We start from the raw sequence: 72,089 nt of genomic DNA on the forward strand, positions 1-72,089 counted from the left end.
TTATCATATGTACTAGGAGAATCTATGATGGTGCATCTGTTATATGTACTAGGATGGTGCATCTATTATATGTACTAGGAGAATCTATGATGGTGCATCTGTGATATGTACTAGGAGAATCTATGATGGTGCATCTGTTATATGTACTAGGATGGTGCATCTATTATATGTACTAGGAGAATCTATGATGGTGCATTTGTTATATGTACTAGGAGAATATGATGGTGCATCTATTATATGCACTAGTAGAGTCTTTGATGGTGCATCTATTATATGTATTAGGAGAATCTATGATGGTGCATATATTATATGTACTAGGAGAATCTATGATGGTGCATTTATCATATGTACTAGGAGAATCTATGATGGTGCATCTGTTATATGTACTAGGAGAATCTATGATGGTGCATCTGTGATATGTACTAGGAGAATCTATGATGGTGCATCTGTTATATGTACTAGGATGGTGCATCTATTATATGTACTAGGAGAATCTATGATGGTGCATCTGTGATATGTACTAGGAGAATCTATGATGGTGCATCTGTTATATGTACTAGGATGGTGCATCTATTATATGTACTAGGAGAATCTATGATGGTGCATTTGTTATATGTACTAGGAGAATATGATGGTGCATCTATTATATGCACTAGTAGAGTCTTTGATGGTGCATCTATGATATGTACTAGGAGAATCTATGATGGTGCATATATTATACACAGTAAAATAATCTACATGATGCACAGACCATATGACTTGCATTCCACTATCCCCAGGATACCCACACTGTGCATCATGCAGCAAATCCTTCTAGTGCAGTGTAACCCCTACCTGTGCATTCTGGGAGTTGTAGTTTTGAAACATCTCGAGACCCACAGGGGGAAACCTGCATTAGAAGAATAGGCACCATGCACAGAACATTTGACCACTGTTTATCTATGCTCATATTTTACAGATCATGTATATCAGCATTCAGATTCTGGGGAGTTTGTGTGTTCTCCACCTGTGAGGATTTCATTCCAAGCTCTAACTATAATCACACTCACGGCTACTTGCATGTGGGCTATGTAACTGACCCTATCCGGGCATATGACTGTTATCCTTATTTATGCTTATTGTTTGTTATCAATGTTTTACACAATTTGCCCCCTGATGAACCGTCAGTTGTAGGGGAAACATGTTGGGACGGACCAACTTAAGAGGAGTTGTTCATGTTTTTGGTGTATTATCGAAGATATTGTCTATACCAGGGTGTGTATCCAAATGCCATTGTTGGGATAACATGTCCATCTAGTAGGTGGTTATCCTTGGTATCTTTGTGCCATGGCATGATACACTGACAGCACTGTATGGATTTCCACATCACATGTATCTTGGTATAGGAACACTCTAATTTTGCATGACTCCCCCAGTCTGTCTATGACTCTGTTGCCAAGATAACTAGTACAGTATAATAAAAGTTACGTAGTAACGCAGCTTTATTCTGTGGTGTGCTGTATCGTTGCCATACCAGCTTTTGTTTTCCAGCACATGAATTGTGTGAGGTGACGCTTAAAACATACAAATACTGTACATTAATGTGGAAATTACATTGTGGTCCCCTTTGGGCTTTGGTAAAAAAATGCCACTTCTTGCCCTTAAAGGGAACCTGTCAGCCGAGATGCTGTGGCGGAGCCTGCCCAACCCCCTGGTGGAGCCCGGGATATTTAACCCTCCCTAGAAGTCACGCTCCTGGACTAGGTCCCTGGGCGGAGAAATCACGGCCCGAAGTTGAGCGCAAGCGTTATGCAAAGCAGTAGAGATGAGTCCGACGTCCATAGAAAATGACTGGAGCAGCACCCACTGCCCACCACAACGTGCAAGCAGGTGATTCCTTATGGAATGGTGATAAGTGAACGTGCCCAACCCGAACGCTCGGCAATTGACTCCTGGTGGCTGGAGAAGTTGGATGCAGCTCCTGGGAGTCCTGGCAACCCTTAGGCTATGTTCACACTACGTAAAAGTATGTCCGTTGTTCCCATCGGCAACAACAGCCGTACTTTGTGCGGAGTGGAACACTGCCTCTGCTTCAATGGGATCCCGGCTTCAGCGTATACACGTCGTATGCGCTCCGCCGGGATCCTGCACGGGGCCGCAAATAACTGACTTGTCAGTTTTCTGCAGCCGCAATTCAGTAAGTTGTGGCCGTAGGAAACCCTGTCAGTTCACACAATTAAGCGAGCGGCTCCGCCGCTTGCTTCATTGTGTGCAGGGAAAAGTTCTGATGCGGGCGCGCTGATGCGTCCGCATCAGAACCCTGCGGCCGAAAGATCATCCGGCCGGTACTTAAGTACCTGCAAAAAGACGCTGGTTGACCTCAGGGAGATCAACCAAAACACCGCAGAGACACCATCACGTGTCTCACCGTCAGTGTATTCTAGAACATTGCCCCCTAGGAAATCAAATATGCAAAAGAACACTGCAGAGACACCATCACGTGTCTCGATGTCAGTGAACTAGCCAGACCTTCCTCCGGGAAGGAACCTCCAAGCCAAGGAATGTCTCCAATTAGGGAAACCACCTAAGCAAGGTATCTATCCACAGACAGCTGTTTCGGGGTTTTCGCCCCTCATCAGTGTGGAGTAGGTTTCTGGCTAGTGGGAGCAATGACTAGTAAGTGCATTCAAAAGGACGCTGGTTGACCTCAGGGAGATCAACCAAAACACCGCAGAGACACCATCACGTGTCTCAACGTCAGTGTATTCTAGAACATTGCCCCCTGGAGCACTTACTAGTCATTGCTCCCACTAGCCAGAAACCTACTCCACACTGATAAGGGGCAAAAACCCTGAAACAGCTGTCTGTGACGTCGAGACACGTGATGGTGTCTCTGCAGGGTACTTAAGTACCGGCCGGGATGATCGGTGCAGAGACCGGCCATTCCGTGACCCAGCCAGGTCACAGAACGGCCGGTCTGTATACGTAGTGTGCACATAGCCTAAGGCTGCATCCAACTTTTCCACCCACCAGGACTCAAATGCTGAGCGTTTGGGTTGGGCAAGTTCGCTCATCACTAACTATGACCAAAGAAAAACTCACTTGGTCAATGTGCAATGTTAATAGCATCTGAAATAGTCTATGCGGAGCCCATGCATTTATCATGAATGGTGCTGCAGAATGGGATTTTAATGCAGGAGCCCTTTAATAATTTACATGTATGACCCTGGAGAGGTACACAATAGGTAAAGCTGAATTTCCTGGCAGTATAAAGAGAAGACCTGAGCAAATTGCACACAGTTTTCAAAAGTGCCGAGACGTAGTACCTTGCAGGAGCCTATAAGCGCAGTTACATATCTGCATTGAGGATTTCCTGTCTGTATGTTCATCAGCCGCAGGATGTTACCCATTCACCGCACACATAGAGAGAAGCAGATGGGGAACTAAGGAGAAAAAAAACAACTACAGAAGAAGGTGAAGATGTGTCCAGCAAACACTATGGCCTCTGAGGGATTTTTGGAGGCCTTTTCCCATCACAAAGTAAATTTTTGTTACCGAGAGAGTTTAGGCTGAGAGGTTTATATAGAGGTGGTGTTAGCTTGTACCCATAGGCCCTAGGATCTGCATCTCCGGCTGTATTAGTGATACTATGAGTGCCTGCACAAGGGACACTATAGACATACAGTATCTGGGGAGAAACAAACTATATCCAGCGCTCCAAGGGCCCCCGGCCACCAAAAAACATGAGGCTGAAAGATCAAGGAGAATAAATACTACGTGGAAGAAGGGGGATGAGTGTCTGAACATGTTATATAATGTATAGATTAGTATGTTTATTATAGAACTCCCCTGAGCTCATCATACAGGGCGTATACTGTATATTATGGACATACTGATTCACTTCTACAGGAAAAAGAAGAATTCCAAGAATGAGGCACATACTACAGTAGGGGATGTCATTAACCCCTTCAGGATAAAGCCAGTTTTGGTCTTTTTTTCTTTTTTATCTTCAGTCCATCGTTTTTCCCTACACAGCCGTATAAGAACATACAAGAGATAGTAACAGAGAGAAAATAAAAAAAAAAGTAATGGAAGAAGAAAGCAGGGGAGTAGGGTAAAAGAAAGAGGGAGAGTGAAGGAGGGAGGGAATGGCTTGGAGTTGCTCAGGGACCAGACTCAAAGGTGATGTAATGGACATGTCTTGTGGCCAAGATTGTACATATGTTTAAGTGGATAGCTTAAGACCTCCGAGAGATCTGCAAATGTCCACCTTGAGGAACCTGTAGGGTCTTACAAAGGAATGGATCTGCTGCTGTGAGAAGCAAGTGGACAAGAAACATAGAAACATAGAAGATTGTCGGCAGAAAAAGACCACTGGGTCCATCTAGTCTGCCCTTTTAGTATTTTCTTTCTTATTATCTTAGGATAGATATATGTTTATCCCAGGCAGGTTTAAATTCTGTTATTGTAGATTTACCAATCACCTCTGCTGGAAGTTTGTTCCAGGTATCTACTACTCTTTCAGTAAAATAATATTTTCTCACATTGCTTCTGATCTTTCCCCCAACTAATCTCTCACTGTGTCCTCTTGTTCTTGAGCTCAGTTTTTTTTTTTTTTAATAAAAACACTCCCCTCTTGAACATTATTTAGTCCTTTAACATACTTAAAGGTTTCAATCATGTCCCCCCTTTCCCGTCTTTCCTCCAGACTATACAGATTCAAATCCTTAAGTCTTTCCTGATATGGTTTATGCCTCACATCCACCACCATTTTTGTAGCCCGTCTTTTGACCCGTTCTATTTTATCAATGTCCTTTTTTAGGTGAGGTCTCCAGAACTGGACACAGTATTCCAGATGTGATGTCACCAGAGCTCTATACAGCGGGATCACAATCTCTCTCTTCCTACTGGTTATACCTCTAGCTATACACCCCAGCATACGATTTGCTTTCCCCACCGCCTGGTTGCACTGGTGACTCATTTTAAGGCTGTGCCCTAAACCCTTCTCTTCTGAAGTCTTTTCCAACACAGTACTGCCGATGTGATACTCGGATAGAGGATTACTCCTTCCCAAGTGCATTATTTTACATTTGGAAACGTTGAACTTCAATTTCCACTGTTTGGACCACTTATCTAGCAAAGCTAAATCATTTTCCATATTACTGACACCTCCAGGAATATCAACTCTATTGCACACTTTTGTGTCGTCAGCAAACAGACAAACTTTACCTACCAAACCTTCTCCTATGTAACTTACAAACATATCCATCTCTGAATAACCCGTCGGTTCTTCAGTGTTCCACTCCGTTTCCAGTCTGCCAGACAGCGGCACAGCATTCTGGACAATGCTAAATCCTTCATGGAAATAAAGAAAATTGATACCAAAGTAGGTGTGATGCATGACCTTGAAATAGGTCTTCCTCCACATCTCACAGATAACATGTTCCCTGACCTTGTCCCTGCCCTCAAGGATCTTTTCACGCAGGTCATCTTCTCCTAACCTTTCTGCCCATTTAGCAAATACTTCCTTCTTGTGAATAGTGAGAAAAACTGTCCTCTACATGTTGGACAACGTCATCCTTTGGGCCCCGGACCAATGAAATCCTCAAAGTTTTTGGAAGAAAGTTCTTTGGCAAGATTTTTAAATCTCTTTTTACAAAAAGAGGTCACTTGATGGACAGTTAAAAAATGACGGTCACCCAAACCGTGTTTTTCTTTGGCAGCAGTAAGCCATCTCTTGTCCTTTTCATGCATTAGATGGCCCTTTGTGACAATGGCCTTCTACCTCCATACTCTGAAGAGAGCATTTTCTTCTCCTTGAGAAAACTCTGGATGCCCCCATAGCATCAGTCTCCTTGACATTAAAAAAGGTAGACCAGAAGTCTTTTGGACAGCCTTCAATATCAATACTGCGTCCCTGATGATAAGGGAATCCTCAGTAGGGGAGGCAGACCAGGGATTTTGCATGCAAACATGACTGTAATAGCCATGGAGCTGCCAATTCCCATTCCAAAGTTAAGTTAGAATGGTTGCTTGTTCCATGCGGCCAGTCCATGCCACAGTAAACAGGCAATGTTATAGTCCCGTATATTAGGAAAATTCTTTCCCCCATCATACTAAGAAAGCGTGAATTTTTGAAGAGAGATGTGTGGCCTTTTGCCTCACAATATATAATGTAGGAAGGCCGAGTTAAGCCGTTTTATGTCATTGTGTATGATCAGGGTAGGTATAGTCTAGAGGGGATACAACAGCTTGGAAAAGCTCAACATTTTTATCAAATGGCATCTGCCAAGGAAAGATATGGATAGATGAAACCACCTCTTCAGATCGATGCAAATCTTATCTATGAGCGGTGGATTATTAGGTTGCTAAATTGGTGTGCAAATCCTATAGACTTCTATTGGCTAAATGTTCTGCAATTATGGTCCGCACTATGGACCCCCATATCCTATTTTTTTGCAGAATGCATTGCGGATCTGTAAAACTACGGATAGTGTGAACAGCCCAATGGAAACCAATGGGCCCTAAATTTGTCCGTAATTGCAAATCCACAATTACGGGTAAATTTATGGACCATGTGAATATGGCCTAACTCTCTATTGCATCTGACTGCGCTTTGTAAAAACATATACTGTGTGGTATAGCTGTGGTATTGGTGGAAGTCCTAGTGGTTGGATCCCTGACAGTCAGATTTTTCAGATAAGCGATGAGTGTCCTTGTAATATAGTTACCTTTGCCATGGTCCAGTGACAGCCCCAGCCTCCTCCATCCGGCCCTGACAGCATCACTCTGACAGTATGGGAATAGGGGTGCTGGGTCAATAAATGCTCTTTGACATTAAGTGAACCTTCAAGAAGTTGTGCCACTTTCCAGAAACAGCTCAACATCATATCACAGTCTTCACAGGCCATAATAATTATTTGTCCCAACTCAGTTCTGTTGAAAATTGTTGAGTAAATTACATGACTCAATCCATAGTGGGCATCCTGGCACAAAAAGAGTGGTGACCTGACACTATTGGTGGCCCAATTTTCTTGGGATATTGCTACTTATGTCAGTGCCTGCGAGGTAAGCTCTTGTCCTTTGTCAATTGCCCAAAGACAGTGGCAGTGTGGGACTGAGGTACCTGGGGCCCATCAGAGGAAATTATCATGGGGGCCCACCAATGAAAAACCAGGGAGAAACAACATGTCAGTCAGTGCTTGTGCAGGTTCTAAAGCTGGGGGCCCAACGGAAGATCCTCTGGTGGGCCAGTCCAACACTGGACAGTGGTCATATATCGCAATGGATTCTATCACTGATCTGCCCATAAAATGTAGTCTGAATTATCATGGACAAGTTCAGTAAAATAGGTCATTGTGTTCCTCTCAGTTACCAAGTGTCTTCATTATTCATTGATCATGTGGTCCATTCACATAGTGTCCCAGAAAAGGCCTTCCTGTAACTTGGCTCCTTGGTATATAGGTCATTACACAACTATTGATGTTAATAAAGAACTGTAGCCATCACTTTTGTAAAGTTTTGTACCTTTTCAGCTTTTCTTTGCTACATAAGTGAGAGAAGACAGGTTGAATACATACGCATTATATTCTATAAACTGACAGGAGTCAAAGCAGCAAAGGGTGCCACAGCCCTATCTTTCTAGCCCCTATTGATGAGAATATGTGATATATCAGCGAGTATATTGGTAGTTCCTTATATGTGGGGAGACATGTTCGTCCACATTTTTCTTTGTGTAGATCTTTGTCATCGTGGGCAGAGCTTAGTTATCACATGAAACGTGTACCTGCCGGAAAGAAAAGTGGTGAAAAAAAAAGAAAAAAGAAAAATGATATAACATATGATCACAACACTGGTTGTCACCATGTAAAAACTGCACTGTCAGGCTATGCTCACACATAGTATTTCCATCAGTCTTTTCTCAATTAAAACCAGGAGTGGGTTATAAACACAAAAATGGGCAAATCTTTCCATTATAATTTTGCCCTGTCAGTTCTGCTCCTGATTTTGGTTGAAAAAAGACTGATGGAAATGTGTGAACATAGCCTAAAGGTGAATTCACATGTGGCAAATTTGTTGCAAAATTTTTTAAAACTTTAAAAGTTTTTTTCATCTGAAATATCCCAATTTAGATGAATTAAACTCATTTTCCTTTGCACAGGATGGCTTAGGGTACATTCACACGCAGGGGCAGACTAATGTTACCATAGGCCCCGGCTGTTCACCAAGCCTAGGCCCCCCCAGCCCACTGTAACTATGGCAGCACTATCGTAGTGTTAATAGTACAGCAAAGATAATGTCATGATCCAGTTTTTTAGCAAATCATGGCAGAACTGTAGTCAGAAGACAAGAAACCACTAAAGTATATGTCTTTTTGGGTGGCCATTGGCTACAAACATCAAGGTACCTGATACGTGTAGGTCCCTAAATAAAAAATGGCACAGCCCCATGTGGCGGCCACCACTGCACCAAAAAAACTGCACCAGAAGGGGGACGACCTAGTTGCCCAGCAGCCCCCATGCTGCTGAACATAGCCCCCCAGCTACGAAGTGCTGAGAAGCACAGCCATCAGTGATAAGTATATGGATGTGCGACCATGTCTGTTTTTTCTCCGGAGAATTATTTACAACATTTGACAACCCATTCAAAGGGAGCATAAAACCACTGTAATATGCAGTGTAGGAATACATACAAACAACATTTGATGACTACAGTATAATAAATGTAAAATCACATTTCTTTTTCAAAGGAAACAAAGTTTTCTACGTTACCAGTTTTTCCTATTGACGCTGAGAGCCCATACAGTATAACCAAACATGAACTGCATGATTCCTGTATGGGGCCGGAAAAACCTAGCTACGTGCTGAGTGTAAAGAGGAAGTATAACTTGTAACATCTATATTCTATGTATAAGAGTGTTGTGCACACTATAACTGCAAGCAATATAGAGGGAATCATTTAGGGGGGAATTTATTCTGACTGGCATCTTCCACCTCGCCAAACCTATTAGGAGGCACACACCACTTAATCAGGCAGTAAAGTGGGCTGTGCACCATGCTTCTAAACCCTATGGGAACTCCAAGCTAGAACAGATTTTAGCGTCAATTTAGTGCACCTCCACTGCAGAGGTCAGGCCCCATAGACCCTTGTAACTAGATGGGGAGAGCTGCAAACCAGGGAGTGAAGGACTCAGCTTTAGTGATGAGCCAATATACAGGTACGTAAACACTAAGGAATCCCGACGGAAAACCCTTGTGGATTCCGCAGCTCGCACCCGCTCACGGACTCTGGCGGCCACGCACATTTCCGCCTGTGCCATAGACTCCATTCTATGGTTGGGCGGATTCCTTTGTCCGTCCAAAGAATGAACCTGTTCATTCTTTGGACGGAGGGCGGAATCCGCCCAGGAATAGAATGGAGTCTATGGCACTGGCAGAGGCGCGCGGGGCTGCGAGCAGGTGCGAACTTCGGAATCTGCAACGGGTTTTCCGTTAAGATTCCGTTGTGTGCATGTAGCCTACAGCAGTAACGAGGAGGTCAGCTTGTCAGCCGGCTGGATTTAAACTTTGTGCCATTTCATGCTGCTTCGGGTGCCTGGAAAAGCTAGACCTAGTCCTGGGAAACTGGAAGAAGTTTCCTAGGATGGATCCAGCCTTTTCAGGCACCCGGAGCAGCATGGAATGGCACAAAGTTCAAGGGCAGATGGGTGACAAGCAGACCACCGAGCCTAGCGAAGCAGGGAGGGGTAAGTTGTTACTTGAAATCAATTCCCCCTCCCTCTGCTGTTAGAAAATGCGGACTTCTACTTTACGGAATTCTCGCATATGACCCGCGGCAGATTCCGTCGCTTGTACCCGCACGTGGCTGCGTGCATCTCCGCCCGGGCGGATTCCGTCGAAAAAATTTACATGCATAGAATAGTGTCTATGGCACAAATGAGAAAGTTGAACTCTATTATACTGTTATAAGTTGAATTTGCACAAAATTAGACAAATCCTATTTAATAAAGACAGAAAGATATTAAAATAGCTGATTTAGCTCTAGTTTTCCTTTACAGTGTTATTTTGTATTTAGCAGACCTCCTGTATAAAGTTTAATGCATTCAAAACGTGCCTAACCAATCAGAATGCTGATTGAATTATCAGCGCGGGTTAGGAAACGAAAGGCGCACTCTGATTGGTTGCTACAGTGGTCTTATATTAAAAGGTCAATTATGAGTCAACATGGACGTCGGGTCAGAGAGAGGTTGTGTTTGTTTCATAACAACCCGCAGAAACACGAGCGCTGCGGTATTCTGTGCCACGTGCGCCGGTCACTTCCAGGGCCAAGTAGTGAGCGCGCGCCCGGGCGATGGAAGCTGGTTACGTCATCGCCGCGCGACCCGGAAGTAGCGCCCACGTGTATGACAGGGAGGCAGAAACGCGACAACTGCGCCGCTGATTGTCATCTGTGATCCACACACACACTGCTGTCGTGCAGGTAAATCATAGACTGTCACTATCTATAGAAGGCTGCGTTTCAGCTGCTTACAAGCAACACTGTGCCTCGTGCCTTGTGTGTGAGCTCATAGACGTGTACATTGCACCTTTGTTATATTTTTTTTCTTACATTTTCTGATCATTTCCCTTCAGGAAGAGCAGCTTCTGCTTTCCCTGCTTATTTTCAGCCTCTGTAGCATACCTTGTATATATAAAAGTGCTGGTAAAGTACAAGACATAAGTGCTGCACCCTGCAAAATTGTAGCAGGATGGAGACCTTCATGAGGGCTGTAGCAGACAGGAATAATTGCATGGTATAGAGGTCAATGTTGTTGTGTTTTTTTTTTTTTTTGCATGGTTGCCTTATAGCTGACAGTTTACGTTTTACCTTGTCGTACAACAGGGCATGTTATACATACATTGGGGAAGTTATACCAAGTTATGAAATATCTACAGACTAGCTGATTGGTGGTGGGATGACTATTGAGACCAGCACTGAGTACAAGACCGGCCGCACAAGAGATTTCTTGTTGGTCTTTTTACATAGGTTCCTTATTGCCGGTGAGGGTCCTTTTGGGTTACGTTAAAACTCTGCTGCAGATTTCAGCTATTTATTTATGTAGATGAAATCCGGAGCAGGTGTAGGCTGTATCTCTGTTTTCCAGGTGGGTCTTTGGCTGTTTCCACTTTTCCAACTGAACGGGAAAACAGAGGGATTCAAATGCTGATGGTCCTGTATCGTACAAACCCGAACCTTGGCCCGGTTTGCTCATCTCCATACCCTCCTGGGTGACATCCTGTATCAGATGTGTGCTCAGGAATAGAGATGAGCGAACCCGAACTTTAGTCATTTGATTAGAGGTGGCTGCTGAAGTTGGATAAAGCCCTAAGGCTATGTGGAAAACTTTAATATAGTCATTGGCTGTATCCATGTTTTCCAGACAACCTTAGAGCTTTATCCAAGTTCAGCAGCCCCAGCTAATCAAATGCCGAACGATCAGGTTCAGATGAACTGGAGCATGCTCGAGGTTCGCTTATCTCTACTCAGGAATAGTGTTGAGCTGATCTGTCAAAGTGTTCCGAGTTTGGCAACTGGAACGCTCAGCATTAGAATACCTGTGGCTGCAGAAACTGTATGCAGCCCTAGGGCTGCCAAGAAAACATGGACACTACCATAGGTTGTATCCATGTTTCCCTGGCAGCCCTTGGGCAGCGTGCAGTTTCTGCAGCCACAGGTAATCAAATGTCAAGCGTTCCACTTACCAAACTTGAACACTGTGACAGATCAGCTCAATACTACTTAGGAGCTGAGCTCTCATCATACATGGTGGCTGTCAGTTATTATCTGTGATCGACATCAGCAATCATACTGATGCCAGTTATTTAGTCCCCTAAATATATACAGCTTGGTTGCCAGTCAGGGTGCCAATTATCACCCCTCTAAAGCAATCATGGGTGCTGATTAGTTATAGCAGCCTGAAAATGCTAATTTCCCTCTAATAAATTTTTTTAAATCGCTCTCCTTTTGCGCAAAAAAAGGCCTACTGCATTCCACGCCAAATTACAATATTTGTTATCGATAAATGGGGGAATGTCAAAACCATCAAAGTATAATGTTACTGAGTGTGTACACATGGTGAACATTATAAATGGGGGGAAAAAAATGAATTTCCAGAGCTGCTGGAAAAGGTGTGGAACGCCTGGTGCCGCTCCCCTTTGACAACTATTTTTGAGTCTGAGTTACCTACTATTGGATAATCTTTGTGATGGAGAAACACATTACGATTTATACTGCTTCTCTAAAGTCTAGTTCTATTTGGACTAGTTGATTGTGTCAGTATGACCATACAGATCTATATTGCACAGAGATTGTGTGAAGAACGCACGCTACTGTATCAGGGCTCCAGATGGCGACCAAAATGGTCGCCAATGCGACTAATATTTTGCAAATGGCGCCCAGATTTATTAATCTGGGCGCCATTTGCGACTGGCCCCGGCGGCGGCGCGCTGTCTCTTTAAGTCCGGTCCCCGGCTGATGCGCGGCTGCCGGGGGTGTCCCATCCTATCCCCGGCAGCGCGACGCATCAGTGAGCTGCCTGGGGCCCTGACTTCCGGCACAGGAAGCGCACGTCAGAGACGCTTCCTGTGTCAGAAGTCACAGCCCCGGCGTACAGGGAGCTCACTGACGCGCCGCGCTGCCGGGGATAGGACGGGACACCCCCGGCAGCCGCGCATCAGCCGGGGACAGCGTCCGAAGAAGCAGAGGATCGCCGGGGGAGCGGGTTGTCAGGTGAGTTTGTGTGTTTATTTTTTTAAAATACTGCTTAGCATAGAGGAAAGGGGGGGGGGGGCATCTATAATGGGGGGAAGAGAAGGGGGGGGGGGCATCTATAATGGGGGGAGGAGAGGGGCCATCTTCAAGGGGGGGAGAGGGGGCTATCTATAAGGGGGGGAGAAGAGGGGGCATCTATAATGAGGGGAAGAGAAGGGGGGGGGGCATCTAAAATGGGGGGAAGAGAAGGGGGGGCATCTATAATGGGGGGAGAAGAGGGGCCATGTTCAAGGGGGGGAGAGGGGGCTATGTTCAAGGGGGGGAGAGGGGGCTATCTATAAGGGGAGGGGGTATCTATAAGGGGGGGAGAAGAGGGGGCATCTATAATGGGGGGGGAGAGGGGGCATCTATAATGGGGGGGGGAGAGGGGGCATCTATAATGGGGGGGAGAGGGGGCATCTATAATGGGGGGGGGAGAGGGGGCATCTATAATGGGGGGGGGGGAGAGGGGGCATCTATAATGGGGGGGGGAGAGGGGGCATCTATAATGGGGGGGAGAGGGGGCATCTATAATGGGGGGGAGAAGGGGGCATCTATAATGGGGGGGAGAAGGGGGCATCTATAATGGGGGGGAGGAGGGGGTCATCTATAAGGGGAGGGGGCCATCTATAAGTGTAGGGCAAACTGGCTGCAGACACTGGGAGATAGATATATGCACAATTATTATTATCAGGGCCCCTCAGGTGTCTGTATTGTAGGGGGTCACTTGCATTAGTCACTAGGTGAGAGATATATCTATCTATATACACATCTTGTGGGGGGTCACTATGGCTGCAGTCATAAGTCTAGCTCAGTATGTATAGACTGTTGCAAGCTTTTAAAGGGAACCTGTCACCCCCGGTGCCGGGGTGACAGGCTCCCAACCCCCCGTTAGAGCCCCCTATACTCACCTCATCCCGCCGGGTCCCGCTTCTGGAGGTGGTCAGGTCACGGAGATCTCAGCCGCTGCAGCCCGGCGCGCACACTGAGAGATGAGTCCAACACTCATAGAGAATGACGGAGCGCTGGACTCTCCTGTCATTCTCTGAGCGTTGGACTCATCTCTCAGCGCGCGCCGGGCTGCAGCGGCTGAGATCTCCGTGACCCGACCATCTTCAGAAGCGGGATCCGGCGCGATGAGGTGAGTATAGGGGGCTCTAACGGGGGGTTGGGAGCCTGTCACCCTGGCACGGGGGTCAACAGGTTCCCTTTAAGTTCAAGTTCAGAAGAGTAAGCCTCATTAAAAGGCTAGCCAAGTGAAGCTGAAGTACTGAGTCAGACTGGATATGGTTGTCAAGTTGCAAGTTTCCATGTTGAACGTTTTCAAATTAAGAAAAGAAAGGATCTAAAGGAGGAGGCTGCCGTGGCCTCTGCACACAGTAAGTCCCATTTAACATAACATTAATTTTACATGGTTTAAAATGTTGGCGACCAAATATTCTATTTGGCGCCTAAATTTTTCAGGTTAGGAGCCAATGGCTCCTAGGTAAATTTTTTAGTCTGGAGCCCTGTGTATTATTGTTATATTCTTTTATTGTACATTTACTGTATAACGCTGTGCTTGATATACTTTGTGCTACAAATACCTTCTAATGAAACTGAGTTAAAAAAAACTACAGATCACTGAGCACAAAATGAGCCCTCACTCAGCTTTGTTGATTAACTAGTAAAACAATTATAGGGCATTAGCTGATCTGTCTAAAGGAAGCATTGTTCATGGCCAGGAAGGCTATTGCGCTCAAGTGGATGGACCCTAGATCGCCCACATTATCCGAATGGGTAAATTTGGTAAATACTGTTGTATCCTATGAGAATTTGGTATTTAAACACAGGGGGTGCCCTGCCAAACTCCAAAAAGTATGGGGAATGTGGTGTAAACACTCGGCTACTAATTATTCCACGAATGGCTTTACACGCCTTAGGGATACCTTGTCTGCCTCTAATTCTTAGTCTTATGTATATTTAGGATGTTTACTTTTACTCTTCTTTCCTCTTTTATGTACTGATAAGATATTCTTATTTCAACGTTGAGTTGCGGAGTCCTTTAGCTCATTTTTTTAAGTGTTCTTGGGTATGTACTGACCTTGCTTTATGTTGATGTTTCTGTAGTATGCTTCTTGCCTCGTTACTAGAATTGGACGCATAACTTGGACTATACTCTTGCGGAACTTTCTTGTATTCATGTTTTCCTATATGCGAACATATATCCTGTATGTATTTACGATGCCTGACACTTTTAATAAACGAGTTTAAAAAAAAAAACAATTATAGGGGTCAGAATAGGGGGATCCAAAGTACAGTGGTAACTTGGTTTTAAGAGCATTGCTTTGGTTTAGAAGCTCCCTGTACTGGGTTGGGGCGCGAGTGGAGGAGGGGCTTGGTCTGCATAGCGGGGACTACAGCACTGTACTTCAACCCAGGAAGTCTCCCTCACCTTCCAAATCATAGCAGATCCACTTCAGGCTGGGGCTTACATAAGGGGACAGGACTGTGGAGGTAATCTTTTCATAGCTGTAACCCCTCTCCCCCCGGACAGAGAGTGCTGCGTGTACGTGTCCACATCGGTACTGCTCATTCCGTCATGCTCCCTGCAGTCTCTGTCAGCCCTTGTGTTTCCCATCCTCTCCATTACTGTACAGTAACTTATAATATCACATATTCTGCTGTTTGTGAATGTTTGTTTCATCTGTTTTACATGTTGTTCAGAATAATAAATCATTATTTTTGGGGTGTGGAACCAATTGTCTGCATGTCAATGATTTCTTATGGGAAAATTAGCTTTGGTTTAAGGGTGCGTTCACACCTGGAGGATCTGCAGCAGATTTGATGGTGCAGATTTGATGCTGTGTTCAGTTATTTCAATGAAATCTGCTGCGGATCCGCAGCAGAAAATCAACTGCGGATCCGGTAAGTGTGAACGTACCCTTAGAGTGGATTTGCCTTACAAGCACGGTTCCAGAATGAATTATGCTTGTAATCCACTGTATATTTTATTTATATATTTTATCTCTTTAAAATAAGAAAAATAAATAGTACTATTATAACTTTGATAACCTAAGGGTATGTTCACACTGAGCAAAAGCATTGGAATTCCGCGCTAAAGAATCCTGCCTACCTCAGTGTCACATGGTGTCTCTATGGGATGGCTTGCCCGCCTCCGCTCAAAGAATTGACATGTCCAAAAGAAAATGGAAAAATCAGTTTGACTGTAAAGTCCATACATTCTTTATAAACATGATGGTCACTTGTAAAGTCTGCAGGGTATAAATAGTGGCCTCTAGGGTGGAGACGTCTCTGTTGTTGTTTCATGATATTTAATATGGAGGCAGGTGCCCCTACAACTGTTCTCTCCTCCTTATAGCTGTGTTGGAATGCACTGAACTGTTTGCAGCCTTATGGTTATTTCTGTGTGTATAGGGGACGCTTCTGAGTCAGTGACAACTAAACAAAAACTCATACCTGTGGCTCTGCCATTGTGGTAAAACTACAACTCCCAGCATGCTCTGAAACAGTTTTCCACACTGCAGATCTGCAGCTATTCACATTACAATATAAGTGAATAGGATTTTATAAACCTCATCCAAGATCTATGGTGGAAAAACATTGAAGCCCTGTGTTATAGTGTTCTCCCTCTATAGAGAAAAAAAAGTGACATCATATTTTGATTGTTTTAATGATAATAATTATTCTAATTTTTTTTTATTAGATTTTGATAATCGGCATGAGTTTTGCGGAGTACAGAGAACTGATTCAAGATGGAGACACAGCGATTGTGTTTTTGGGTCACGACTCCATGTTCCCAGTGACCATCCAACATGGCGGTCAGACACAGACGAAATACGGAGTCATCAGACATTCCACTGACTTAATAGGGAAACGCTTTGGCTCCAAGGTGACCTGCAGCAAAGGAGGATGGGTATATATTCTTTATCCAACCCCAGAATTATGGACCATGAACCTTCCTCACCGCACTCAGATTCTATATTCTACAGATATTTCCATGATCACTATGATGCTGGAGCTGAAACCGGGGTCAGTGGTCTGTGAATCAGGTAATGTTCTATCTGGGAGTGTTTGAGAACATTACGGCCGCAGGATATAACAGCTGGAGGGTTGCACAGTCCTCATCTCTGCACCAGATCTTAGGAGACATAGAATTGGTTGCAGTAGTAATGATTTGTTTCCATTAGTCCTATTGATGTCAGCATGACATGTATATGTGCACCCTCATCTTGTCATATAGATGCATCGTGCAACATTACTGTGGGAGGCAGCGATTGGTTCACAGTCATTTGATGACACGTCATCACCCCAAAAACTAAACCTATTAGTTGCATGTACTGACACAGGCCGGCAGCTATGGACTGGGGTAGGTTTACAGTCCCAGTGTGTGTGCCCCCTAATGACCAGATTGGAGAACTGCTGCAAAGGGAGGCTTCCACTCTCAAGGACATGCAGTTGCACGCACACATTGTATATAATGTCATTGCAGAACTTCTGGAGGGGTTGGGTAGAGTTTTTTATTTATTTATTTTTTTGTTTTATTTACTGTCTTTATAATTCCTTTTTATATATATATATTTTAAATTTTTATATATTCCCCCGACTTGTGCCGCTCTATCAGGGCCATACTACACCTCCGTGGATTTCATTATGATAATGGCCTGCCGCTCAGAAACCTCTCTATAAGCCGCTGTTCAGAGAGCTTAGTCAGGACATGTGATCTGCGCTCGGCTCCAGGTCACAGATGGTATCTCGGCTGCAGCAAAGGAACATATTATTTGGAGGGTCGGCAGGTCCTGCTTTGCTCCTTCAGCTCCCCAGTTTAACCCCTCGGCTGCTGGGTTAGCGGGTGACCACGGCTCGCCCTGATTAGCGGTCATGTGAAATCATATCTGGAAAGGTTGTAGAAGTTATATCCATATCACATGCCCTTGTAGAAGTGGAAAATTTTATTATGCCCTTAAAGAAAAGATAGTGTGGAGAGTTGTAGAATCCCACCATCTCTCTATCTGCCTGATTAACGGGGCAATAGATTGAATTTAAGTACACAGTACTTTCTGCATAGGTATTACCTGTTCTGAAGTTTTTAGAGGTTACATTCACTATTGGCAGTCGTTTTATTCCAGGAGGAGCTGTTTCTATGCTTCCAATGACCCTGAAAGGACATATTCTTGCAGAGTCTTTAAACTTGTACAGAACAAACACTGCGTTTGCTGTATTCATATCCAGACTAGACAGGTCCTGTTCTTGCAGCTCTTCTCTCCCTACTCGCACTAGCAATCCGTCAGTGTCTTAACACTCAGAGGGTCTCGGTGTTCAGACACCCTGAAGATCCCTTGATATGTCAAGGTTTTTGTTTTTTTTTGTCAGTGGCAGGTACCCTTGAAGTCTGTGCAGATTTTAGGCCTCTGGCTATAAATGAGAATATTCCCGTTCACAGACAGCAAGCAGACATGTATTACACACTGATGGAGTGTCTGTATGTGATCCAGAAGATTCCTCCTATACATTCACAGCTCCGTAATCTCAGACTGTGTAATACGATTCACAGGCCGCCAGGCTGAAATCTCTTGGGTTACATTAGCGGGCTCTTTGCATGAACGTAGCGCCTCGTGTCACTCACACATTGTTCTCGGAACAAGAGACAAAGAGACCATGACGGGAGCTTGTACATGAATGCAGGACTTCAGACTCTCCTGGCCGCAAATACGCTGAAGAGCTTTTAGTTCCACGCGGCAAACAGCCATATTGTTAAGTTCCATATTGATTAATCGGTCTGTCTGTTTTGTAAAGGCAAATACACATTGTAGGCGTGAAACACTATGGAGACTATTATAAATCTATAGCTGATCTACCCCACCCCTGGATGAATCAAGCATTGCTGTAGATTTATTGTTCCTCTACCCTAAAGAGTGATATCGGCTCAATACATCTGGGCATGCGTGCCTGGTGTCCTCACCCTTCTGGTCAGTAAATGTTGCCCAGAATACCCCTTTAAGCTATGTTCCCACACAGTATTTTAGCTCAGTATTTTGCAACCCTAAAGCGCTTCTTCCATAATCAACATTTATAACCTATAGTATAGAAAATGACCGAGCTCACCTTAATTCAAAGAAAAACATTTATAACCTATTCATCCAAGTGTCTTGACAGCTGGGGTCCTATACCACTGGGACCCACACCAAATACCAGAACACAAAACCCCCATTTAATTGAAGCACTGACTTGAGTATGAGCTGCTTATGTTTTGGAGCCCATAGACATAGCTGAGTGCTGTACTAGGAAATCTGTGGCAATCCCATAGAAGTTGACTGGAGCAGCAGCCTGTCATACTAGCCCTTCTTGGTAGATACAAAGACACCGGCGCTGCTGTCTCGTATGGCTTGAAATCTTGAGTATCGCCAAACAATCGGACCAAAAAAGGGAGTTCACTTTTGGATCACTGGTTGGGGCTCACTACAATGAATAATATATAGATATATATAGTCCACCTCAAACCAATAAAGAAAAAGAGGGCACTCACCAGATGACGTGATCCTTACTTTATTTCATTGCGTGCACGTTAAAAGTCTTAAACATCCTGGGCCACATAGTAGACGCCAAGCACTAACAAAGCAGGGTGGTTACAGCTGTTTCGCGCGCATGCTAGACTACAGCTACATTCAGATGGGGAGACTCTGAATTCCCGTTGTCATGATCAGTGGGTGAAGAAGCTTTGGGAAAAGAAGCACTTGGTAATAGGGAGAGTATGGCAGCCATTTACCCTCACCTTGATTATTCTGAGAGGGTAAAATAGTTTATCACTGGAGTGACCCTTTAAGTGTCTTCTAGGCTCTTTGGGAAACTAAGAGACAGTTCCGTTGGCAAGGTGGTGACACACAAATTGCAGGAAGGAGAGGGAGTTAATACAATACCAATGGTGATGAGCAAAACTTCAGCATGCTCCACTTCGATCGGTCGACATTTGAATACCGGTGGCTGAAGAAGTTGGATGCAGCCCTATGAAGTCTGGGAAAACATGGATGGAAAAATATGGCTGTATCCATGTTTTCTAGGACTCCCTAGGGCTGCAGCCCACTTCATCCACCGGTATTAAAATGCTGCGCGATTGGACTTGCGCTTGAGTTGCGCTCATCTCTAGTGATCAGTGGATAAAAATTCGGCTTTCCCAACAGCCATTTCTTTAGTGGCCAGAGGTTTGTCTTTATAGTGTTTAGAGGAATAAGAATTTGTTCTGATCATGTTGAAATCTGATGTAAAAAATGTTATGTCTACAGACTTATTTGTTTCCATGGTAACAGACTACAGACAACCTATGTGCAGTCTGATCCTTCTTATTGCAGTTTTTCTGCTCCCTCACTTTGAATAAATGGGTAGATCCGCATGATGCATTGTTGTCCACACTTGGTTGCTGCAACATGAGACTTTACCTTATTTTCTGGATTGTTTCATTTTTATTTAATATTATATTTAGAGTAAAGTATAAGTGCCATAGCCATAAGAAAACGATTATTAAACATAGCAAGACAAAACATATATACAATTTTTTATATTGTATTTATTGCATTGTACGTCATATTGTCACAGAAAGAACACGCTCTTTAAATCACAAGCTTATTATCTATTTTGCCCTTTTATTTAAAAGACTGAGGCTGCGGCACGTAATAAATTTCGGCTGCGGCCTCAGACATCACGTCTCTCTCTTATAAATGTGTTAGGAGCGACTATTTCTCTGGAGACGCCACTTGTGCTTTGACGGAAACTGTATAATTTTTAACTGTTGAGATCCCAAACTGTGTGACAGAATCTCTGTGACCAGGTTATTACAGCGAACCGCTGTTTCCTATTATCACCTGTATATTCCAACACTTATAATTGTTATAATTGTTTTAGGGGTTAATGATTTCCGGGGTTACTGGAGCCCACGTTTCAGCTCCTGTTTGTTTCTTTAGGTACTGGCAGTGGTTCCCTATCCCATGCCATCATTCGCACCGTGGCCCCAACTGGCCACCTCTATACCGTGGAGTTTCACCAGCAGAGAGCGGAGAAGGCTATGGAAGAGTTCCGACAACATAAAGTAGATCATCTGGTTACTGTAAAGAACCAGGACGTATGTAAGAACGGATTTGGGGTGTCTCATGTCGCGGATGCTGTCTTTCTAGACATACCATCTCCCTGGGAGGCTATCGGTCATGCCAAGGATGCTTTAAAGATTGAAGGTAAGACTTAAAGGGGTTGTATCATTAAGAAAACGAGGTCTAAACTGATGCATTATATGATCTGAAACATGTTTCACTTGGCTAGATATAGATTTACTAATCCGCCATGTATCTGCATTGTTTTGATATCCTGTTGCCCTTGGTTACAACCCACAAAGGGGGCCCAGGCAACCTCAGTTCAACCGCAATCTCCAGGAAGTACTGGCAGCTGGTCTCCACCGAGGCTGCAAGCAGGGGATTGTTATAAAGGGTCTGCATTGTTGCCTAGTAACAGCAGGGTCAGAAAGGAAACCAGGAAGTGATTAGATCCATGGGGGAAAAAGACAATACTGGTAATTTACAAAAAACTGCACCATTTGCGCTGTGTATGGCACTGGCTTTACCAGCTTTAAATCATGGCATACTTCTACCAATTATTTTTGTACTACAAAGGTTTTCAACCCCTGGTAACCCGCGCAGGTCATGTACTCACAGGCTGTCTGTGTAATGGCATACATGACCAAGGCCCAGCTGCCTGTACAGCGGGGCCTCTCCTTTCGACCTTCAAGATACATTGATAAGGCATGGGAAACCTTTGGCCCTCAGCTATTGCAAAACTACAATTCCCATCATGCCTGACAGCCACAGCAGGACTGCATCAGCATTGACCCTGAGATTATAGCACTACAGAAACATTAGTACAGAGTACTTGGCACTAATAAAAGCCCCTAGAGGTGGTGTGATTGTTTCATCTGGCCCCATGTAATGTGTGAGGTGTTATTGATGGTGTATAAAACTAAAGCAGACTATGACTCCTTAGCAGGCAGGTCGCCTGACTGCACATCACTATTACCCATCATCACATTAGGTTTCATGCCTGACCCCCAGCATGCGGTGGATAATTGACTCTAATAAACCTCCTAGCACGTTTTATTGTCTGCTTTCTAGTGACCATACCCTGAAGTTGGCCATGTACTAAAGTTAAAGAGAAAATAGGTGTTTATAGGGAGGTTTAGCTTTCCCACTGTGTTTGGTTAGGGTGCGTTCACATGTACAGGATCTGCAGCAGATTTGATGGTTCAGATTTGATTTGCATTGAATCTACAACTTCAGATCTGCGCCATCAAATCTGCTGCAGATCCTGTACGAGTGAACGTATCCTTAAGGAGTATTGTAGTTGTCTTTTTTTTTTTTTTTTACATGGATAGATCAGCGTCGCAGTCCAGCCCAGCATAAAGCACTGGGGGCAGCCCCGCCGGCCCCCATTGTGACGAAACCCCCTCCCCTCTGACGCGGCTACATTAGATTCAAGGTTTAGGTTTTACACATCACTGCTTGCTGCTGATCAATAGGGGATATCAAGGATACGGTCACACTCATTGGATGAAATGGTAATCAGACCCCTACCTATACAAAATTAATGGTTTATCCCCCAGGATAGACCATCAATATTAGGAACCTGGATAACCCCTCTTAAATTTACAATATATTACCAAGAAACTTTTATTAACCAAGAGTTGAGTGCCCCTTTAAGCTTTACCACTAAAGACCCCTTTGAACCTCAGCGGTCTATACTTCACAGCTATATCTCCCTGAAATTAATCTATATTGATGTCGGTGTCTTAGAGTAATCAAATGTATTTCCCTAATGGATTCCGTCTGCTGGAGGTGAAAACTGGTTTTAGCAGGGCTGGGAATTGGTTCTTATGGAGGGAAACCAGATTATGCTGCAGGGATTTGAAATATTACAGAGAGAAGCTTCCCAGCACAGGGATGTGTTATCCTCACATTACATGGGGGTCCGGTCAGTACAGCACATTGGGGTCTTGGGCCTGTGTTTCTTGGTTTGCCGGTTACATCTCTCGGCGCTCACTCTCTGCGGCGTTGCTGTTCTCTGCAGCTGTTTTACCTGTACGTACGTGAAATGCTAAGTGCCCCGAGCTGTAGACTGGGTCTGGTGTTGTATAAATAAGTGATATACTTATTCTGTATTCAGGTAACATGCAGAATGCTACAGATTGAGATTAGAATAACGACCCAGAAGCCTCCAGTGCAGCTCCTGTTGCTGGATATCTGGGCACTCAGAAATCTGGTCCTCACATACTATGACTGCTATAGGGTCCAGTCTTTACTGTCAGTCTTGCATTCTGTTCATTATACAGCATGCGCAGTGCTGTGTTATATAGTGGAAAGCATACATAAAGCAAGCAATACTATGTTCAGAATTTTTTGCATGTGGATATCCTTGGTGCATGACGGGTTACTATGTGCTTTTCATTGCGTTGTGAATTTTTTTTTTTTTTTTTTTTTGCCTTTTTCATATGATTTTGACTGCTGGCTGTGCAGTTGTAATGGCAGCCCCCACCCCTCGCCCACATGCTGGAATCGGTGACGTGGAGGGAGCAGCTGGTCAGCTTTGCAAGCACGCTTTTGTCTAATGCTGGATGTATTTGTGGTCTGCGGATTGGGGAGGTTACATAACGTGTTATAAAACTTGAACCCAAACCTTGTTCTGCCAAATTGAGTTTATAATAGAAACCTAGTTATTATGAGTTCACCCTGATTATCATGCCGGGAGCCAAGGTGGGGGCCGGTCATAGGCAGATGCTCTTTATACTCATTATAATGTGACCCTTATTTACATTGGATCCCAGCACTTTAATAACCTGTTTACAGGAATTTATTTCCGCAGCGCGTGTGACTGCTTCATTCATAGCTCCTGTCCACTTGTATATAAAAGCTCTTCACAGTACTGATCCCCTGAGAGAGATCCTGTATTTTATACTCTGGAGCTGCACTCACTATTCTGCTGGTGGAGTCAGTGTATTCATATATTACTTATCCTGTACTGATTTTGAGTTAATGCTTCTCTTATACTTTAGAGCTGAACTCACTATTCTGCTGGTGGGGTTACTGTGTACATACATTACTGATCCAATATTACATCCTGTATTATACTCCAGAGCTGGACTCTTCATGGCTAGTGGAGCCTTTGTATCAGGGCTGTGGAGTCGGTAAGCTGCGACTCCGACTCCTGAATTTTATCAAGACCGACTCCTGACTCCGACTCCGACACAGACTCCTGCTCCTTCATAAATGGCCGGTCATATACCAGGAAAGTTATTTATCACACTGGCTCAGTAGCTTCTTCCTAATGTCCTTCATGATCCTGGGGCGACTTCTGAGGGAATAAGGAAACATGTAAAGCAGCTTCTCCTGTGTGTGCAGTGGATGTAGCCAGTCAACTCAGAACTAGACTAGATGGAGCAGGTGGTCTTTTCCTTCTGCCAGTCTTCTATCTTTCTAACTAAATATTCACCATACACAAAGATACACTGCTAGATCCCTGTGATATGGAGGTCAGCCATAGTGATATACAGGGGGTCACACATAGTGATATAGAGGTCACACAATGATATAGAAGGTCACTTTTGGGGCACACAATAGCACACACACAGCCTGCTGCAGCCATAGCATACACACACACACCCGCACAGCCTGCTGCAGCTATAACTAACACACACACACACACACACACACACACACACACACACACACACAGCCTGCTGCAGCCATAACACACACACATACACAGCTTGCTGCAGCCATAGCACACATAAACAGCCTGCTGCAGCTATAGCACACACACACAGCCTGCTGCAGCCATAGTGCACACACACACACAGCCTGCTGTAGTAATAGCACACCCACAGCTGCAGCCATTAAACACAAGAAAAACACACAATCTTCTCCCAGAGAGAGAACTCCACGCTGAGGACAGATGTTACTGCTACACTACTTATGTCTTCTTCTCCTCCTCCTCTATATTACACATGATATCTCCATATTACACTGCTGCTCATATACAGTCATCCAGCATCCAGGAAGAGAACAGCACAGATCTCCCCCCACACAATGGACTCTTCCAGCTCAGAAACAAACTGCCAAATAGTGACCGACAACTTTTCCCTCACCACCCTTATGTAATAGGGCCAGTGTCCTATTAGAACGTTGCTCATAGTATATATTCATGAGCAAAACTTGTAAAATTCATATCAAAATTCAATTCTACATTTTTTTAAAGATTTTTTTTTTTTAAAAGCTGGAGTCAGTCGGTACATTTTTTTCCAACTCCAGCCGAAACTAGCTCCGACTCCACGACTTTGTATACAAAAATGCACTACTGTATTAGGGTGCATTCACACTGAGTAAAACAGGCGGAATGTGTCAATTGGATGCCTCCCATGACTCCGCTCTCCGCCCATTCCAATCAAAGAATTGACAAGTCAATTCTTTTGAGCGGAGAGCTGAGGGACACAAAGCATCCTATTGACACATTGAAGTAGGCGGGATTCCACGGCGGGGACTCCGCCACGGAAGTCCACGTGTTTTACTCGGTGTGAACACACCCTAACACTCCTTTCTTATAGTGGAGACACGGTTCATACATTTCTTATCCTGTACTAGTCCTTAATTTCTGCCTGTATTATACTTACTCTAGAGCTATATTCGTAGTTGTGCCGATTGTCCTTAGAAACAGTCAACAAGCTGGCCTACTGAGTGGTCCTTAACCGTTCAGTTTAGTCGCTGGGGGCAGTTGATTGTAAAAGATATTTCCCACAATGCAAATCACCAGGGTAATTTCTGTACAGTTACTGACCCGGCAAGAGACGTGTGGCTATTCGAGCTCTGAAGCCTACAGCATTTTGGATATGGGTGAGAATTGTTCTCAGGTGACCCCTGTAAGGGTATACTCACACACAGCAGATTTTTGCAGTTCCCATTCAGAGGAATGGAACAATAATAACAAATCTGCTAGGTCTAAATATACCCTGACAGCCAGACAAAGTCAGTGTAAGTCACAAAAATGAAAGAAAAAAGGCTGGTAGATAAGATGGTCCCACAAAGTGTCAAGTAATTTTTGGTAGAATGTGTCATTGTACGGGATTAAGCGTTTTAGCAGGATGAGTGATCTGTTAGCAGAATGTCGGATCATTACGTCACCAGCATATGCTGCGCTGCTTTACCGCCTTATCCTTTTAACCCATTGGATGGATACAGTCGTCTTTCTCAAGCTCATGCCAGTCTGCTTTAGTCTAGACTCCCACATTAGATTTACTTACTGTCTATTGGATTCCTGACTGAAAACAGAATTAAAAGGATTATCTTATTTAAAGGGTATTCCTATTTTAACAAGCATAGTTAAAGGGGTTGTCTGCTTTATAGTAAAACGGTTCAGTGTACAGTATTAGTAAGCGTACTAGCAACATTTACTGACAGCGCCTCCCTGTGTACCTCATAGAGCTAAAATCAGACTCCCCTCCTCCAGGCTGTGCTGTCCTGCTCTGTGGTGATTCTGTCCATAACATGGCTTACATGGAGGAGTATGTAACCATGCCCCACCTCCTGTGTCCACCATTGAACCTGTATAAGCCTATAATGGACACTTGGGGTGGGGCATGATCACATGCTCCTCCATTTCAGCCATCTTATGGACAGACTTACCACAGAGCAGGACAGCACAGTCTGGAGAAGGGTAGTCTGATTTTAGCTCTGGGGTACACAGGAAGCTGCTTTCAGTATAGATAGTGAGTACAGTTACTAATATTGTACACTGAGCAATATTACTATAAAGTGGCCAACCCCTTTAATCTTGAAGGGCTCATCAAACTTGCCTCCTTCTGATGTCCCCGCTCGTTGTCTAGGTTACGGACCACCACTCTGCTGTAAAAGTAGTGGTCTGACTGATGTATGCACACAAACACACACACACACACACACACACACACACACACACACACACACACACATCCAACCACTGCTTTTACAGAGTGGTGGTCCGTAACCTAGACAACAAGCTCTCTAGAAGGGGAGGGAATGAGCAGCCATATCAGGAGAAGGGGAAAAGTTTGCTTAATGAATGTAATTACAAAAGCTTATAACATAATGAGCCCTATGGGGGAGAGTTATCAAACATGGTGTCAAGTGACCCTGGCTCAGTTGCCCCTAGCAACCAATCAGATTCCACCTTTCATTCCTCACAGACTCTTTGGAAAATGAAAGGTGGAATCTGATTGGTTGCTAGGGGCAACTGAGCCAGTTTCACTTTACACCATGTCTGATAAATCTCCCTCTTTAAGTTTAACTATGAGTTGACATAGGAATACCCCTTTAAGTAAACCCATTTTTTAAGGAATGTGGGTGCAGCTCATCACCATAGGTCTTCCATCTGATTCCCCCGACTATCAGTTGTAACCATTAAACCTTACATGTCGCCATTTTAAATCTTATAGATTGCTTCTCCGTTCTGTCACCGAATAGAACAATGATTATTTTTATAATAAAATGTAAGGTTCTTACCGGCGGATTACTTTTTACCTGGAGCCTTTCTATTCCTGCTGTGTACTTTGTTTCTTTTCCAGGCTTTTGTGTGTGGGATTGTTCGTGCGGCCTTATGCTGCTTTATTTTTCCTTCCATTGAAGATGTTATCTCCAGGACTATTTTAAGAAAAATGTCAGGCTGCATTGTTCATGCTCTATTGTTTGTATTAGTTTGGGCACGCTAAATAAAGAATAACTTCAGAAGGAAGATGATCAGCAAAGAGCAACATATCCCTTGGGAAATTACGTGTACAAGGAAAATTGCTTTCACTTTGTCATTAAAGGGGTTACTTAGGCTCACAAGAACATGGCCTGTTTATTCCTAAAGCAGTTCCGCTCCGGTCCTCAGTTTGGGTGTGGTTGCTGCTCAGTTCTATTAAAGTGAATGGAGCTGAATTGTAATACCACACATAACCTGAGGACAAGAGTGGCGCTGTTTTTGCAAGAAAGTAGCTGTGCTTTTTCTAATCCTGGATAACCCCTTCAACAGTGACACTCGCATTATATGATGTTATGGTAAGTCTCTGGGATTTGCCATAGCATTCTGTTGTCTGGAACCATATCCAGATAGGGAAGGGACATCAGTCTTTTTTGTCTCTTCTACCCCTGCTCCTAGGTGTTTGCTATACAGGAGAACCTTATAAAGGTTTAAAGGGGTATTCCATAAAAAAAATCTACTTTTCCCCTGCCCACAGGATAGGGGAAAAGTAGGAGATTCCAGGAATAGAGCTGCAGGTCATGTGCAGTACCCACGGCTCTATTCATTACAAGAAGCCGGGGCCCGATACGCAGATTGGCGGGGGGTACAGAGGTCAAACCCCTGCGATCTACTTTTCCTCTATCCTGTGGATAGGGGGAAAAAAATGTTCTTCTTTTTTCACAGACCGATTAATGGTCAGGAGTGTTGCTAGAAACGCACCTTTGGCCGATAACCAGACCATGTAAAAGTGGCAAAGATCAACTGAAGAGCGGGAAAATGCCCCCAATCCTTTTGTTATAGCTTCTTTTGTGATTCTATCGGCCGCACGTCTTCCTGTGTAAACAGAGGATGTTCGGCCGATAGCAAAGGGAAAGTGAGAGCACATATATGTATATCTGTGCTGTCAATTTTCAGATTACACAAGCAATGCATACATACCTTCTGCACTGTTGTGTGATCTGGCATCCCACTCCCCAACCCTCCTGTTCCGCTCTCCAGCCGCTACAGGGCGGCCTGTTATAGCCATGGCCGGATCACACAGCAGAGCATTAGGCATGTATGCTTTGCTTGTGTGATCTAACTGACAGAACAAATGTATGCCTACACGTGCTGTCAGTTTCCATGGCCGCATGAACAGTACAAGGATCGTTCGTGCAGCCCAGACACTCAATTAATTGTGCTGTGTAAAGGCGCCGCAAATTAGTGCCGATCTTGCTGATTGGCGATTTGCAGACACAGATGGCTCAAGATCTAGGGGTGTAAAAGAACCCTTAGCTAGCACAGCGACCTGTAGTCCCATCCTCTATATGACTATTTCTATTGAAGCTCTGTGTTTCTCCAGCCTTCTCACCCCTGAGGCTCCACTACTGCTATAGACACAATTCATTTCTGTCGCCTTGTTAGACTGTAGAGCTGCAGACTGCACCAAATTAATTCCTTGTTAATCCCATTAATTAGCAGAGTTGCGAATGATGGAAAAAAACGTTGCCTGCTTTCCTTATGTCAGCAAGTGTTTGAGCTGTGCTGCGCCGTCCACAGCCTGATGAGACAGTCAGGAGCTGGAATCTATAATGCTGATTTATGTAGTGGCTGTTCGGTCATCGCTCATTATATCGATAACTATAAATATTGTATAGGAGCCTAGGCCAGGGGTAGGGAACCTTGGCTCTCCAGCTGTTGCAAAACTACAACTCTCATCATGCCTGGATAGCCAAAGCGTAGCTGGAGAGCCAAGGTTCCCTACCCCTGGCCTAGACTATACAGTGCAACCTGTATGTTCCTCCAGATTAGTATATGAATCTTAAAGGAAATTCATAGCCCTTTATATAACTGTGTGCAAATCCTATGTCAAAACTTTTTTTTTTTTTTAAAGTGACAGTAACACGTTAATTTGCCCATATACCTAACAATAGTATCAGGTTTTGACTTGTAAAGGTGAAACAAATGCTCACTGTAGAACTAAATAGACTAAACTAAATATAAATGATAAAAAAAAAAAATCTGATTATTATTGGACCCCCCCCCCCCCCCCCCCTTCATGCTTAGATATCTGCTATCTCCTTGCAGCTGAAATCCTTAGGTGTTAATCTCCTCCACATCCTCTCCGTATTTCCTGGGATGTTTAAATCCTTTCTATGCTGTGAAAATGGACGTGTAATCTGACATTGTCGCCGCTTGCTCTGCTCCCTGACGTGCAGGCTCAGCAGACCTCTTGGAATAAGGACAGATATAGATGCGGCTTCATTATGTGCTACACGGAGAGCCGCGTGTATAATGCACTGGCTGCCTGAATACATGGCTGGCACTGGGTTAAGGCTCGGTGTTTGGCAGCTGCTCAGAATCCGCAGCTCTTTGTGCCCATACCTGGCAGCCGGTTGCACTGCAAACTGTGGAAATACATTGCAAGTGTTGTCTTATTCCCTCAGCCTGGTCTCAGCATCTCCTTCCTAAATCACTTGTCAGCTCTGAGTGATAGATATACGATGGCTCCAAATCACTGCGCTGTCTGCAGACTCCTGTGGACTCTCTTCTTTCCATCCATTTTTAGACTGACATATAAATTCTGACAGTGACCCGCAGGCCAGCCATGGTCAAGCATGTTGTTCTTCCCTGGAAGCTGCAGAGTTACCGAAAAGGTCAGGATTTTAGTCTGAATATTCTGTAGTCATTGGTTTCCATAACTATCTAAAAAATAATTTTTATATAATATATATATATATATATATATATATATATATATATATATATATATATTATTATATTTTTTTTTTTTTTTTTTTTTTTTGAAATTTTCATGTTTCGAACTGACATCTGCATTACCAAGAATAGTGCAACTTTTAGCCTTATTACTGAAGTCAAATCCATTAACACCACAACAGAACCAGATGGACTGCTGGGGTCTACTGGGCACCATTGGTTTTGAGATCAGATGAAGCTTGCAGCATGTTGTAGCTATAATATGAACATAGCAAAGATTGTCGATATAGTGAGTGGTTATGCTTTTTTTTTTTTTTTTTAATTTAATTTAATTTATTCCAGAATTTTCACTTTTGGTTTTTAATTAATAGACCAGCCAATTCCTATGCAGCACATCCATTAGCTCAATCCCAGATATCGCTCTACCTTTTACTCCGTAGACCTGGATAGAAGACTAGATAAGATTATTTTGCCTGCCGAAAACAAGCCGTCTTGCCGTAGAATCCCATTAAAGACTGAAATGGACTGCGCGCACGTAGTAAGACCTTTGCTCCGTCCTATTTCTGGAGCATGGAAGGACATCCGTTAAGAAGGTCACTGAATTGGCTTTCTCGTATTGTAGGTCACTGGGACAGCCTAGTTCCATAGTGAAAAAATAACCACTTATGTCATTCTTGCTATGCACTACATATCTACCCCCCATAGAGGTCAATAACTACCTTGACAGATGCATTGTTAGTCTGATGGGAATTTGCCCTTGTTGAGAGGGCAGAGCAGGAGAAGAGACATCCTACTATGCACAAAACTTAGATGATGTTATACTATACTCAAAGTAGTGGGCTTTGTACTGAAATGACTGTGTGGGCAGGAACAACGAGGTTCTATAATCCATGGAATATGCATCTTCAGGTTGTCACATGATTCATGAAGTTGAAAAAATTCCAGCATGTTGGAGAGCAGTTCCACCTGGAATAGCACTTATTGCCATCTCATCATCACTAGAGAGGAGCACATTTAGTTTAGTCCTAATTGAAATGTCCTGTATGACCTACTGATGCCTTCTAGATTTCAGTGTTTTTTTTCTTTTTTTCTTTTTTTTTAACTCTTTTATTTTTAATGGGAAAAAAACACTAATACACCTACAATACTTTTTCCTTGCTTTCTATTTGTCCCCCCTTTAGCCAATAAAAACGAATGTTCTACAAGACTATTTGAGGAGAGGAGGACTGGAAGGAACCTGGAAAAAAAAAAACACAAACCAACCAGATTTTAGGTTTTTACCTACAGTATTTATCCTGTGCAGGGTTCCCAGCTTACGCAGTAGAGTTATGAGCATGATGAAACATTGCAGGAAATGTGTGGCTACACAGAATTTTTTAGAGATTTGGAACAACTTGATTTTTAAAAATCCAACGTGCTCATCTTAAATCTTCACACCAAAGGGGCCATATGGGATTAGAAAACCATGGCTGCTTCCTGCTCTTCAACTGAGGGAAGAGACAACAGCCGCTCAGCTCCTACCAGCTACAGCGCCTGCGCAGCTTAAGGATGCAGGACACGCATGGCCCTTGATATCGCCATCACTTGCGTTGGAGGCTGAGCTAGAATGTTTACTCCTAGAGAAGAGGAGGAGTGGTGAGGTGTGCCAGAGCGTGGCACAAACGCTGAGCCACAACTCCTCTTTGACACTTTTTTACAATATTAAAATAAAGATTGGGCTGAATCTCCTCCAGAGACAGCCATACAAAAGTTACTATGTCTACTAGGGGACTGTCATCTGTATCACACTGTCAGCAGCTTGAGTCAGGTCAGGAGTGCTGACAGATTCCCTTTAAGGGGTACTACTACTACTTACAAATGTACTTAGAAAAGTTTAATTCAACTACTACTTAGTACAGCAGATAGGGGTGGTCTACATGGCATAGGCCATCTCATTAGAGAAGTATTGGCTCTATAGCAGCAGGCCTCCATGTCTTATAAAGGGTAACTCCCATCCACTGAAATTATCCTCTAAACGCGCCTGAGTTTCTATCAGTACAAAGAGCACATTGTATTTTGACATTTAAATGAATTCGACATTTCCTACACTGCGTATAGTGGATTATGGTTGTCAGTCTGTGGGGCGTCTGCTGGTAACTGACATACCCTGCCGACATCTTCTGCTGCCAGACAAGCTGTGTGTTCTGTGTTTTATGAATGGGTTTCAGCGTATTGGCTTTGTTCATACAGAGGGTGGTGGGACGCCTCCTGCCCACAGATTTCGGCTGAATATCTACATGTTGTGACCCGTGATCCTTCCACCTCTCACTCTGTCGTGTGTTCCTGTTCCCTTCCTGCAGCCGCTGTGTGTCTGACAGTAGTTTTTGGTGCTTGAAGAAAATCCGCATGAAGGAAAATATAAAATAAATATAATACTATCTCTTATTTCAATGATTAGTGCTGAGCTGCAATACTTAATAAATACTATAATAAAGGCAACATTTTTAAAGATCATCGGCTGCTGACGGCTCATGTAATAAGAGGTGTATGGCAATGGCTGATGAAAGTGTAAAGAAAATAATAAACAGTATACTTACCTGTCTGTACTCCTGCAGTGTCCTGCTGCCTTTTTCCTGCATTTACCGCTGACCGCAGCCACTGCTGAAGCTTCTGAAACCGCCTCTAAAGTGAGAGGCCGCTCAGCCGATTACTGGCCGTGGCACTGTCCCATCTTGGCCAGTGACAGGCTAAGTGGCCTGTCACCTCAGAGACTGCTTCACAGCAGACACTGGGGGAGCCTGGACAGGTAAGTATAATGTTTATTACTTTTTGTATAAAGCAAGGGCTGCACAGACATCTGTAACAAAATATAATATACATATACCGCACAATTGTCACACAACTCATGATCCGTGTAATGGGCTCTGTAAGCGAACGCTGATCTAACAGAAGGGCGCTTACTTACAATGATCGTTGATCCGTGTAATAAGGCCCTAAGGCTATGTTTTATACACGACTTTTAAAATAATGACGTTGTTTTGCCTCAAAATGATGGCTGCCAGAAGACCAAAAATAGTGTGTGAACATAGCCACCCCCCCCCTTCCCCCGCTTTATGCCCATCGCTGTATACAGTTGACTGCCAGCGGTGGAGCGTGTGACTATACATAGTACTGTGCCTCCTCACAGCGCCTCTGCTCCATTTCATTAAATAGCTGAAAAGAACGTTCTGGTGTCCAAAAGTAGGTGGACAGTATAAGTATAATAAGGTTATGAAGGGGGAGACTTATCAAACATGGTGTAAAGTGAAACTGGCTCAGTTGCCCCTAGCAACCAATCAGATTCCACTTTTCACTCCTCACACTCTTTGGAAAATGAAAGGTGGAATCTGGTTGCTAGGGGCAACTGAGCCAGTTTCACTTTACACCATGTTTGATAAATATCCTTCATAACCTTATTGTCCACCTACGTTTGGGCCACCCTGTATATACCTTGTAACCTTATACTATTCATAAAAATATTTGAATCCATGGTAAATCTGCCCCTTATAATGGAGTCTCTGGAGTAAATAACAGTAGATGGTTTCAAATTAGTGTTGGTGTTGTGTGTAGGTCACAGCATTTTAAACAAGGTTTTGTACTTGAAGTGTTTTTGGGCAGGAGGGCAAAGCCGTGATGTCCTAACAATAATTTCTTTGATTAAATTCAGCTACAAATCTGAGGATTAGACTTTGATCAGAAGCTCCCGCTAACCGAAAATGGCATCGTCCAACACCTCGAGGGCTTTTCCTAAAATTGTACAAATGAATATCCTGTATAGTATAGAAGGCAGAACAACTCCCCCGCACTTCACTTCAGGGACAGAGGGCATGGGTACATATAATGGAAGCCTCCTGGTTTGCTTTTAGAAACTACCCCTAGGTCATCTGAGACTACGACCTGTATTAATATTTCTTTATTATTAGGCGCCATGGAAGCACCATGATATAAATTTGCTTTTAACTATTATCCATGTATAGAATGGTGCCGGTGCCCAGTTTTCATGTAGGGTGCCGTTCTATTCACGGGTACCGGGCCGGGGGTGAAGCACTGAAGGCAGGCCGGACTGTTCCCAGTGGGAGGAGACCCCCTCCCCTCTATGACGCGGCTCTATTAGAATCAAATGCTTCATTAGTGCTTCATCCTCTGCCCGGTACCCGTGAATAGAACAGCGCCGTACACTGGAAACGGGTCGCAGTTCAAAATAAGGACTGCGGCACCAGCTCCCCTGCACCGGTGCTGTTCTATACATGGGTAATACCTAAAGCGAATGTACCTGATGGTACATTCGCTTTAAAAGGGTTACTCATCGAAAATCTTATGTATTCCAGTACTTATCAGCTGCTGTATGCCCTGCAGGGAGTGGTGTATTCTTTCCAGTCGGACACAGTGCTCTCTGCTGCCACCCCTGACCGAGACAGGAACTGTCCAAAACTGTAACAAATCCCCTATAAAACCTCTCCTGCTCTGGACAGTTCCTGACATGGACAGAGGTGGCAGCAGAGAGCACTGTGTCAGACTGGAAAGAATACACCACTTCTTGCAGAACAAACAGCAGCTGATAAGTATGGCAAGGCTTGAGATTTTTAGATGGAAGTAAATTACAAATCTATATAACTTTCTGAAACCAGTTGATTTGAAAGAAAAATATTTTCACTGGCAAATAAAGCGTTGAACTCTTAAAGGGGTTTTCCAAGATAAAACTAAATTGACCCCCTGCAATTGCTTACTTATCCCCTAACCTGTGGACAAGTTAGTATTAGCTTGGGAATACCCCTTTAAGTATATACTTGAGAGTACATAAATTTCAATTTAAACTTGAGTAAGAAAATCCATGTTTAAAGCCCACCTGAAAATGTAAGGAATTTAATAATAAGAGTAGAGGGGTTAGTGGTGGCTTCTAGACGCAAGGATGACGCAAGGCCCGCGATGCGAGGTATAAACCTTTTGAGTTATGCAAAACCTGATTTTAATGCAAATAATTCCTTGTTTGTTGAAGAAAATCTTGGCGCTATAGGAAATGAAGGCAAAGCTGATTTACAGTTACCACTTCTCCTGTTATTATGCATTAGTTGTCTATGGATGAAGCATAGTTATTAGATGCCTCCATATTTATGAAGACTGGAGTGAGGCATAGAATTTCAATGCTCTCTAAGCTTTGCCTTTCAGATCCGCCAGCTCCTGAATCCTTCTCTTCTTGGTTTGTTTTGTACAGGATTCTAATTATCCTCTAGTAATAGATGTCTGAGCTCCAGATTTATGGCTGCGCTGCCCGAGAGAAGTAATCAAGCCGCTCACGCATAGTTATATGTACAGGAGGTGCTGCGACAAAGCAGAGCTCATACTGTTCATTTGAAGCCACAATGATTTAAAGGAGACCTCCAGTTAAGACTAAAAGACTGATGTCTGTTTTGCTTTGGTTTATGCTATTTTTTTTTCCCTTATGTTTAGCGTGTATATATTGATCTTAAAGGTGACTATGTGTCTTCAATAACTGGCGGATGACCATGATCTCTCCCGTCCTCCCCATACACATGAACGTTTGGCTCAGGCAAGCGTTCCTGTGTTCTCTGTGAGAACTACGAGACAGCTCTGGTGGCGGCTTATCTCTCCAAGAACAAAGGGATCAAGCAGTGAAATTCTACTATGGTTATATGACTGCTGAGACCCCTACAATCATGAGTTGTCTCCCCGGCAAATTAAGTGGCAGTGGGCATGCCCGACCACCATATCATTTATTCTCTATGGGACGATAATCGTTATATCGAATTTAAACTATAATCGTTTTAGTTTAATCAGTTTACTCTGCTTCACTCATGTTCATGGCTTGGGAGAAACATTCCCACTTTTCAGAGTTATACTTCACTTTTTTAGCAAAGAAATATGCAAACCTAATATAGGAAAATAAAAAATACAGTAGCTTGAGTATTCTTTTAGGGCAAGCCGCATGCATATATTTGTCATTTAAGTGCCCCTTTAGAAGTCTGTGAATCACATGTAGCTCAAGAGGATATCTGCCTTAAGGGTATGTGCACACTGTGGAAAAGAGGCAGAAACTTGAAGCGGATTCCTCCGCGTGCCCCGGCTTTAAGTTCTGCCCGTCCCACAGGCTCCACTATATTCGCAAGCAGATTCCGCTGTCCGCCTAAAGAATTGACATCTCAATTCTTTGGGCTGATGGTAAAATCTGCCTGAGCAAAGAATGGAGCCTATTGGTCTGGCGGAACTTCAAGCAGGAGCTTGGCGGAATCCACTTGAAGTTCTCCGCTGATTTACTGGGGTTATCCAGTGCTACAAAACATGGCCACTTTCTTTCAGAGACAACACGACTCTTGTCTCCAGTTCAGGTGTGCTATGCAATTAAGCTCCATTCACTTCAATGGAACTGGGCAGAAAAACCCTGCCCAAGCATGAGAAAACAGTGGTGCTGAAAAAAGATGATGAGTGGTGCTGATGAGAAAAAAGTGGCCATGTTTTTGTAGCACTAGATAACCCCTTTAAGGGTACTCTAAAGCAGTTTTACATGTTTGGATAATCAAAAGTTTAATCTGTGCCCCAAACTCTATAAGGGTTCCCCTTTAATGTTGTTGTCTTTCTCTTACAGGCGGCAGAGTCTGCTCCTTTTCCCCCTGTATTGAGCAAGTGCAGAGGACGTGTCTGGCTCTGGAAGAACACGGCTTTACAGAGATCAACACCCTGGAAATTCTCCTACGGATATACGATGTACGGACAGTCAGTCTGCAGATCCCAGATTTAGGAAAAGCCGTAGAAGAGAGAGGAAGCTCTGAGAGTAGTGATGCAACCAAGCAAGTCTCTGCGTCCCAGCAGGGCAGTGCGCTGTTTAAAAGCGGTGTTTCTCCTAGGGAAACTGTGGGTCATACCGGGTACCTGACCTTTGCCACCAAGAGTTTATTTTAAGCATTCCTGTAGGAAAAAAATTAGTATGTACTGTACATATGACATTAGAGCGCTCCATATATAGAGAGACAAGCAGAAGAATGCAATATTATAAACAGCTCATTGACGCTGGACCAGCAGAGAGACGGACGCACAATCCTGGAAGCTCAGTTCCTCTGCACCGGGGACATGGACACGCCTCACGCTATTTGCTTCAGTTTTTTCAGTGTGTGAATAATAAACTCAGTTTTTTTTAATCATATTGTCAGAGTTTAATTGTAATTGTGGGATAAGCCCATAGAAGATTATAATAATCCTTTCCCTCGATGGTTGCCATATTAAAGTGTGTGCCGTAGTAGGCTGCATTATGCTGCACTGCAGATGGTGGCAGTCTCTGTTTATAAAGATTATTTTCCCTTTGCAAACTTGGTACAGATTGTGCCATAGCCTGCTGCCGAGTGTGATACAGACAGATGTATAAGGTATGATAACCGGGATTCTCAACATAGCACGGCAGGGCTGGGACAAAGCCGTAGGCAGGGGTAGGTGATGGCCTAGGGCGCCATCTGTTGCACCAGCTCAGGGGGTGCCAGTGGCGGATTATAATGTTGGTGTACAGTCTGGTAGGCGGCCTGGTGCCCGACGCTCCTGGGGAGTCCATGTCTGTCTGAACCACCCATATTATAATCTTGCCCTGCAGCTACACATCACTCGGTGGCCCATCAGAGCATCTTATGATCCTCCTGGGCTCTAAATGATCTGCAGCACATCTCTGAGCACGCGCACACACTAATATGCTGACAGGCAACATCTGTAACATGCTGCCTGTGCTGGACGACCGATAAGGAGAGCCGACCAACGGGGGAGTTTTCTTCGTTTTATCTGTTATCAGCATGGTAAGACTACACTCAGGGCCATATATTAATGGAGGGACCATACTGGGACCCCTACTTGACCCTCCAGTTGCCTTTCCCTTTAGTCACAGCAGTCCTACTCTCCCTGCCATCTCCTTACATCAACCAGACTTGCTGTCTTCTCCATCTTCCCATTAGTCACAGCAGGCCTAGTCTTCTCCTCACCCCCCCCCCCCCCCCAATTAGTCACAGCAGGCCCACTCTTCTTACTATTTCCCCGTTAGTCACAGAAGGCCTAGTCTCCTCCTCATCCCCCCCCATTAGTCACAGCAGGTCTACTCTGTTCTCCATCTTTCCATTAGACACAGCAGGCCTGTTCTCCTCCTTCACAGACCTACTTTCTCCTCTACTTCCCTATTAGAAGCTGTATTCTCTTCTTCATTAGTCACAGCAGGCCTAGTCTCCTCCTCATCTCCCCATTAGTCACAGCAGGCCTACTCTCCTCTTCCCCATTAGTCACAGCAGGCCTACTCTCCTTTTTCCCATTAGTTGCAGCAGACCTATTCTCCTCCTCTCCCCATTAGTCACAGCAGGCCTACTCTCCTCTTCCCCCTTAGTTGCAGCAGGCCTAGTCTCTCTACCTCGCCCAGTATGTACAGCAGTCACCCTCCTACACTTATCACAGCTTCTTTCACTATTGGGTTCACATAGTTATGTTTGTGGGTGGCTAAAAAAACTTGCAAGTATAAAATGTCTGTTCTTATAGCCGGTAAGGGTCCATTTACACAGAAAGATTATCTGACAGCTTATCTGCCAAAGATTTGAAGCCAAAGCCAGGAATGGTTTTGAAAAGAGGAGAAATATCAGGCTTTCCTTTATGACCTAATCTCTGTTTATAGTCTGTTTCTGGCTTTGGCTTCAAATCTTTGGCAGATAATCTTTCTGTGTAAATCTCCCCCTTCGTGTCAGTACTGTGCAGCCTGGCAGAATACATGTACAGTGCACAGTACTTATCTGAACTCTGTCCATACCACTGACCTGTGTATAGAACTATGCTACTTATTCATTGTGTTTAGTGTTCTGATGTCTGTAGCTACAGGCAGATCACTTAGCGTCGTTCCTTCCTTATTTAGTGACTGAAGCCCAGGCCTTGCACAATAGCCTCATATGGCAGCGTTCTAGCATGGCGTTTCTCCATATTAGTATATATGGCTCCTGGCTTACAAACATGGGATTTCTCCAGCCTGGGATATGCACAACATTAATGCAATAAGGAGACAACTTCCTGCAGTTCTATTCTTTAAAAGGATTGAAGGAGCAAATCGATATATAACAATGCATATATCTTATAACTGGATTAGTGACAAGTCCTATAATCTCAAGACATCTGCCTGTTTATTGTCTGCAGACCGTTACAGCCAGGGAGGCCCTGTGTATGTGGAAGGGGATGGTATCATGTCTATAGATCAGTTTTGCCTGGAAATGTGTGTATGCCTACTCTCCAAGGATTCACATCCTGTTTAGCCTCTTTTTACATCGGCAACCTGTGTTTTATACATTTTGCATTATATATGAGTTCCTTATGGGACTAGAGAGTGGTCGACACCAACAAATTCATCATACAATGCGTGACGATATAATAAACCTTATAGTGAAAATCCCGGCACTCACCAATAAGTTTCTTTTCGTATCGTGCAGTGCAGATACATCAGTAGTTACAATCAGTACAAGTTTCGGGCAGACATGGCCTTCATCAGCTGAGCTGATGAAGACTGTGTCCGTCCGAAACTGGTACTGATTGTAACTATTGATGCATCTGCACTAAATATATGAAAGAAACGTATTGGTGAGTGCCGGGATTTTCTCTACGCATTGCTGGTTTCCCCACCATGAGAACTACCGAACCATGGAGTTATGTCCTTTTCATTCCAATATAATAAAGTTTGGCGTTTGATAACGACAAAACAGAAGAGCTGCAACATGGTTCTTGTCTCCAGATGCCTGTCTCCTCCCTCTCTCTGTAGACAATGCATCATCCATGTTACAGGAGGCTCTGGTCTCTAGCCCTGCCCCCGATTGTGATAATCCCTGACCAGCCCCTCCAGCCTATATCACCATATTCTTGTCATAAATAGATACATCTATATTTTTATTAGGACATTTAGGGAGAGTGTGTTGTTTACAGCATGCCGTGATGAAAGGTGCTACACAAAGAGCAGATGGAGTGAATGCAGCAGGTGCAGCAATCCTATTGTTGCAATAGTCTGCAGTGAAATAACAGAGAGTAGAGATAAGCAAACCTTGTGCACAGTCGGGTTTGTCCTATCCCAAGTGTGTGGCATTTGATTACCGGTGGCTAAAGAAGTTGCATGCTAACCTTATTCTCATGCGTGAGGCTGCTCGGAAAAAAAAGAAACTGATACAGCCATAGGCTGTATCCATGTTTTCCAGGATTCCCAAATACAAATCAAATGCTGAACGCTCATCTCTAATGATATGCTTTGTAACAGCTTTGAGCAGGGAATTGGCAAGAGTGCTGTGGGAGGGGAATAGACAAGGTGGGAGGACTGTGATGGAGAGCTTAGGGAAAGCAATGCATTCTGGGTATTAAGCAACTGCTCAAACAGGAAGTACAGACCTAAGACCCCAAAACAAATGGATTTTGATGGTTTCAGAACTGGGACAGACAGGTAAGCAATGTTGCAGCGTGTTTATTTTGTTTACCTGATGTTGGAGTACCCCTTTAAAGAGGTTATCCTCTTGAAAATCATAGAATGGTGCTGTATCTGGAAGGAAGCAGCTATGTTTTTCCAACCCTGGATAACCCCTTTAGGCGTTCGTGTAACAGTTCAGATCAGTAGAACCAAGACCGACATTATGCTATATGTGCAAAATACATACTCTCACAGGCTGGGAGTCACTGTAACACATAGCAAGCAGGTTGTATATTATTGTGTTACCATCTCAGATTATGGGGGTACATGTGATGGATCCTGTGACACCGGTACCTGGATGTCACCCACTCATCTCATCAAAGCGCCTTGTTAAAAGCGGATTTATTTTATTGCCCGATCAACACTCGAACATAAATCGAATTGTACACAATGATTTTGTAGACTCTTTGATCGTGAATCAAAGCGGATAGGAAATTAGCATGGCTTTATTGTTCAGTGGCGATTTACGACTGATCGCGTCCCGCTTCCAGCTACTTTTCAGGAATTAAAATGAAAGCAGCAACCCGGCGTTATATAACGGTAGATGAAGAGGCCGGAACACATCAAATACACTGATGATGGAGATCTGGCTGTAAAAAGCTGGTTATGCAATGAGAGAGAAGAGGCTTCACCTGACCGGGCCCCGTTATATAAACCCGTATTATTATGCAGTGCAGTCATCTGCACACTGACCTCTCCTCCCGGGAGAGCATCCTGTCCATTAAAGCCTTGCATCTCAATCAGGAATGGGGGTAGATGCATTTAAAGGGATACTTTCTGCATGGAGAGTACACTGGTAATACGCATGGGAATATATGATATATATACATAGTTACATACAAGATATAGTCACAAATAAAGACCTGTAGGTCTCCTGTTGTAAAACTACAACTCCCATCAAGTTCTTACACTGCAATAGGAGGTAGTGTCAGTTTAGTGAAAATCCTGCAGGCCTCGGTATTTGCCCCCTCCCTGCCATACACAGCTATGTCTTATGAGTTGAGCCTCCTGCTCCATCTCCATAGCCCCTGTCATGAATGTAAGAGCCAGCATCATAGATTTACATTAGGCTAGGTTCACACTGCGTTTTTGCAATCCGTTTTTTCCATCAGTTTTTTGCAAAAAACAGATGCATTTGTGTGCATCCGTTTTGATCCGTTTTTCCACTGACTTCCATTGAAAAAAAAAAAAAAAAACGGATCCGTTTTTTTAATGGACACAAAAGTAGTGTCAGCTACATTTTTGTGTCCATAAAAAAAAACGTATTCGCTTTGATCCATTTTTTTTTGTACAATGGAAGTCATTGAAAAAACGGATCAAAACAGATTCACACAAATGCATTGTTTTTTTTCATCCGTTTTTCATTCGTTTTTTGCAAAAAACGCAGTGTGAACCTAGCCTTACGCTGGGTCTTGCACCAGAGACAGGAGCTATAAATATGCAGTGTAAGGCTTGTCTCATAAGGTATAGTTATATGCTGCAGAGAGAACAGGCGCTCAGAACTGAGACTGAAAATAGATGTACATTAAATATAAAATAAAATTAGTCAAGAATACCACTTTAGGCCATGTTCACACACTGTATTTTGGCATTAAACAACGGCCTTTGTTTAATTACATTGATCAATTACATTGCAGTGTATGGAACAACGGCCGCAGTGTATACACACTGGTTCTCTGCGGCTGCACGAAACAACTGACAGGTCTATTTTGTGTGGCCGCTATTCAATGAACAGCAGCCATACAAGATACAAGCCTGTTCACACAGTGTAAAGTACAGCTCCCGGCCGTTTACATTCTGGGCTATGGCTAATTGGAGTGCGGGCACACCCGAATTTGCCCGCATTCCAATTCAAATAAAGTGATGTTCATCCGGCCGATACTTCTCAGCCATTGGCCGTTGTTTGACCTGGCAGGGTCAAACGACGAACGCTGTTCATACAATGTGTGAACATGGCTTGAAAAAGTAAAAACAGCTCCATTCTGTTCAATGGAACGAAGTTGCGAAGCCTACACCCAAACACCCAAAGAGTGGTGCTGTCTCTGGAAGAAAGTAGCCATGTTTGTTTAACACTGGTTATCCCCTATAAGGCAACCTGCCTGTGTGGACTGTCCTGTGGAGTGTTGTTTGGGCAGTAGGCAGGGCCGGACTGGCACTGAAAAGCAGCCCTGGCACAACAACCCCACCAGCCCACATATAAATCTCCCCGCACCCATTGCACCAACTGTGCAATGGAAAAATAGAACATTTTTCAGATACCAGGTGTACGCAGGTGCTGAAGAGTAATATCACCCAGCAGACTATAGAGAGTACAGCAGCGATCAGATGCAGAATATAGAACAATAACTTAAGATCTGTCTGCTCTCCTGTCATCTGTCATTCATAATAATAAAGGTATATTTGCCCTGAAAACTATTCAGTCCATTCTTCAGGAAAAACAGCACCTCAAGATCTTAAAGTTATAGTACTGAAATAATTCAGGGGCATCTTTCCTTCCTGCCTCCGTATTGTGCTGTTCCCCTGTTATTCCTCCTGGAAATCTATCTACTCCCATTATTTATAGTGTGCACCTCCTCACCAAACTATAGGGACTGAGAAGGTGATGCACCATAAAGGATGGGGGAAGTATATAATAAACAAGTATAATCCCACACATGGTACCATCATACTGACCATATCCAGTACACACAGACCAACTGTACAGTATATAAGGGTTAAATGATAACACCACACCATTACCAGATATTACCACCACATACAGTAATATGTTACCATTATAGTCTTACTAAATAAAACCAAAGGTAATATTACCAATAACACTATACAGGGAGCAAATAATGCTGCCATGCCATGACCACACTTCACCACCACATAATGACTAATACCATCATACTGTGTATAAAACCCTTTATGCAGACCATTTATACCTCCATACATTGAGCACAGTTACAGTACATTCAGTGACTCACAAGGGGCGTCTTCTCTGATTGGAGTCTTCCTCTTTTGTTATCTTCGCCACTTGGGCCAGGCCATCATGATGACGTCTTCTGATCACGATTAATCTCCACAGAATCTGTCAGACACACATTTTAGGCTCTACCATTTTATAACACCACCTACCCACCTCTATACAAGCTGCCCAACCATAGTGCCCCAAATGCTAATAATGCCCTCCTCTGTAGCCCATGCAGTATTAGCTCCCTTAACAGTATCCCTTATTACTGCCCCATACAGAAGTTACCCCATAATAGTGCCCCTGCACAGTAGTTATCCAATAGTGCCCCCGTACAGCGCCCAATATAGTAGCTAACTCCTCCCAGTAATGCCTCATATACTAGTTTCCCCCCCCCCAATAGTGCCACCTATTGTAGCCATTCCCAAATAGTGTCCCATATAGTATCTATTACCCCATAGTGCCCCATATAGTATCCAATCCCTCACATAGTGCCCCGTATTATATCCAATCGCCCGATAGTGTCCCATATAGTAGCCAATCCCCCCAATAGTGACCTACGTTGTAGCCAATTCCCCAATAATGTCCCGTAGAAGTATCCAATCCCCCCAATAGAACCCCATATAGTATCCAATCCCCCAATAATGTCCCATATAGTATCCAATCCCCCCAATAGTTCCCTCATAGTAGCCAATCCCCCAATAGTCCCCCATATAGTAGCCAATCCCCCAATAATATTATTGCCCCATATAGTGGCCAATCCACCCCCCCCCCAATAGTCCCCCATATAGTAGTCACCCAATAGTAGTATTGCCCCATATAGTGGCCAATCCACCCCCCCCAATAGTCCCCCATATAGTAGCCAATCCCCCAATAATATTATTGCCCCATATAGTGGCCAATCCACCCCCCCCAATAGTCCCCCATATAGTAGTCACCCAATAGTAGTATTGCCCCATATAGTGGCCAATCCACCCCCCCAAAAGTCCCCCATATAGTAGCCAATCCCCCAATAATATTATTGCCCCATATAGTGGCCAATCCACCCCCCCCCCAATAGTCCCCCATATAGTAGTCACCCAATAGTAGTATTGCCCCATATAGTGGCCAATCCACCCCCCACAATAGTCCCCCATATAGTAGCCAATCCCCCAGTAGTATTATTGCCCCATATAGTGGCCAATTCAACTCCCCCAATAGTCCCCCATATAGCAGTCTATCACCCAATAGTATTATTGCCCCATATAGTGGCCAATCCACCCCCCAATAGTCCCCCATATAGTAGTCACCGAATAGTATTATTGCCTTATATACTGGCCAATCCACCCCCCCAATAGTCCCCCATATAGTAGTCACCGAATAGTATTATTGCCTTATATACTGGCCAATCCACCCCCCCAATAGTCCCCCATATAGTAGCCAATCCCCCAATAGTATTATTGCCCCATATAGTGGCCAATCCACACACCCCAATAGTCCCCCATATAGTGGCCAATCCACACACCCCAATAGTCCCCCATATAGTGGCCAATCCACACACCCCAATAGTCCCCCATATAGTGGCCAATCCACACACCCCAATAGTCCCCCATGTAGTAGCCACCCAATAGTATTGTTGCCCCATATAGTGGCCAATCCCTCCCCCCAATAGTCCCCCATATGGTAGCCATTCCCCCCAATAGTATTATTGCCCCATATAGTAGCCGGTTACCCCCAAAAGTATCAGTGCCCCATATAATAGTCAATCCCCCCATAGTATTAGTGCCCCATATAGCAGTCAATCCCCTCCCCCAATAGTGCCCCATATAGTAGCCATCATTGCCGCCCCACCCCCACAGTATGCAGTGCAGTGCCCCCACCAGAAAAATAACAAAACAGTAACTCACCTGTAATCCGATCCCCAGCAGTTCCTCTGCCGGCAGCCGTCTCCTCTGCCATCTTCCTCTCCGCGTGTCCTCCTCGGTCTCTCTCCGCTGTCATCTTCCGGCGCAGGCAGAGAGGTACAGACACTCTGTCCTTCCCTGGAGGTCCCGGCAGCCTCTATCGTTTATCTGTGTCTGACTGTCTGTGCCACACACACGTGACACGTGAATGATAGAGGCTGCCGGGACCTCCAGGGAAGGACAGAGTGTCTGTACCTCTCTGCCTGCGCCGGAAGATGATAGTGGAGACCAAGGAGGACACGCGCAGAAGAGAAGGCTGCCGGGAGAGGAGCCGTGCTGCAGGGTGGCATAGTGTACGGCAGCCGGTGGCCCTCTCAGTTTGACGGCGGCCCTCAGCCGCCAATTAGTGGCCGGCGGGGGCGGGCCGTGTGGCCTACAGGTAATCTAGGGGCAACATTTTTGCAGTCCGGGCGGCCCCCGGACTGGCAATCTGGGCAGCCCAGCGGGCATTTGGCCGGCATGCCAGATTGCCAGTCCGGGCCTGGCAGTAGGGCTTATATAAGCATTGTGGTTGCCCAAGTTCATGAATTGGTTCCAAGAACATGATCATGAGTTTTTCTTGCTTCCTTTGCATTTATCATCCTAAGATCTTAACCCTTTGAGGACCAGGCCCAAAATGACCCAGTGGACCGCGCAAATTTTGATCTTAGTGTTTTTGTTTTTCCCTCCTCCCCTTCTAAGAGCTCTAGCACTCTCAGTTTTCTATCTACAGGCCATGTAATGGCTTGTTTTTTACAGGAATAGTTGTACTTTGTAATGGCGTCTTTCATTTTACCATAACATGTATGATGGAATTCCAAATATATTATTTATGAAGATATAAATTGGTGAAAACTTAAAAAAAGAATGCAATATGGTAACGTTTGGGGGGTTCCTGTGTCTACGTAATGCACTATATGGTAAAAGCGACATGACACTATTATTCTATAGGTCAGCCCGAACACAACCATATGCAGGTTACACAGATTCTCTAATGTTATATATATATTTTAATGAAATCCTTTTTTCTGGCAATTAATTATTAATAAAATGGGACTATTGTGACGCTTATAACGGTTTCATTTTTTCACCTACGCGGCTGCATGAGATGTCATTTTTTCCGCCATGATCTCGAGTTTTTACTAATACCATATTTGTGAAGATCGGACGTTTTGATCACTTTTTATTAATTTTTTTTATATATAATGTAACATAAAATCGGTAATCCACGCACTTTTTTCCCTCTTTTCGTGAACGCTGTTCACCGTTCACAATGACGCTTGTTATATTTTAATAGATCGGTTACGCACGCTACAGTATATTATGTCTATTTATTTACTTTTATGTTTTATTTATATAATGGGATGGGGGGGTGATTTCAACTTTTATTGGGGGAGGGGCTTTGGGGTAGTGTAATAGTGTTTTTTTTTTTTTTTTTTTTTTTTACACATTTGAAGTCCCTTTGGGGGACTTGTACATACATTAGTTTGATTGCAGACACTGATCACTGCTATGCCATAGGAATAGCATTGATCAGTGTGATAGGCGATCTGCTCATTGAGCTCAGTGAGCAGATGGCCAATTGGACCCCACAGAGGCAGCTGAGAGACCTCCGGCGGTCCGTTTCAACGATCGGGACCCTCGCAGTGTGACTCCCCCTGTCACTTACACTTAAACGCCGCGCCGCGATTGCGGGGTTTAAGGAGTTAATAACATGCTGCAGCGCGAACGCCGGCCCCAACCTACTATGAAGCGCGCTCCGCAGCGCGCTTCATAGCGGGAGACACACCCAGGACGTCCAGTTACGTCCAGTGTCGTCTGGTGACAGACTTCCATGATGTAACTGTACGTCCAGGGTCGTCTAGGGGTTAAAGGGGTTATCCAGTGCTACGAAAACATGCCCGCTTTCTTCCAGAGACAGCAGCACTCTTGTCTCCAGTTTGGGTGTATGTTTTGTTCCATTGAAGTGAAGGGAGCTTAAAGGGATTGTTCAGCAAATTATTATTTTTTCTTTCAAATGAACTAGTGTCAGAAAGTTAGATAGATTTGTAATTTACTTTTATTTTAAAAATCTCAAGTCTTCCCATACTTATCAGCTGCTGTATGTCTTGCAGGAAATGTTGTTTGCAGGAAAAACGCTGTGTGTGTTTGTACCCTAAAGAAGTTATCCAGCGCTACAAAAACATGGCCAAGAGAGGTTCCATACACTACTACTAGTGGATATTCAGTGTATATATATTCTAGGCAAATAGAGGATACGTTTTCCGCAGAGGAAACAGCAATTTTCAGAAGGAGAAGAGTTTTCCTTCAAAAGAGAACTTGGAGCTGAGTTACAGATGTGAGCCATTAGTCATGGGAATATACTAATAATTATATCCATACATTCTTAAAGTCAGAGAGACGAGACTCGTTTCCCATTTGCCAGTACATGGGCAGACAGCTGCGGTGATATGATGGGGTTGGCCTCATTCTTTTGAGTTTAGTCAAAAAGTCCATCCTGCCCGTATAGATCATAGAATCTGTTTTCCTGTTGTTCTTCCCAATTGTCTGGAAGCCGATCTTAAAGGGGTAAAACACATGCTGAATCATCCCCCCCTTCCGGAGACTAACAATTTGTTCCATACTTGTTACTATATTTTTACTCTCCTTCCCCAAGTTCTCAGTTTGTGCTGAAGACACAGAAAACTGTTTGGGAGCTTTTCTCTCTGTCTCCCCCCTCCCTTTCCGAGACGGCTTCTGTAAACAGCGTCCCTGGCCAGCTGTATCTGCACTCTGTAATGCGGGGAGGATTTATCACAGTGAAGTCAGCAGCAACTTGACCTCAGAGTAACCCTCCCAGGATTACAGAGTGCAGAGACAGCTGGCCAGGGACGCTGTTTTACATGAACCATCATGGGAAGGGAGCTAGATCAGAGCGGACACGGAGTAAAAAACTCACACACAGTTTTCTGTGTCTTCAGTAGGCTGAAAACTGGAGGAAGGAGAGTAAAAATATAATAACAAGTATGGAACAAATTGTTAGTCGCCAGGAGAAGGGATAATACAACTTGTATTTTACCTGACTCTTATCAATATCCCTTTAAACCTTGCAAAACAGTTAGCCCAGTGCTTCCTAATGACTGGAAAATCACAATCCAGAGGTATAAAACATGAAGAATAATACATTAAAGAACGTCTGAAAACCTCCACTAATGTATTGATAAGATCCTGGGCGGAGGTATAGGGGTTGAGTTGGGTGCACTTTGCCCTTGCCCGGGAGAGAGTTGGGTGTGTTTGGCGATTACATAGTCTTAGGTGACGTATTTGTGGTTAAACACTTTCACGCTTCAGTTCACTTACAGAAAGCTCTGGACAATGCCAAGACAGAATTCCGCAGAGTATATTGAAATATGATCGAGAAATGACTGCCCTCTGTGCCCAGTGACACTTAAGACGAGAGCTAGGTTGAATAGGTTGGGTGTTCTTTTTCCAGCAGTATTGTTCCTCTTAAAGGGGGATTCCTATGTGGAGTAGTTATTCCCTATCCACTGTATATACAGGATAGGGTATAACTAATAGACAGCTGGAGCCCCCCCCCCCCCTCACAATGTTGAGTGCACCACAGCTCTATTCATTCTCTATAAAGCTGCCAAAGAGAGCTGAATGCCTGGCCTGCAGCTCTTTTCAGCAGGGTTTTGGTGTCGCCCTTCTCAAGATCAAGGAGGCCCCAGCAGAGTTGTCAGGCCAGAAACATGGGGCCTAAAACTAGGACAGCTATCCATAAAACAGATATCTATACATCTTAAAGGAGAAGACTGGGCAGGGAGATTTTTTTTCCAAAAGTGCCAGGGAGAGGGGAGGATGGGGGAAAAAAAAGGCACTTACCTCCCCTGGCTCCAGCGTTGTGGTCTGCTGTCCTCCGCTCCGGTCCCCCGGTTGGTTCCTGGTTAGAGAGAGAACCTGGGATGTGACGTTCCAGGCCTGCTCAGCCAGTCAGGGTCCTGCCTTGTCACAACCCAGGTTCTCTTTCTAACCAGAAAGCGACCGGGAGACCAGAGCGGACGACAGCAGACCCCAGCGCTAGAGCCAGGGGAGGTAAGTGCATGTTATTTTTTTCATCCTTCCCGGCACTTTTGAAATTTTTTTCCTTGCGCTGACCTCTCCTTTAAGGTGCTTGTATACCCTAAACCAGTGCTTCTTAAAATTTTGTGACTGTGGTCACTTTGTGAGAACTTCCTCCCCAGCTGGGCCTCACCAGCAACTAGAGGGCGCCTCACTGGAGAGGCCCGTCTCACAGTTTGACAAGCACTGCCCTAAACTAAAGTCTAAGGTGTATGACGGCCTCCTTATTCTCCACAGGCAGAAGATGTTGGTGGAGAGAAGGGTTGGGTGTGTCGGATCTGATGGTTGGATCACTATGGGGTTATTTATTAAGGAAGCATCTACTCCTATGACTCAAGAGCTTCCCAGCATCGTACTGGAAAATAACACATCATGCGTGTTCTATAATGTCACCAAATAATGGTAACCAGGACTGAAAATACTTTGCAAGAGGCTACCACCAGTATGGCTTTCTTTACACTATTCATAAGCCAAGTATTTATGTGGCTGGATAGGTGCTTTATAGATCTGAAAAACCAAGTTGGCTTGATAAAGACAGTTGAAATGTTGCTGATCTCTGTGTACTATATGCAATAAATTGTTGTTTTGACACCTACTCAGGATGCTGCAGGGCTTTTTCTGAACTGTAAGTGAATACTGTCCACATTGGGGATAGCGGCTGTTCCCTTATTTCTACTGTGGCCTATTGGATTCCCTTATTGAGTGGTGTTGGACCTTGTTTAGCTTGATAAGACTCCCATTGAAAGTTTTTAGGACTTTCTTAGTCACGCCCACATAGAGAAAAGCTCAGCTACGTGCTTCGCTCCCTGATCATTCTAACAATCGGTTGGACACCGATACCAACCAACCGATACCTATTTGGAGATATTTTTGACAGCATCCCAACCAATACTGGCAGCAAAGACCCAAAATGTCATGTGAATGAGCCTAAAATTTATAACCCTTTATCTAGTAGTGGATTGATATCCAAAGTTAGATAGGTGGAGGTGTAAGGGCTGTATTAGACAGCCTGATCACTTTAGTAAACGAGCGCTGATCTGCTAGATCAACTTTTGTTTAGTTAGCCTATTACACGTCTCAATTATCGTGCACAAGGGCTTCACATGTATATGTGACCTCAGCACACTTCTCAATTTCTTCCTGTCTTCTCCCCGCAACCACCGGTACAATTTCAGAGCCGGTTTCTGAAGTGACAGGCCGCTCAGCCAATCACTGGCCGGGGCCATCCCATCTCTGCCATTGACCGTCTCTGAAGTTGTACCAGTGGCTGTGGGGAGGGGGGGAGAAGACTGGAAGACACTGAGGAGCGTGGAGAGGTAATGTATATTATTTATTATTTTCTTTACAGAGTTATCAGCCACCGGCCACGCATCACTATTACGTGTAGCCCTACGAGGTCGGCCGCCAATGATTTTAGGTCAGGATCAAAAGACATGATCATCCAATGATCGGTGTCATCATCTGATCGTTGTCTTTATTACATGGACCGATAATTAGGGCCTTACTACTACTTAGGGTACTCCGGGCTGGGGTTATTTTTAGTTTATGGCCGGGGAAGGGGTGGAAATAGAGCCGCCGGTCACTTACCTCCCCGGTTCCATCGCCGGGTCCTGGATCGGGCCACCCCGTTCTCCCGTCCCGCTGCCACTTCCTGGTCTGAGCTGTGACTTGAGACGTGATGTCTTAACGCAGCTCAGCTATTCAGCGGCTGAGGCAGGACATCACGTCTCAAGCCACAGCTCAGACCAGGAAGCGGCAGCGGGACAAGAGAACGGGGCGGCGCGATCTGGGAAACTGCGCTGGAACTGGGGAGGTAAGTGACCGGCGGCCTCTATTTCCACCCCTTCCCCGGCCATACCCTAAAAATAACCCCAGCTCGGAGTACCCTTTAACTCCTGGCACCTCTCCTGATCAACTGTTTTAAGGGGCTGTGAAGTTAACCAGTTTAGGGTAAGTTCACACTACGGAATCCGGGTGGATAACCCGCCATGGATTCTGTCGCTCACCCCCGCCTGCGGCCCAAACAGTGGGGTTGAGCGGTGGGTTATCCGTCCGGGTTCCGTAGTGTGAACCAACCCTAACTAGTGAATGTATCTGATTTGCCGTTGTACTAGTAACGGGGATGCAAGGTACTGACATTTATTTCCATCCAGAAACACACATCTTCTGTCCAGGCGTTGTCTCTATTACCCAAAGCTACGATAGTATCATCAGACTGTACCAGGATCAGTATAACCGGATGACACTTGCATTATAAGTCCATTTAAGATCCAACCACAAAATGGACAGGAAACAGAAAAACTCTGTAGTGCCTTATTACATCCCATCTATATTCCAGGCAAGAATGAACCTAGGTGACTACAAAAGCAATTACACAGTTCTGTAATTTTCACAAATCCATTTAAATGAGAGAATGGATTTAGTAAAATCTACTTTCTCTCCCTCAGGATTCCTATGTGCCATTAGTGAGGAGATGAATTTATTCTCCAAACTTTGCCTTGCGCGCTGACACCCCTCTACCAGATAGGCGTCTGACCTAATTGCAGGAACTAGTAGCATTTTCCGTGAACTCGGGGATGGTTCTATTTATACCCAGCGAGCATGTGACCGCAATTAAGTCATCACCAACTTAACCATTAGCAGCATTGATGCTTTGTATTTGCTGTAAGAATCTTAGATTTGTAATATGCTGCAATATACACGGTTTGTGTCCCTAATGCGTCACCCATTGAATTAGCTTAATTTATGAGAATATATATATATATATATTTTTTACACTTATAATAATTCTGTGCATATTATATAGGGCTGCATTCTATAAAAAAAATGCTTAAAAAATAAGTACATGCAAATCAATAGCACCTCAAAGCATGTGAGTATTTCAGCCTCTATTTCACGGTGTGAACACACCTTAAGGGTGTATTTCTCAGTGATTTTTTTTCCATCCTCTATTTTGTTGATTATTATATCACTTTATTTTAGCAATTTTCCACCATGAAAAAACGTCTAATGAAAAATGTATCCTTGTATACATGTACTTAGAGGGAAACTATCAGCAGGTTCATACATACAGTATGAGGCTGGGTTCACACTACGTATATTTCAGGCAGTATTTGGTCCTCATGTCAGGTCCTCATAGCAACCAAAACCAGGAGTGGATTGAAAACACAGAAAGGCTCTGTTCACACAATGTTGAAATTGAGTGGATGGCCGCCATATAACAGTAAATAACGGCCATTATTTCAATATAACAGCCGTTGTTTTAAAATAACAGCAAATATTTGCCATTAAATGACGGCCATCCACTCAATTACAACATTATGTAAACAGAGCCTTTCCTTCTTTTTAATCCACTCCTGGTTTTGGTTGCTATGAGGACCAAATACTGCCTGAAATATACGTAGTGTAAACATAGCCTTAAACTGCTGATATGTACCTATAGGGGCAGAACTGTTGATTCTGGTGTGGGTCTTCTTATTTCCCTCTGTGTGGCTGATCACAGTAATTTTATTGGTTGCATAAAAGATGTAATCCGCTGACAAACACCCTTTTAGGCTGTGTTCACACCCTGCAGTTTTATTGCAGTTCTTGCGCAGTACCACATTATTTCAGTAAAATTAATGAAAGAAATGTTCATTTACCTTATAATCCACTCTATGTAAAAGGGCCTTAAAGGGAATTTGTCGGCAGAAAATGACCTGTTTAAGTCAAGTTTTTATGTTAAACATATTTTATAGAATTTGTGATTTCTAATTTTCTAACTTTCCTTCATGTGCTACATGCTGCCGAAAGTGTAGAAAGTGGTCAGAATAACTTCCTGACTAAAAGCCTGCAAATGGGGACTAATAAGCTTGGCGATATCATGGAGAGAACTACTTAGACTAGGTCAATTTAGGTTATGAGAAAGATAAAATTTACACATTTTACAGCATTTTTTAAAGTGAATGTACCATTTTGCTAATCAAAAAAATTTTTTTTGTACTACCTGGTCAGCGCCAGCATGTAGATCACAGTGGCGTGGTCCATTTCTCTAACCGGCACCCAGTTCCCACTATTTTTGCCAGTTTCTCGATCTAAAATTCGTCCCACTCTATACACTTCGGCCCAGCCCCCCACAGTTCATCGATATCCCCTCCCCTCGGTGATGCGGCCAGACTTTATTCTGATAGAGAAACCGGTGGAGATGGCGGGAAGCAGGCGACAATTTAAATAATGGACTGCACCACCAAGATCTACATGCCGGTGCCAACCAGGTAGTATAAATACATTTTTTGATAAGCGAAGTGGTACATTCGCTATTTACAGTAGTATAGTGCACTTATGCAGGTGACAAAGTCCCTTTAAGTCATTTCTTTAAGGCACAAAGTCCCATATGACTACATACTGTACTATAAAGCCAAGATGAAGCACGTACCACAGTACAATGTTCCTTCAATACTTCTAAAGGAGAATACTCAGTATATGGGCCATTCTGTAAAATCTTCCCCAAAAATCTTTTTTGGTCAGCTTTATAATCAGCCAGAAAAAAAGTGGACATGCCTCAGTAGGAATTGGTAGATATATGTAGGTAATGTAGTGCATTTCTATTAGCCCTGTGTTCCAGATAGAGCTGTAACGCAGAGGTGTGGATGAAGCTGGACACATTTTTCTTTGAAATTCTAAGGGTATGTTCATACATGTTGGTGTTTCTTTGCGTTAACGCAATGAAGGATGACTGGACAGCAATTAAATGGTTAAAGGGGTAGTCCACCCATAGCATAGTTTTGAATTTTTTTTTTCTAGCTGAAGCTATTTTGAATATGGCGCCGGCTGGGAAACTGCATTTCCTATGATGCCATGCGTTGTCCTGCACTTGTGCCGGGATACTAAGCATCTGTAGTGCTTGCCGGGTGAGAGGACAGTCGGGAGCGACAAGACAGCCAGCCGGGGCAGACTATGTGTGAGACGATGTGTGGGCTGATGGGTAACTGCTCCTGACTGCCACTGAGACTACAACCCTGGGATCAGGGAAAGGCGCTTCTTCCTCTGCCCCTCTCCCACCAGAGACATGGATCGGCTGTCCTCCTTGTCTTCAGTGGGTCGGGTAAGCAGCGGTAGCCTGGCCCACCACTGAAATCAGTGCTCTGGATTGGTCCATGGGTGGGGTTAGCACATACAACCTGGCCCATTGCTGAGACAGAGGACAGGTGATCCAGGTCTCCAATGGGAGGCGGAACAAACAAGGAAAGTGACGGAGCGGAAGGCAGGATAACAATTTCTAGCGTTAAGATGGGGGTGAATGAGCTATCAGAGCGCCGAAACGCTGCAGAACACATTTATTATAGCTAATTGCAAGTTTTTACAGTTTGCTGAATACTGTTTAAAGCCGGGTTCACACCTAGTATAACACTGGCCGTTCTGTGACCCGGCCGGGTCACAGAACGGCCAGTGATACTGAACATCATCCCAGGTGGTACTGAAGTACTGAACGGATGATCTTCAATTCTGGTGAATTCACCGCTTCACACAATGGAGCATGCTGCTGGAGCCGCATGCTCCATTGTGTGAACTGACAAGTTCTCTGTGGCCACTATTCGATGTCAGATTCGACATGTCAGTTTTTTGTACGGCCGGATGGAATCCAGGCCAGAGCGTATACTATGTGTCCACACTCCGGCCGGGATTCTATTCATTCACATACAACGTATGTGCAACAACGGCTGTGATATATGTAAAGCATACATTGTGTGAACATAGCCTAATAGTGCAATAATGTTTTGGGGTGGACTACCCCTTTAATTACTGCAATGAAATAATTGATTACTACAGTGAGGTAATGTAGTAACACAATGAAAATGCATGTGTGAACACAGCCTCATAAAATTTCCTTTACTTTATTGCAGAGCTCCAGGTTTTACCACTCCTTACAGAGGAACATTATCACCACTTCAATTGACTGGCTGATGTTAATGTTTAACCTTTGTTTTCTCCTTTTTCCCCAGTTCCTTATCAGTACTCATGTTCTTTATAACCCTTATTTTATGACAGTGTCACAGTCGGTCTGCAGCCGCCTGAAGGAGTTTTTATTTGTTCATGAACCTGGACTGTCATTGAAATATACCTGGTGGGAGTACACGGTGACCTACGGCCTGGTACATTTAGATGGTCACAGAAATCCTTGGTGACCTCTAATGTTGTAGTATTCTCATTTGAATTTTAAATCCTGACAAATTTCTTTTTTGTAAAACATTAATATCCGCTACATTGCTGTCTATTTGATGCCTTAGGCAATTTCTACCATCTACACTATTAATAAAAAGATGAATTATATATATCAGTATACAGATATGCTGGGACGGACGATGACAACAGAGGGCTCTTTTTCCTATTTTTCATGTTGCAGTGTACCAATGTGCTAGATGTGATCTGAATGACAGTATGGAGCCAATGCCTGTGTGACCCTGTTCTGCTGTACATATATATATATATATATATATATATATATATATATATACTGTATAGACACATCTGCATCTGAATTCTTAGCTAATATCAGTACAGTTGAATACTCTATTGTTCTCCATTATTAGCCCCGGGCACTATATGGCTATGATGTCAAAGAGCTAGAGCTACAATGGAGTTAGTGTATATGTGTGGCAGGTGAGTGTTCCATGTATGGGTTCCCATGACTGCAAAAAATGGGGGCTACCTGCCAGTTTGTGTTGCACAGTGCTTTAAAAAGAAGAAAACCATGCAGAATACTGTGTGAGACAGTTAAAGGGAAGGCGTCATTAGAAAATGAAAATCTTGCAGTTTGTACTTTCACCACTAGGGGTTGAAGCTAAGCTGAGACTTCCTGTCTGTTGTGATAAGAGGAGGCTGCTGTAAAGTGATCTGGACAACATTGCAGCAACATGTGACACCAGTAGATAGAGGAGACAATAGCAGCTCCCTGTGGAATGACCTTTTCCAAGGTCATAGAGCGCGCTCAGTACGCTCAGTTTGACATTCATCCCAAAGGGAAAGAGTATGTCTATTGTCGTCTATGTCCATGAGTCTTGCTGTAAAGCATGTCACTAAATGCTCAGGCAATATGGCAGCCCCCATAACAAAGTCAGTAAACAGAAAAAGATTGAAATAAAAGAACAAGTTTTAGTATCTGACTTTAATCAGTGAAAGAATGGTGGCTTAGTGGTTAGCACTGTAGCCTTGCAGCGCTGGAGTCCTAGGAGTCCTGAGTCCAAGGGCAACATCTGCAAAGAGTTTGTATGTTCTCTCCGTGTTTGCGTGGGTTTCCTCTGGGTACTCCGGTTTCCTCCCACACCCAAAAACATACAGATAGGTGAAGAGCTGTGGAATCTGTGTGTGCTATACAAATAAAAGGATTATTATTTTTAATATTATTAAAAGAAAATTTAGGTGACGCATTCCCTTTAAGGTTACAAACCCACTTGCCGGATCTGCAGCGAGTCTCCTTGCTGCGTTTTTGCAGCGAGACACGCTGCAGATCCTGGCCCTATACTTTCAATAGCAGAGAAACTCGCAGCAGGGATGTACATCCCTGCTGCGATTTTGTCTGCAGCCCGCCCCATTAACCCCCCCGGCCGCCGGACATTATACATTACTGGGTCCCCGTTCCTGCTTGCTTCGGGGCTCCCGGTGTCTTCACGGCCCGCCCGGCCAATCAGTGCGCTGCGGCGGGGCAGCGCACTGATTGGCCGGGCGGAACGTGCCGGGAGCCTCTGAAGCAAGCAGGAGCCGGGATCAGGTAATGTATATCGCCCCCAGCCCCCGGCCGCACGATCGCCCCCAGCCCCGCAGCCCCCGACCACACCATCGCCCGCAGCCCCCAGCCGCACGATCACCCCCAGCCCTGCAGCCCCCGACCTCACGATCGCCCCCAGCTGCGGGGCTGGGGGCTGCGGGCGATCTTGCGGCCGGGGGCTGCGGAGCTGCGGGCGATCGTGCGGCCGGGGGCTGGGGGGCTGCAGGCGATCGTGCGGCCAAGGGCTGCGGGGCTGGGGGCGGTCGTGCGGCCGGGGGCTGCGGGGCGATCGGGGCTGCAGGGGGGCGGGCAGGATATACATTACCAGGTCCCCGCTCCTGCTTGCTTCGGCGGCTCCCGGCACGTTCCGCCCGGCCAATCAGTACGCTGCCCCGCCGCAGCGCACTGATTGGCCGGGCGGGCCGTGAAAACACCGGGAGCCCCGAAGCAAGCAGGAACGGGGACCCGGTAATGTATAATGTCCGGCGGCCGGGGGGTTAATGGGGCGGGCTGCAGACAAAATCGCAGCAGGGATGTACATCCCTGCTGCGAGTTTCTCTGCTATTGAAAGTATAGGGCCAGGATCTGCAGCAAGTCTCGCTGCAAAAACGCAGCAAGGAGACTCGCTGCAGATCCGGCAAGTGGGTTTGTAACCTTATGGAGAATTCCAGGCAGGGGGCTATTTTGCCAAAGTAATGGGGAGGAAGGGGGTGAAAGAAATAACATGCATTCACCTCCCCGGCTCCAGCGCTGGTGGCCTTGTACCGCAGCTTCGGTCACCGGTCCCTGGCTGCTTCCTGGTTAGAGAGAGGAGCTAGGACATGGCGTGCTGACCTTCGGAGTGTTGGGTCCTGAAGAAGGGCCTGTAGACTAGAGATTGTGGAGATGTTCCCCCTCATAAAGAGGATAGAGACTGAGTTAGCACGTTATTGCTGCAACATTACCTCTAGCTTGCAAGTGCATTATAATAACATTGCACCTGTGTATATGTGACATGCAACCATTAAGCTTGAAGTGCCTCTATTGGCCTCTCTTATAACAGCAGTCATGCCACAATGACAAATTCGGCTATGTAACATCTGTTGGCAGCTCTCTGAATGTTACATACTTTAAGTTTAACGTCAGGGAAAGGCTCCATGTACATGACGGTGATCATTAGGAGCATAGACGCTATGGCTGTGATTGACAGACACCCTCCAGCACTACAAGCCGGAATTGGAGAAAACACTAATAAATGGAGGTTATTGATGGCAGCAAAGAAAAAAATACTCATTGAGGCCGGAAAATGTCTGTGTCATTAAGGGGTTAAAAAAACACCACACACACAACCAGCAGGAATATAATAGAAACCGGAGCTTGTCATATGATCAATGCAGTAGGTCAATGTGTATTTAATTAGCCGTAATAAACTTCTTTGCTCCTGTAATTTCTTACTAACAACATTTCTTATTAGTTTCTCAGTGATCCATGGACTACATGTCGGCCTTCCAGCATGTAAGGAGCCAGGGCCGGTGGTGCGGAAAGCCACATTACCTCACACGAGCGCGGATGTTATTGTGCTGCTTTGTGATGGTTGCCGTGGCGATAAAGAGGGCCAGAAGCAGAATTTAGTTTATTCCTCTTCTTTGGCCGAGGTTTTGGCTTTGTGTACATGAGGTAACTGTTTGCCTTGATTCTACTCGTGCGGCATTGAGAAAAGTGGTGTGAATGTGTTTACCGATAAGTAAATGTTACTGCGAGAAGTCAACAGGATACGACGGGGAACTTTGGCAGCCACATTTCCGAAGTGAATGAGGCGAACGCGAGTATTAAAGAGAACTTGTGAGCGGCCGTCATTTATGTAGATCTGCTGTCACACAGAGTTTGGGTATTATTTTTCTAGGCCCCTATTTAGCAGTATTCAGTATGGGTCATTTCTATGCCCAATAGGCTAATGGAGACCTAGTTGGCAACCAGAGAGCTCCAGTTGATACCCTATCAACAGCAATGGTACACATCCTTTTGACTATGGGCATAGTTGTAATCTGTGGATTGTCGAATGGCGTTGCCCATGATGACCAGGTCACCCCTTAAATTGCATAATATCTATATTGTTCATGTGGAAACTGGAATCTGATTGGTTGCCACTGGACAATGTGTGGAATTTAAAGGGAACCTGTCATGATGCTTGTTGAGCTGATCGGCACACAGCCACTCCTGCAGCTTGAAGTTTGGATAACTATGGATACGACCATGCTGGGTCAGTTCCATGCATGAGCCCTATTGGATCGGAATTGGGCATGTGCACAGAACCGAAGCGACATGGTCATATCCATAGTTACCTAGACTTTCAGCATCAAGAGTGGCTGCATGCCCATTGGGTATCTTGAAAAATATCCTCATGGTTGGGTGGAGTGCTGACTGCAGGAGCAGCACGCATTCACGGCCAGCACTGTACTAATCTTAGCCGATTACCGTCCGTTCCAGCCGATAATCGTTTGGTGTAATAACTCATGTTGATGTCGGCTGAGCATGGTCTTTCAACATGTTGAAAAATCACGATCACGACTGTCTGCTGTGTGTCACTCCGTGTAATAGGAGCAGTGTCAGTAGACCGACACTAACTTCAATGAGACTTCAATAAGAGCGCTGATCTGATCGCTTCCTCCTCTATATAATGCTGTGTAATATGGGCTTAAAGAGGTATTCCAGGAAAAATAAACTTTTCACGGTGGGTCCAACCTCTGTACCCCCTGACAATCTCCGTATTGGGCCCCTGCTCCTGTTTAATGAATAGAGCCGTGGGTACGGCATGGAACGCGCTGCTCTTTTGATTCCTATGGAGCAACGGAAAGAGCCGAGTACGCTGGAAGAGCGCTGTACTCGGTTGTCGGCTCAATAGGAATGAATAGAGCCACAGCAGGTCATGGATCTATTTATAATATAGAAGCTGGAGCCCGATACAGAGAACGGCAGGGGGTACAGAGGTCGGACCCCAACAATCTCCTACTTTTCCCCTATCCTGTGTTTATTTTTCCTAGACAACCTCTTTAAGTCTATGAACGCACAGATGAGCCAAACTTTCATTAGCCTGTATGGATCGGGAGAGATGACAACAACAAAAAAATGTTTGTCCACCAGCTATCATGTCTATACGGAGACCTTTACACATAACCTCAATATGGAATTGGAAGCAGAAACAATCTGAAGTTTGTCATTGATTTATGATGGGTTTCTAGGTGTGCTTGGAAAAGTGGAAAGTTCAACCAATCTCATTTCTAGATTATACCAGCATTTTCTTTTCACAGTGCAAAAGAAATCCCCTTTGATTCTGGCCGAAAGATGGGAGGGAAACAAAGGCCAAATAGAAGATGAACAATGGCAAGATATATATAGCTTTCTATATAGCTTACAGATTATCGTGCATCTGTCTGCTCCATAGAGTATATAGGACAGCTTCATTTTTCTTTACTCTTTGGTTGGATCTAGTGATCCTCCTGTACTGTCTGTCTATAAATCTTAAAGGGAACCAATCACTAGAAAAGCTATAAAATAGCTTAAAGAGGATGTACCACCAGGTACATCCTCTTTAACCCGACACAGGGATAGAACGGCGCTGTCGCGGGCAAGCTGATGCCGCGGTCTGTTTTTCAATCCACGTCCCGGTTCCTGTGTATACGGCGCCGTTCTATGCACGGGTCCCGGGCCGGTGCTTAAGCACTGGAGGCGGGCCGGCCCGCCCCTAGTGGGAGGGAATTCCCTCCCCTGTATGACGCGGCTCTGTTAGAATCAATGGAGCTGCATCATACAGGGGAGGGAATTCCCTCCCACTGAGGGCAGTCCTGCCCATCTCCAGTGCTTGAGCATCGGCCCGGGACCCGTGGATAAAACGGCGCCATACACGGGAACCGGGCCGTGGATCGAAAAGCGGACCGCGGCATCGGCTTACCGATCTATCCCTGTGTAAGATTAAAGAGGATGTATCTGGTGGTACATCCTCTTTAATGTCTTCATGCACATTTGACATGTAAGCAAGAATGACTAGTAACGTTGTAAGTCACGTGTGCAAAGGATGGGGCATGTTGAATTTTAATGCACATTTTGGTGTCAGCTTCCATACGTGTATAGCCAGCTTCACCTCATTTGTCTGTGTTCATGGACATGGACTTGTACCGCTAGAGGTCGCAATAGCATGAATGGCATGTGTGGCTAGGAAACTTATTGCACACACTGGCCATAGGCCCCACCAAAACAAAGGGAGTTTATCGAAAAACAACAGAATTTTTTTCATGCCAAAACCTGCCATTTTTTTTAAAACTTACATTGGTAAATATTTTTGAGCAGTTTTTTTCAAAGTTTTTCACCCTTTGTTTTTGATACAGCAAATGCTATTATACATTATAAAAACCAGACTGTAACGACTAGAGTCATGAATCCGCTGTACCACCGCTAGCGTTGACGTAAGCCGCACCAGGGAGCGGAGTCTAAGGGGCCGCTGGTCTTCAGGGCCCCCAGGTCGCTACCCCTGGCTTGGATTGCTAGTGGTGGCGGGCGAGGTGCAGCTGGAGACACGTAGGCAGGCAGGAATGCAGCTGGACCCATGGCTGATACCACAGGCAGCAAGACAGATGGTAGGTACCACAGGTGTCAGGGACCATGGGCAGGAAACACAGAGAGCTGGGACCACACACTTAGGAAAGCATCCAAATGCTCCAGCAGGGAATGTGAGGAAAGGTGGAGCTTTATAGGGAGGTCATTATGTGCTTGTGGATGTGCATGCCAGAACATGTAGGAGAAGACGTCCCCAGAAGACTGGGGACGTCCGGGACCACATGCAGCCGGGGGAACGAACCCACCTGCAGCCAGGAGAGACAGTGCAGCTGCGAGAAGGGGTACGCGCTGTGGCTGCGGCTGTTTTACAGACAATTTTTAAGCCCAAACTGGACATTTCCTGGCTTTTTTATATCCCAAAAAATGGACCAAAATACTTAAAGGAGAAGGCCAGTCATTTTTAAAATCCAGCAACCGGCAGGAGGGAATTTGATAACGAGTAGGAACTTACCTCTCCTCGTGCTTGCGGTGAGCGGCCGGATTGGCCTTGCACCCCAGCCGGAAGGCATTTTCCCCAGAGTTGTGATGACGGGGAAAATGCTTGTCCTGGCTGATGGACTGGATGCTCAGCCAATCAGTGAATTACTACTCGTTATCAAATTCCCAGCTGTTTAGACTTCTCCTTTAAGAAGGAAAAAAATGTGGAGGATTGTACTGGATATGATTTCATTCCACTCATGTTATTGTTATACAAAAGATAAAAATCCAAACTACAACAAGCAAACAGGTACACAAATCAACGTGTCTCAGGCCCCTTCCACTGGCCCTTTCTCCTATGTTTATAAGTGTAAAAAAAACAAAAGTGTAAACAAAAAAAATCACTGTATATAGTTTCCTCTTTATGCTCCAGGTAACTGCATACATTATATTTCCTCCTACAAATGTTGTTCTCAGTTTGCAGCAAACTCACCCCCTAGATTTACTGCGGCACATCAATATAATGATCCCCAGATCTATAAATCCAGCGGTTTGACGGCCTGTATGGACGTCTTCCCTAGACTCGCATGCCATTCATTATTTGCATATGTCAAGCTCTAAATACCAAACAGTAAATTGCTGTGTCCTCGGGGGCTTTGGAGTGAATCCTTTCTGCCCATTGCTTGCAATGTGCAAATGTACCCGGAGATACAGCAGACTAAGTGCAGTGGGGATGAACTTAGCTGCAGGAGAAACAATTCCATTAAAAAAAAGCAGACAAGGCTGTTTAACCTTCAAGTAACCTTGAGAGTCTCCAGTCTGCAGCAAGCCGTTCCTATTATGGTAAAGGGAGTTAAATGACAACTGTAGCAGAATTCTAGAATAGCACTTAGCTCTCGCGTGTGATGGCAAATGTATTCGCTTCTAAATTGTAAAGAATGGATGCAACTGATATCCCTGCAAACAGTTTTGGCCTGGCAGTGAATGATAACAATTCTTGTACTATGGGATGTTGGCCATGGCCCATGCTTTGTGCCGCACCTATTTGCACACATACTTATGATGCCTGTGCATTTCAGCCTTGGCATGTGGATGTATTATAACCGACTATATAGTCCCATTATAACTATAGGGAGCTCTGAGGTTGCAGTCACATCCAGGCCATGGTGCCCGAGGGGGTCCGTTTGCCAGACAAAAGAATGGCAGTACTATGAATGGCATATGGCAGTTGTATGACCAGGACATCATGAGAAAAAAAGCAGGTCTTCCAGGTACTGTATTATAGACAGTTATACCATGCCAGATCACCCTCACTAGTTTTAATTCTAGTTGCTGTTCCGATCCTACATCCAGACGGATACGCATTTGTGCTTGGGGACTATGGAGTACCCATCTGCCATATGGAACTTATTTAGATAAAATGACAAAATGATGTTTGCAGGTGAACACTCACTTTATGCTAGACCCCTAGCACTAAGAATTTTCATTCGCCACCAAAAATATATATAGCAGCATAAGCTTTGGTAGAAGCTGGGGAAAATGGGTCTGTTATATATGCGATATGGTCAAAAAAGAAAATTTTGATTCTTTAAAAAAATTATCATAGTTTTTTTTTTTTTTTTTGCTAATAATATGGGGTGTAGTAGTAGAGGTATAGTGGATGAGGGTTGTAGTGGTAGAGGTGGATTAAGAGTGTAGTAATAGATATAGTTGATGAGGGGAGTATCAGTGGTGGGAGTAGTAGTAGCAGCAGCAGCAGCAGCAGTAGTAGTAGTAGTAGTAGTAGGAGTAGTAACAGTATTGGGAGTAGTTTTGGGAGTAGTAGTTGAACTAGTAGTAGTAGTAGTAATGAGAGGAGTAGTAGTTACTTGGTTGGAGCAGGAGTAGTGGGAGTATTAGTTGTACTAGGAGTAGTAGTGGCAGTAGTAGTGGTAGGAGTAATACTAGCAGTATTGGGTGTAGTAGTAGTTTTAGTAGGAGTAGTGGGAGTAGCAGTGGTGGAAGTAGTTGTGGAAGTAGTAGTAGAGTGTTCGTAATTGTGGGAGTAGTAGTAGTAAGAGGAGTTACTTGGTTGGAGCAGGAGTAGTAGTAGTTGTAGTGGGAGTAGTAGTTGTAGTTACTTGGTTCTTACCCGATCTCTGCTGGTGGTACTCTTGGTCTCTCCGGACAATCTTTCTCTGAGCCCCAGGAGCTGGCTGCTGCTCTAGTAGGATCTCTTGTGTGCAGACATCGAGGATCTCCTGCCTCCTGACGCAGCAGCACTGGATCCAGCAGGGGGGCGCTCTGACCTGCAGGAGGAGCAGCTGAAGCTCCGGGCCTGGTCAGACTCAAGCTTGTGTTCAAGCTGGAGGCCACCAGTAACCACACCACCTGGGCTCCAAGCTCCACAGGTCCCTTTGCAGGTCAGAATGCACAATTTATTTATTTTTTTTTTTTTTTGAAAATGCAATTTGTGTTTTTCCCAAAAAATAAATTAAATAAATTGATTTAGGGTGCATTATAAATTAAGGGTGAATTAATCTAATTAATGTGATTAACCGCCCAGCCCTATGGCAGGGCCTTGTGGTGCCGCAGCAGGTCGCAGGATTGAGGCCTTCACACAGCACTCCCATGCTCCCATGGGCCAGTGTACAGGTTAGGGGGCTGCACATATTGTAGTAGATAGATCCCTTGAGATACCCTGGTGTGGCAGTGTTTGACTTATGGACACTGGAGTTATCTTGGTGGTGCATTAAAAAAAAAACACTGGGTCGAAGGGCTATACAGTCTTTACAGTCTTTAGTTAACAGAATTGAGTCTCAGTCTCTGTTCTCATCAGTGGTGGTAGTGCAAAGGATGGAAATGTCTGCCTGCTAGACGTATTGCACTAGTCTCGTTTTGTTCTTCTCTTCCTTGAGGTGGCATTTATCACAGTGGTTGGAGAAATATACTGACTATGTGCTGCAATTCCCTCTGCGGCGTGCAGGTCTTGGACAGCTACTGATCCCTAGGTCTGGCCCGAAGCTCTGACAGATCCTAGGCCAGTGGGTGGTCCTTCTTCTTCTTGAAGACCACAGTTGAGGCAGGTCTCTAGGCTCTGGAGCTGCAACGACACTGGGCCTTTGGTTGCAGATACTGCCAATTTTAAGGGCTTAAATAACCAAAACACCATAGACGTCGGGGATGAAAGAACACCTTCGAATATTGGACTTAAAAGGAATCCTCCTGATCAAACCATTCTTTTGATACAATCATCAGTAATAATGATGCACGTTGGATGTGGAGAAGGAATTATGGTATCTAGCTGCGGTATGACGTTCTTGTTATACGGTTTAGTGACAGCAGGTAAGATTAAACCTGACATCCCCACATGTAGATTGCTGCAGGGGATCTCAGCTGATCTCATCTATTCTTCCTTTCCACCCCATGCTATGAATAAAATGGTGTCATATTAGCATCTTCAAGGCAATTACTGTCAGATGACTCACACAGGCAGAACATATGCTTTTGTCACTTATATAATTTAGGTTGATATCACTTAATGGACAGTAATAGGAGTGGGGACTCATCGCTATTTCTCTATAATGTGTGAAGGCGGTGAAAAGTGAAAGAGGTCGTGCATGTAAAAATGACTCATGAGTAGAGATGAGCGAACCGGGTTCGAGTCGATCCGAACCCGAACGTTTGGTATTTGATTAGCTGGGGCTGCTGAACTTGGATAAAGCTCTAAGGTTGTCTGGAAAACATGGATACAGCCAAAGACTATATCCATGTTTTCCACATAGCCTTAGGGCTTTATCCAACTTCACAAGCAAGGTCTACCAGTCCATTGAAGGGGTAGCAAGGGGTCACATAGATTGGAACTGCTCCCTAGCTCCCTAGCTCAGAGTCATAACTAAGGTCCCTGTTACTTGGAGCGATTATCATTTAAAAATTTGCTATACTGACCAAAAATGAGCGATTATCTGGCCTTGAAATAACACCCAACGATCAAATGGCGAACGAAAAGTCGTTAATTTTTGTCTTTTGACGTGTTGAAAAAAAATCATGGGTAGTTCACCAATCATTTGCATGTCTGTACGTGTAATAAGTCGTTTGCCCATAAACATGTTGTGTGGGTCATACTGAGGATGTAAAAACAATCGTTCATAAAAGTAATCTGTGAACGTAATAACCTCAGAATCGTTTGCTACAAAATCGCTAGTTTTCACTAGTGATCGAACATTATATAAACTATAATTGCTTCGTGTAATAGGGGCTTAAGTTCCTGGTGTGATTCCACCAACGTGCAACATTTGCAACTTACTGCGTGCTCTAGTGTCGAGGCCCTTGAACCTTGAATACTATTAACTTTTTTTTAAATTTTATTCCAAATTCTGACCAGATAAATTTCTTTATATACCTTACATGTCTTTATTACCAGTCTTAAAGGGGTTGTCCAGCAAAAATCTTTTTCTTTCAAATCAACTGGTGTCAGAAAGTTATATAGATTTGTAATTTACTTATATTAAAAAATCTCGTCTTCCCATACTTATCAGCTGCTGTATGTCATGCAAGAAATGTTGTTTTATTTTCAGTCTCCTTCAGGACATACAGTAGCTAATAAGTATGGTAAGACTTGAGATTTTTTAATAGAAGTAATTTACAAATCTATATAACTTTCTTAAATCAGTTGATTTGAAAGAAAAAGATTTTCGCTGGACAATCCCTTTAACTAAATCTCCACCCCGAATGATAATTAAATCAGGAAAATTCAGCTGATTATCTTTCTGTGTAAGGGCCCCTGCACACTACGGAAATTGTGCGGATAAGCTCCAGCAGATTCCGTGCACGCTCCCGCTTGAACATCTGGTACCTCAGGCTGGGCTGGTTACTGGTAATACCTGTGCATGGCCGTGTTTCAAAAATGGACCGCGGCACAGGCATATCCCTGTGCCGGCGCCGTTCTATTGGTGTTAAAATCTTAAAGCGATGTACCTGCTGGTACATTCGCTTTAATGTTTTGTAATTTTCTTATATACCTTGTGTATTTCAACATGTCTGTTATGCATGACTGGAAGTATTCTTCTTTGTATTCAGGGGATGACTGTATGGCGCTGCACAGTCTTCACTAAGAGATCAAGTGGAGTCTCAGAGATGGACAAACTCCTTACACCGATTTACAGGTAATTAAAAATTTCCCTAACATATCCCTACAGGATACTAGAAATGAGATAATCCTTTCATTAAATACTCTCAGGAGAATAGATTATAAACTGATGCTGATTCTGACACTAAAAAAATGGTGACAGATGCTCTTTGATGTGAAGTAGCTTCATTCTGGCAGCACATTCCTCCAGCCTCTACAAGGAATTGTTTTGCTGTATCAAAAACAACAACTTCCCAAACAACATCCAGAATGCATAAAAATGTCACGAAATTACGAAACTTTCTATGATAAATTAACCCCATCAAATTTGAGCTCCCTGATTTGCCATTATTGTGTGGTGTCCCACCCCGGGTGTTGCATGTGGCACACCTGTCCCAAAAGCCTTTCTCTCAAAGCCTTAGTGGTGATGAAGGTAGCATTTTCTAATTGCGGCACTAGATGTCAGTATTTTCTATGTGAGTTCTTTTATGTTGCACAGCTGAAGTGAGCAAAGGGTTACTGTCTTGTATGTATCATCTATTTTGCTAACCAATGGAGATACTTGTTTTCTTTCTGCCTGTCATTGCTCTCCTTTCTTCTCGCGCACATTCTTTCCACCACTCACAGGGACTCTTACACACCCCTGGGGAAGTAGTCACTTGGTGGAAGGAAGTGTAGTGTTTAGTTTTATCCAGATTCTCGTGGGAGGAGGACACACACAGAGTAGGCATCCCTGCTGAAGTTAGTCAGGGCCTGGCTTCTGCCAGGATCCCTGTCCCGGACAGTCCAGCTGTGTTAGTGCGCTGAGACACACGTGTATGGAGCAACCAGAGACACTTGCTCTTTTTCAGTGTATCTACTAAAGCCACTATGCAGTGCTAGACACTCCTAGAGGGAGGACAAGTCAGAGATAGGCCCAACCCACGCCAAGAACCTCTCAACACAGTGCAGGGGGGTATCCTGATTCAGAGGAACTGACCCAGATAGAGAAAAGGTACCATAACGAAGGTCTGCGTACTATATCTCACAGCACGGGTGACACCAGATCATTTCTGGTACTTAGCTATACCTAGATAACCATGACTGGGGCTTGTGTCACCCTGATAGGACAGGTACCCCGACACTGTAGGGCAGAAGGTGATCAGACACAATAGTCTAAACACGGGCACAAGTATATCTCAAGTCTCTGAAGTATTTTTCTCTAAAGTTCCGGCATATTACTACTTTGAGTTGGGACTCTCCTGACAAACTCCTGTGCACTACACTGCACTTCTCTACTGTAAACACTACAAGCTCCGCTGCATCTACCTTTACTGTATTCTCTACTCAAGTATCTCCGCAGCACAAGTCCAGTTGCACTAAGAGTCTATGCCAAAGATTATTTATTCTGTCAAAGTGTTGTATATTATTCAAGAGATCTGCACAGTAAAGACTGTTTGATTTTTTTCTCTACTGGGACTCAGTCATCTTTCTCTCAGCACCAGCACCTGTACTCTTACAGCCTAACAACCTTAACTCTCCCCTTTTCAGTGGGTGACGGTACCGCTGGTCCGGGTGGGTCAATAGCCACTCAGGACTACCGAGACAAGAGCCCAAGGGACCCATCACAGCCCGGCAGGTCACTGTTCACTGGGGAATAGTACGTACTGGAAAAATGCAAATACAGTAGGGCTATGCGTAATAAGAATGTTTATTGTTGATATAGGCTACTAGTAGTTGACAATCGCTAGCAGTTAGCAGATAATAGGTCTCCAAAAACGATAATTATGTACAATTATATACAAAAAGAGACAATAACTTTGTCCGTTGTCATCAGACAGTCAGTATAAGTGCCGTTCGTCTCTTGTATATGACAAATGTCAGTCACAATGACCTCTGTCACAGTCCGTCACAAAAGTCAGAATGACCCGTGTCAGAAGACAATTATTCGGTGACCTGTTCGGTCCCAATGGAAAATGATAGACCCCTGTCGGTCACTACAGCCCCAATCGGCTTCAAAATTGACCTATTTCGGTCACTACAGCCAAATCCAGCAGTTACAAACTAAATGCTGCCATACACCCGTACTCAACGCGTTTCAGTCAACCTGTATCATTGACATCATCAAGAGTGTGTAGGTGCTAAGTAACATATAGCAATAATTAAGCAACACATATATCATTGATATGCAAATGTGGTAAATGATGGACACAGGTTCCAACGGTCATACTCACTGTCCCACGAGATTAGGATTGGGGCCAGCAAGATCCAGTATAGCAGTGGCTATCACCGATCTAGGTCCCCAATGTCCCTTGCGTGGTGAGTATATATGCCGATATAGTAGTCCGGTGGTGTCCTGGTTGTGTCCAAGTAGTGAGGAGATGTTGGTGCTCCAATCTTCTGCAGATTGTATTATTAAGAAGATTTAGCTATATTCTGATGCATTTTATGAAATTAAACATATTTCAAATATAGAAGCATCTCTGAAACTGTACTGTATGCTAGATATAGGCTTATTAATCCCCCACCCATGTGCTTGCATTATTTTAATATTCTGGTGTCCTTGGTTTACGACCTACGAAAAAGGGTCAGGCATGCTCAGTCCAACTACAATCTACAGGAAATTTACTCGCAGTTGGTCTCAATTAGCCTAAAGACAAGGGGGATTGTGGGAAAATGTTTGCACTGTTGCATGGCAACAGCAGGGTCACAGTCCAGAGAGGAAACCAGGAAATGCGCTCCGGTAGATAGACAGCACACCTAGAAATAGACTAGCCCAGTGCTTCTCAAACTTTTTCCACTGGAGCCTCACCTAGCAGACCAAGACGATGCCTGATCCTCACCAGACTGACCAAGAGGGTGCCTGGGCCTCACCATCTGTAGTGAAAGTCCATTTATAAGCTGAAAAGAATGCTAGGGCTACCTTTCACCCATCTCCCATACTAGATACTAATAAATTAAGTACAAAATAATCTCCCCCTATATTTCTAATTTAGTTGTTGCTGTCTATCTGCCGGAAGGCCCTCCTAACTGGCCACCCACCCTTCTCCCTTTGGTTTGTTCAGGGTGCTCCGGCAGACAGACAACACATCTAAGTTAGAAATTTGTATTGCTCTCAAGGTGGGGTTGGGGGGTGGGAAGGTGGGGAAGAGGGGGGTTGGGTTATAATTGTTCACTAAGCCTAGAATGGTGTTTAATATTAAACCCCTATAGAGCACATTTCTTAACCCTCTCTTAATATGTTGGATGATTGATATGGGGTATAAGGATGTGACTTAGCATAGAAGATTTTCTGTCTAGGATAGGTGTAGAATTCGTCCGATCTGGCTGGTTCTCAGTATATCTTATAGGATGTATGCTAGGCTTGGTGTAACTTTTTCTTGTTTATGATCATTTTAATGTATTTTGGAATTGTGTCTTTCTTTTGCAATAAAAGATTACTAAAGTAAAAAAATTTAAAAAAAGTTAGGTGTAGTGTCTGTCTGCCACAGTGCCCCTAGCCACCCTCCTCCTGCAGTGGTTTCTTTCACCCGCACTGCAAGTCACTTTACTCATTGGCGTGACATGTCCCCAACTGTCTTGGAAGAAGTCTTTGTGGTGGGGGTGCTGGGGTCGAGTTGTTTGTATGGCTGGGGGATCATGTATTTGTTTGTATGGCTGGGGGGCTGAATTGGGGTCTGGTGGTGGATGTTGGATGTTGTCTGGATGGGTGGGAGGCTGTAGCATGTGTAGGAGCTGTATGTCTCCTTTAGTAGCCGAAAAAAGTTTTGCACAGGGCACCATCTACCCTAAGGCCCGCCCTGATGATTAGGTGCAATGGGGAAGCTGTATGCCGGGGAAGCTATGCGGCGTTGTGGCAGCTAAGTGGGTTTAGGGTCACTTGGCCAGGAGTGGTGTTGGAACCCACCCCGGAAATGGGCATTGCGCTTGAGGTAGAATGGTTAACCTAAGTGTAAGGTGTGGGTGCAGGTCTGACACTTCAAAAATAGAGCAGAGTCCAAGGCTTAACCAGAATAACAGTTTACTGTAAATCCTTACTGCAATACAAGATAAGGCTATGTTCACACTATGTATGAGACCGGCCGTTCCGTGACCCCGGCCGGGTCACGGAACGGCCGGTCTCTGGCCGGATCATCTCGGCCGGTACTTAAGTACTGGCCGGGTGATCTTTCCGGCCGCAGAGCTCTGATGTGGGCGCATCAGCGTGCGCCCGCATCAAAGCTTCCCATAGCCCACAGTGAAGCGAGCGGCTGGAGCTGCTTGCTTCACTGTGTGAACTGACAGGTCTTTCTGCGGCCGGAATTCACCTGTCAGTTTTTTCTGTCACCGCACGGGATCCCGCCGGAGCGTATACGATGTGTGTAGTTTTACGTAGTGTGAACATAGCCTAATACTGGCAAAAACTTGAGGAGCAGGTGCTGGTGACAGAGGAAGGGTAGAGTAGAGTTTGAGGTTGCTTGGGAAGTGAGTATGGGGACCGTCTTGTGGGCCTTTTCAAGTAGTAGTGTACTCTGCCAGGATGAGCTTGTGGTAGAATGCAATGCCCTGGC

At 44.4% G+C, this 72,089-nt stretch overlaps 1 protein-coding gene and 1 long non-coding RNA gene across 3 annotated transcripts in view; both read left to right on the top strand.

Moving 5' to 3' along the window:
* Window positions 1-10,252: 10,252 nt before the first annotated feature.
* On the top strand, window positions 10,253-37,413 carry TRMT61A (tRNA methyltransferase 61A). Of its 2 annotated transcripts, none has more exons than XM_069950039.1 (4): window positions 10,253-10,458; window positions 16,475-16,820; window positions 20,724-20,990; window positions 36,866-37,413. In XM_069950039.1, the coding sequence occupies exons 2-4, from the start codon at window positions 16,490-16,492 to the stop codon at window positions 37,177-37,179; spliced, it is 912 nt and encodes a 303-aa protein (XP_069806140.1). In that variant the 5' UTR covers window positions 10,253-10,458; window positions 16,475-16,489; the 3' UTR covers window positions 37,180-37,413. The 2 variants fall into 2 exon arrangements, with proteins under 2 accessions (XP_069806140.1, XP_069806141.1); XM_069950040.1 differs by lacking the exon at window positions 10,253-10,458 and adding an exon at window positions 14,959-14,978.
* A 30,102-nt stretch (window positions 37,414-67,515) lies between these two features.
* LOC138770284 (uncharacterized) overlaps window positions 67,516-72,089 on the top strand; it is a 59,655-nt gene continuing 55,081 nt past the window's right edge. The window contains exon 1 of the long non-coding RNA XR_011359454.1: window positions 67,516-67,597. This is a non-coding gene — a long non-coding RNA (uncharacterized lncRNA). The remainder of the gene's footprint in view (window positions 67,598-72,089) is intronic.

Source organism: Dendropsophus ebraccatus, chromosome 13 (assembly GCF_027789765.1).
Source record: "Dendropsophus ebraccatus isolate aDenEbr1 chromosome 13, aDenEbr1.pat, whole genome shotgun sequence".
Lineage (NCBI taxonomy): Eukaryota > Metazoa > Chordata > Amphibia > Anura > Hylidae > Dendropsophus > Dendropsophus ebraccatus.

What these genes read in the sequence shown, in the direction of transcription:
- TRMT61A (XM_069950039.1), top strand. Translation starts at nt 16,490, where the DNA reads ATGAGTTTTGCGGAGTACAGAGAACTGATTCAAGATGGAGACACAGCG. An exon ending in GTCAGTGGTCTGTGAATCAG is followed by an intron (nt 16,821 to 20,723) that starts GTAATGTTCTAT and finishes TTGTTTCTTTAG; the next exon opens with GTACTGGCAGTGGTTCCCTA. An exon ending in GGATGCTTTAAAGATTGAAG is followed by an intron (nt 20,991 to 36,865) that starts GTAAGACTTAAA and finishes TTTCTCTTACAG; the next exon opens with GCGGCAGAGTCTGCTCCTTT.